General features: G+C 52.3%; 2 protein-coding genes across 3 annotated transcripts; one reads left to right on the forward strand and one right to left on the reverse strand.

Moving 5' to 3' along the window:
- Positions 1-1,457: 1,457 nt before the first annotated feature.
- On the reverse strand, positions 1,458-45,639 carry MLLT6 (MLLT6, PHD finger containing). Of its 2 annotated transcripts, none has more exons than XM_054224032.1 (20): positions 45,515-45,639; positions 41,847-41,926; positions 36,752-36,806; positions 35,067-35,176; positions 34,485-34,588; positions 33,677-33,770; positions 32,336-32,440; positions 23,157-23,255; positions 15,254-15,428; positions 13,858-14,448; positions 12,192-12,373; positions 11,318-11,435; positions 7,569-7,635; positions 7,053-7,195; positions 6,583-6,771; positions 6,298-6,386; positions 5,548-5,903; positions 5,307-5,415; positions 3,442-3,819; positions 1,458-2,609 (listed from the first exon to the last, which is right to left on the reverse strand). In XM_054224032.1, exons 1-20 carry the CDS (start codon positions 45,621-45,623, stop codon positions 2,565-2,567), a joined length of 3,198 nt encoding a protein of 1,065 aa, XP_054080007.1. In that variant the 5' UTR covers positions 45,624-45,639; the 3' UTR covers positions 1,458-2,564. The 2 variants fall into 2 exon arrangements, with proteins under 2 accessions (XP_054080007.1, XP_054080005.1); XM_054224030.1 differs by having other exon boundaries at positions 32,336-32,443.
- Positions 45,640-64,173: 18,534 nt separating this feature from the next.
- Positions 64,174-68,779, forward strand: EPOP (elongin BC and polycomb repressive complex 2 associated protein). Its single transcript, XM_054224492.1, has 2 exons — positions 64,174-65,910; positions 66,227-68,779. Exon 2 carries the CDS (start codon positions 66,504-66,506, stop codon positions 68,730-68,732), a length of 2,229 nt encoding a protein of 742 aa, XP_054080467.1. The 5' UTR covers positions 64,174-65,910; positions 66,227-66,503; the 3' UTR covers positions 68,733-68,779.
- Positions 68,780-69,991: the final 1,212 nt, after the last annotated feature.

The following is a 69,991-nucleotide window of genomic DNA, read 5'->3' on the forward strand; positions in this document are numbered from 1 at the left end:
AATAAAATAAAAATCAACCCCAGACAAACACAGCTGGGCAAGGAGCTGGCAGAGACCACACTTGCACCTTTACCGGCCGCTGTTTTACCCCTAACACCTCCGTCCATCATCTTGCTGAGCCAAACCAGCGCTACGCGATGCTTCTTCCCGAATTCCCAGGACCTGTTGCTTGCCAAAGGCTGGCAGGAAGAGCCTTCACGCGCAGGCAGCCGACACACGCACAACCGGGGCGCGTCAGGGCTGGATTTACCCCAAAGCCGAGCCATTCTGCGCGGTGCTTTCAAGCCCAAGACTCCTCAGGTGTGGAGGGGGCAGCAAGGCAAGACCCCCCCACCGCTGCAGACACGGATCCTGCTCCCAGCAGAGGGTCCCTGCGCCGGGGGGGTTTGGGTGGCACCTCTGCTTGCAGAGGGGAGGGGGGACGCAACAGAGCTGGGAAGGGAGGGAAGGGGAGGGGGGTGGGGGGAAAAAGAAGAGAAATAAAAAAAAAAAGTGCAAGCACACAATTGTGCCAGAGCAATTCCGGGGACAGGGAGACAAAAAACAAGAGTCAAACCATTTGCCACGGAAAGATCTCCTTCCCGTTTGGGGAAGCGCCAGGCGGGCGGCCGCTGGCAGGGCTCAGCCCGTGACTTGCCCGGGAGGCAGCTGGGGACAGGGAGCGCGTCAGCGAGCGCCACGGCTCCTCTCTACCTCTGTGCTGCGGGCACCGCACGGAAGGGAGACTTCTTAATCTGTTTTCCTGCATTTCCACTTTTAGCTGCCATCTCCGTCTTCCCAATAGCTTCTTAACCTTGTTAAAACATTAGCTTTTCTTTATAAAAAAAAATTATATATATATAATATATATATATATATATTTCTGAGCAGACAGCAGTGTTCTGCCCAGTTCACAGAACTGGAGGCTGAGATCAGAAAGGTATTTTCTCTCCTTTTAGCCTTTTTCAACCATTGTGGTGACAATCTTCCAAACAAACAAACAGACAAAAGAAATAAAATAAAATAAAATAAAATAAAAAGGAAGAAAGATATTTAGCAGATGAGTTTTGCCTATAACAAGCCCCTCTAGTACTATCAGCACAGACCCACTGCTGACAAATTTGAATAGTGCAAACTAGTTAGAGGCAGTGGGAATGTGCTGAAAAATGTCCATTAAGGTCTGACAACTTTGTTTTTTTGTTTTTTGTTTTGTTTTTAAGACCCTCAGAGTTTCTATTAGCTGGAGTCTTCCCGCCTGCCCCCAGGAGCTCTGGATTGAACCAGGGCGCGAGGAAAAGAAGGGGCGTTTGTACGTTTGACGTAGATGTTCCCCTTCCCCCAGAGCTGCCCCACCTGTCCTTCAATCAATCCAGCGCACCCAAGCTCAGAGGAAGCCGATCTCTTCGCTGAGGTTCCAGGCTGCAAGACGGAGTTAAGGTCAAAAGGTGGAGAACAACGAAGGGTCCGATGTCCCAGCTTAGGAGACTGGTAATTGTCCCATTGCTTGGAGATCCCTTTTCTCAAGTGCCCAAGACCAGTGGAAGAACGTGGTTTTGCCAGACTGGAGTGATTTGTGGTGGGTAAGAAAGAACAGGTACCGGATTTGGGAGTCTCTCTTCCCCACGCACATTTCTATCTCCCAGCTCAGGCCTGGGAAACAACGGCCAGGTTCAAATGCACCTTCTGAAGTTGGGCTACGACAGGGGTAATACTGGCTACGGCCCCTTTTTGCAAGCTGAAATTTTCGCCTTTGGAAATGCTGGAAGGAAAGAGTGAGACGGCACAAGGAGCAGGAGTGTGCTTTTCACGTGAAAAGTACAGCACCGAACCGACAGCAGCTGGCAGAGCAGATGTGGCAACGTCCTTTCGAGAAGTAGGTGGCCTTCACCTCCTCCCCAAGCACCAGTCCTTACCCATCGCTCCGCCGCTCGTGTCATTTCAGGCTGGGTTTGGATCCAGCTGAGGTGTCGGGGCTTCATATGATGAAGCTTCATAGAGAGAAGAGCATCCTAAGGGCCCGGCAGACGAAAAGCAGGTGAGAAATCTCAGCTACGGGACTTCTTCTTAACCTCCCCATCTGGGCGAAGCAGACCATGGAGGTACTGCCACCACGTCCCACTTCCCCAGCTGTGTCACATCCAGTGCTGCCTCCGCGGGCGCTGCCAGATTCCTCTGCACTGTGCAGAAAGGAGCCCTCAGCAGAGGGGCCTCCCTCCGCCAAGGTCTTGGCCAAGGACGCTCGACGGTCTCTAGTGCCTCGGCCTGGGGAGCTACGCCCACGTGAACCCCCGTCAACCGGCAGGCAGCTGGCGTTAACTCTCTCCTCCACTCCGGGTGGAAACGCAGCTTCGCTTTGAGCATGTGTGGCACGGATCAGGGCGGCAGGCAGCCCCCCACCTTCGCTCCTCCCGATACCAGGGCTTGGTCAGAGACGTACTGTCTTCCAAAGCACCTCTTGGCATTGCCCAGCGGCAGGAAATGCTTCTTGGAAGCCTTGTGCTCATTGCTCTAACAGTATCAAAGTTGACTGTGGAAAGCCACATTCCCCTGGCTGAGAGGAGTTGGCTGCTGGTTTGTTCGGGAGCTTAGCCCTTGTCCTGGGTAAGAGGAGCTCCCTTTTCATTCATGCTCTTTAAAAAACAAACAGAAAAAAAGAGACGCAGAGGAGACAGGTATCAGTACTGGGTGGGCGGCAACACGAGGGGGCAGAAGCAGAGAGCCCTGCTGTGCTGCGGACCTGGCCCTGCTCACCGCGACCTCTCGGGCTCCTTCGGGATCAACGGAGACACGGGAGCCCCAGGTTTCCCCTCTGCCCAGTTCAGGCCGAACTGGCCCCTCGACCCTGGCCTTTGGCTCCTAAGTGTTTCCAACCAGGGCCGGACCTTCTGGGTACAGGTACAGGCCAGGGGAGGGACGGAGGAGAGATGACAGTATCACACCGTCAGTCCCTAGGCACTGGTGTTCCAGTAGAAGGCTGCTTTACAGAGAGGCCGTAAACCTCTCCGCAGCCTCTCCTCTTGGGTGCAAGATTCCTTCTAAACCCTGGGTTTCAACATGCAGTCACCTTCGTATTTCATCCAATAGGGCCAGCACTGCCAGGGGCACATTGTCCCATCCAAGTCCCAGGGGTAACAGAGACAAATCTATGGCCTGTCTCTGCCTCGCTTCTGCAGCAGGTCTGGTGCGTGTCTGCACACACACACACGGCAGGGCGCCTCGGGAGCCTCTGTGCCTACCCACGACCCTCTCTGGGCCCTACAGAAGTCCTTGGAGGTAGGATCAGGACGTGACACTGGCTAGCCAGGGACGCAGCAAAGCCAGTGGAACATTCTGCCTCTGTTGCCTAAGCCGTGCCCTGGCTCCCCCAAGGTAACTGCAGCGCAGACTCTCTCTCCCCGGGTCTGTACAGCGCCTAGCACCACGAGCTCGGTGGGGTTAGGGTAGTGCTAGCAGCATACGCACCGTTCCTTTTGGGGTGTTGCCATCAGCCTGCAGGTTGAGAAACGGGTTAGTCTGTGCTGTAAGGACGGGTGGGATGCCTGTCCCCGAAGCCAGCAGGCTGTTCCCAGGAGTGCTGAGCGGTGGGGTGGCCTGGGGGGCCATGAGGGCATTGCTAGGGTTGAGCTGCTGGGGGGAGAGGGAGGCCATGAGAGAGCTGCTGCTGGGGGGCGGCTGAGGGGCCGAGGTCATCAGGGCGCTGGTGCTGGAGTGCAGGGGGGCGGAGGTGGCTGCCAGGAGGCTGGTCATGGAGAGCTGGGACGAGCTTGTCATCTGCAGCCGCTGCAGCTCCCTCTTCTGCTGGATTTGCTGCATCATCTGGAACACCAGGGCCTGCTGCTCCTGCGGGGAAGGGTGAGCAAGAGAAGTCAAAGGAGGGACAAAGGGCTCAGGAAGAGGTGACCTCTAATACAAAGGAGCCACATTGGCACACTCCATCCCAGAAACGCTACTGGGGACAGGGAGAAAGTCCCCTTGATCACATCTAGGTGGAGAGAGGAACAGTCTGTCTCGTGTTCATTAACAGCCTGTGCTTATGACCTTTCCAACCCCCCTGTTTCCTGAAGCGTAGGATTAGCCAACCCCACCTGCAGGCACACGAATCTACTCAGCTCTTCCCAATCAATTGACCCACGGATTTTAAGTCTGTGGCATTCGCTACCCTGAATTTCTAGACTGGCTGCTAATTTCCTTCCCCAGCCCGTCCCGCTTCACAGCTATCCCTGACCCACAGGGTCAGTGTAGGTGAGCTGGACCCGCGGGGGACACGGGCCACGGCTCACCTGCACCCGGAGGGACACCCTCGAATCCAACCAAACTGCGGAAATCACTATAGCAACCATCGACCAATGCAGCAGGCTGAGAGCTGACATTGTTCCCGTACCCACAGGGATGCAGCTGATGACACGGTGACATCAGCTGCTGTAAAGAGAAGCCCTTTGAAATTTGCTTTTCCTGGGTTATAAATAGCCTGACCCAGAAATCTGTCCAAAGCAACGGGCCAAGTTCATGGGAGATATAAATGAGCACAGCTTCATTGACGGGAACTGTGAGCACTCCTGTGCAACTCCGCCGCAGGGGAGGGACACCACAGAGGTTTCTGCAGGGCAACTGAATGCGGTTCTTACACACTCAGGGGTTTGTTTACCATCTCTCCATGCAGCCATTCCCACAACAGCCTGGGACGGGGCTGCTCTTTTACCCAAGAGGGCGCAGGCAGAGAGCCAAGATCCTCAGAACAGCTGCCTGATCCTTTTTCTGACCCCGAAGTCCTCAGCCACCTACACAGTCCCCCTGGCATCTCCAGTTCTCCATGTCAATGTCCCCGGACGGGGCTCGCCCGCCTCAGAACTATGCGGTTTGGTGCTTATCTCTTTCAAGCAACGTCCTCAAGTGAGTTCCCGTTCTCCTGTGGGCCACAGCACATCTGCAAGCCCAGAGCGCAGTGTGCTTGCGGCAGCAGGAGCAGACATGATTTGCATTCAAAGATGGCTGGAGGAGGTAACAGCACTCCTGATTTTACAGTGGCTTAGCGTTACCATGTTCTCACACCCTCAGGATGTGGGAAACCCAGATTAAGTTTTTTCCTTTGTATGAAAAAGACCAAATCCCAGTCTCCCTCCCTCCGGGAGGTGCCACACCTTCCTGCCTAAAGCTTTTCTCCTCACTCTATCCTCAGGAGCCCGGAGCCACGGAAAAGGCACATGACTCTTTGCAGCCCTGTGGGCAGGGGATTCACGTAAAGGAGGGAACCCTAAGTTTTGCTCTCTGCTGCAAGGCTTTCCCATTAAACAGCTCATCAGATAAAAGGTGCCAGCAAGCACACTTACCGGATTAAGTGGCTGGGAAGTCAGGAGCTGCTGAAGCTGCTGGAGCTGTTGTTCGTGTTGGTGCAAGACGTGCCTCTGCTGCTCTGTCAGGGGACTCAGGCTGGGCATGCTGCAAGGGGAACAAGGCGGGGAATGTCAGCGCAGTCTGTCTTGGTCCTGCATCCATAGGGCATCCCTCCCTCCCGGTGCTAAGCTTCTGCTGGAGAGGGCAGGGCTGTCCCCGCGAGCTCCCCGTCCTCACCTGCTCAGGCTGGTGGAGAGCTGCAAGGTCGGAGGCCCGCTCGCCTGCGTCAGCGCGCTCGGAGGCTGGGCGGCCTGAGCTCCGTTCAGATTCCCCAGGATCCCGTTGATGGGCATCTGCTGGCCTCCTGCCAGGGTCCCCATCAGGCCGTCCACCATGGGCACCGTGGAGAGGCTGTGGCTGGCAGTGGTGCCTCCCCCCAGCCCGCTGCCTGCCACCCTGGCCAGGCCATTCACCTGCTGCACCCCGGGCAGGGGTAGCGAGGCAGGACTCTGCTGCAGCATGGGCAGGGGCGGAGGAGTGCTGTGGAAGGACAGGGAAGAGCTGCTCCTGCTGGGGCAACCTGAATGAGGGTCCTGGGGGAGAAACGGACATAAGAGCATCGGACTGGGGCAGCTTGTGAAAGGTCAGCTCAGCTCCAAGGGTGCTTTGGGCAGGAGCTGGAGGTGGGAAGGGGGGCTGTGGGTGCAGATGTACGCTCAGAAGGGTCCCAGAACTCAGATGTGCTTTTGCTGGATCTCTACAAGTGTGGCCAGAATAACCTAGAAGCATTCTCAGCTCACGCTCCCAGTCTCAGACCCTCAGCACTGAGATGAACTGAAGAACAGGCACTCCAGAGAAAGCAAGCTGATTTCTGAGCTTGGACTACAAGGCTTTTTAAGCTGGATATCAAGTCAGAGTACTGGGACTGCACTGCTCTGTTCCCCCCCAGGTCCCTTCCCCAGCTGGCGGATGCGGTGGCCAGTGTACCTCAGAGGAAGTGGAGAGCGAGTTCTCGATCCCAAAGCTGTTCTTGCATGGGGGGCTCTTGCTGATGCTCAAGGAATCGTTGTTGCAGACTGTACGGAGGAAAGAAGTGAGGATGCAGTCAGGGGCGGAGCCTGACGTTGCCACAGCAATAGCAAGGGACAGTGCACACTGCCAGTGGCTACAGAGATAAATGGGTCAGATCCTCCCCACTGTGACCCCCTCCTGCCCACCCCAGGGCGCCGCTATGAAAGAGCACAGGGTGATGCTTCCCACTGTTCCCCTCACCGTTGGGAGGCAGGATGTACTGGGCCTGGCTGCCTGGGCCATTGCTGCTGGTCACCACAGGGAAAGGAACAGAGAGCTGGACGTTGAGAAGCTGCAAACGCTCTTTCTTGGCTGTCAGCGTCATGATCTGCTCCTGGAGCCGCTGGTTCTCCTTCTGCAGCGAGTGCAGGGCTTTGAGCATTTCTACAACTGCAAGGAACAGAAGCGGGGAAGTGGGACAGGGTCAGGGGAGAAAATGGGGGATGGAAGAAAGAGGAGAAGGGGATCCACAGGAGATACCACAATTAGACCACACTGGGGGAAGTGACTGGCCCCAGATCACAGTCCCACTGCCAGCTACTCCCCCATGGCACAGACTAGTGCTTTGTCCCTCACCCGGCTCCTTTGCCTGTGGGCAAAATCCCAGCTGGCTCCCACACAAACACGCACAAGGACCTCTCCTCCCACAGCCCATGCCCCGAGTGACTCACTGTTTACGCCGGCTTCCCCGTTGCCCTGTTTCTCCAGGAGCTGCTCGATGTTCGGTGTGGCTTGGGGAACATTCTCCAGCTGCCCACTGCTGCTACAGGACACTGTCTGGTCGAAGAGGGTTGGCAGGCTGCTGATGGGGGACCTGTGGAAGGGTCGGGGAGATGTCAGAGATGTTTCCCTAGTCTGCACCTGCCCTCCTCTGCTCCCTTCTCACCACATCTCATCTGCCTCACACCGGGAATGGCTGCATCCCTCCCAGCTTCAGTCCCCGCTGCTCCATGTCAGGAGAGCCCTCCGTTCCCATTAGCCCCGGCTCGCACTGGAAAAGCAAACCCTCCGCTCCCATCCCACCCCAAGCCCCAAGGAGAAGGGAAGGAGCTGCCTCTACTTTCCCCAGTCTCTTTCCCTTTCCTTGCTGTGTCATCCCACGGCATCCCGGGGTCCGGCCGTGCCCAGGCGGCTGTGGAGACACCCCCGTGCCCGGCGGCGGGGGAGGACTCCTGAAGGACACTCACATGGAAGAGAGACTCTCCTGGGGCGACGTCCCTCGGCAGCCAAAACTGCAGTCTTCCAGGTCAGGCTCTGGGTGGGGAGAGGGACAGAGAGGCACAGTGTTCATAGGCGTCCAGCCCTCGCAGGTTGCCCGGGTTTGTCAGCCGGGGCGGCGAGGGCCGGTCCCCGCTAGATGGGAGCACCGAGCAGCGCAGGGCACCGGCATTGCATAAGGGCTCCGCCCGCCGTGGGAGGGGCCGCGTGTCATTGCGTGTCACCCTGTGTCACGCCGGCAATGGGGGGGTTTGGGGGGTGTCGCCCTGGGAAGGTCACCCACGCCACCCCCCTCCTTCACGGCAGGGGCCGCGTTCTGCGGGGGGTGCCCGCGCCGGGAGGGTGCGGGGAGCCCCGGCCCCGCAAACCCGAGGTAGGGGCAGAAAGAAGCTTTTCCTTTGGCTCTAAAGCTGCGGGGGGCGGGGGGGAGGACACTTGGCTGAGCCTGGAAAGCTGAATCGATCCTGTGCAAAGCGCCACTCGGCTGCCCCAAGTGCCACTGCAGCCCTCTGCCTCCAGCATCCTTCCCCCAAACCCAGCTGGGGTCCTCCAAAGTTTCCAGATGCTCAGCTCCCTTCTAAAGAGCTTAAACAAGTGCTTCAGCGTCCAGAAACGACCCCCGAAGCCATCCCTCTTGTCCCAGGGAGCTGGGACACCGCAGTGCCGGGGACAGAGCCGCTGTGCATGTGCAGGATATCTCCCATCCAAAGAGTAATCAAGAAGTGAAGTATATTTATCTGCCATTTGCTTTCCATCCCCAGAGCCTGCCAGCCCATAAACACACGTTCCCCTCGCTCTGGGACATGTCAGATGTTGTGACTACAGCCTGCACCAGCTGGCTGACTTGCCCCTCCTCTTCTTCACACAATAAGAGACATTTCTAATGTGCAAGAATCCAGGAAGTCTCCTGCAGGGAACGCTGTGATTTACAGTGTAATGCCCTGAGCAGGGCATTAGTTATTGGCAGTATTTTCTACTGCTGAGAACAAGCAAACGCAGCTGTTGTTCAGCAGCTCTTACAGACAGGTATGAGCGGGATCCTCACTCCTTCATCCCTGTGGGAATGTCTTTCTGGCCATCAATTATAACTGGTCCACCCTTCTGGGAGAAGCCGCTGCTTTCTGGCGGTGAGCGGCAGCTGCCAGTCAACAGCAGTCTCCCAGTACAAGACACCTTGTGGAGACAAATCTTGATTTCAGGGACACCACAGGGCATGAAATCTTCCTAAGTTCTCCAACCAGGAGACCGCAGGAACGGTCAGAGCACAGCAGCGCTTCTCAGTATTGTTTCCATCCAAGGACCACTTAAACCCTTTGAAAAATACCCACAGCCCACCGTGTGCAGCCTTGCTGCATCAGTTTTAACCTGCAACCAAGTAAATATTCAGCTAAGCTTTGACTGCCTGCTTGTTGCTGTCACACTGTTTGCCTGCAGCCCAGGGAGCCTGCGCATGTGTACACCATTCTGGTTTTCTGAAACAGTACCAGGCTCCACATTCCATTATCTCCTGGCCAACACCACCCTGTTGCCTCCAGAGCGGGGAGATGACTGAGTTATCACACAGAGACAGCACTTTCCATGGCAGCAAGTATGAAAAAGAGGGCTGAAGACAACCAGAGAAGATAAATACATTTGGCCTGTCATCGTGATGAGGCAGGATCCAGGACAAGCCGTGGGAGGAAGAACTAGACAGTAGCTAAGGGAGTGGGAAGATAAGAATCAGACTTTTTGTACTGCCAAAGGCACCCTGGTATCAACCTGCATCAGTGACAACAGTTTCTCAGTTCCCCCATCCGTAAGACAGGGTAACACCATTTCCCTACGTCACATTAAAATTGTGAAAAGCTCAAATATTACTGCAATGAAAACTACACCTCCTTGGGATCCGTCTACACAGACGCTCTCAGGAAAGGTAGTCTGAATTAAAGACAAGGCAGGATTACTAAAACTTCACAACCACCCTGTCAACGACTTGGGATTAAAGCAGTCACCATGTTTTTAAGTGAAAATTGCCCCATACAGGAGGTTTAATGAATGTTAATTAATCCCTCTGGAAAAAAAACCAAAAAAGTGAATTTGGCTTAACACTCTCTGGGCCACTAGCTCCAGCAGGAGGAGATAGTGATGGACAAACCTTAAACGTGACAAAACCCAGGAGGTGTTCTGAACACTGCCTGGAAATGGAAGAGACACATCCTGAAGCTTGTAAGATCCCAGTCAAGCAAAAAGAGCAATCTTGGAAATGGAAAGTAATGGAAATGGATCAGGCTTTTTTTGAGCACTTTGTATGTTGGATTTTGCCTACATGATTCATTTATTAGTAGCCGCGGGGCTGGAACAGAACCCAGACTGCCGAGCCTCCGTGTTGCGCCTGAACCGCAGGGCTATTCCTGACAGTTGACTCGCTTCCTTCTCCTGTCAGCACCTTGCCAAAATAACAGCAAAGGGGAAGCGGCAGTGGGTCATCTCCCTCTTGAGGGAAGAATAACTCTTTGAATCATCCCATTCTTTCCTTAATTCCAGGTGACTGAATCACTCCTGACTCACAGCTCCCGTGCAATGGCCCTGACTCCCACTGGGGTCAGCTGCGCAGTTCCCTTCCCGTTGCACTCGAGCAGATAGAAGCTGCCGGGGCCACGCAGACAAAATGCCGCCAGTGACATGCGGAGAGACAGACAGGCACCTTCCGTGGGCTTGCAAAGGTCATAAGTAAGCATACGTGTTCATTCATGCTTTACATGCAGGCATGCACACTTGTTAAGGCAAATAAGGGCACACCGGTGTCAGATTATCCGGAGAACTCGGAGCCACCTCTAATGAGGACTGTGCGCTTTAAAGTGCTTGTCGCTCAGTGTGACACCGGGCAGAGTTCTACCTCCCAGGAGTTCGGCATCCAGCATGCTGAGCTGCCAGCATTTCTGGGCTAGGGGAGCGTGAGACAGTTGCACCACTAACTGCAACATCTGAAAATCAGGAGGGTGCTTTTGTTTAACTACTGGTGCAAAACAAAAAATCAGTCCCGCTCTGTTTTGGGAGAAAAAAGGAATCTTATGATGCTTCAAGTTTCCTGCTTATTAACCAGGCAATTTTCCAAGAAATATGAATTTGCCTTGGTGGGAAAAAATGAGCAGTTGTAAGTAATTCAGTGTTGGCACGTTCACGTTTGGAAGCTGAAACAGTGGATTTTGTTGTATTCATGACAAAGCCAAAGGGGAAGCGTTGAAAGTAACTCAACACAGAAATGGAAGATGAAAATTAAGAGTGTGAGATATCTCTCTTTAAAAAAAAAAAAACAAAAACAAAACCCAAAATCCCAACAAAAACTTTTAACTTATTTTGAGCAAGCAAAAGCTCACGGTAGTTTTCACTAGGTTTGTACAGGGTTACTGTGTAAAAAGGCAACAAATTTTGGTAGGGAAGGACTTACATTCTCGCACCTTTCTAGCACATGTCCAGGGACACACAATATCCAATGGACACACCAGCAGATGCGCTTTTACGGGACTGCAAGCCAGCACTTCATTAAGGCAAACACAAGCACCCCCTGCCTTGGGGAAAAAGCCACTGTCCCTCTCTCCTAGCCCCTGGCTCTCACACGCACGGGATGGGAGCAAGCAGGGAGGGCAGCTGGAGAACTATGGATGCAGTTGTCTCGACTCGACTCTTCCAGGGAGACCCCTTTGGAAGTCCAAACTCACATACCTTCTGATTCACGTACCTGCCCGGCTGCTTTCCGACTGATTTAAGAGTGGGTTGATTGATAGCCCAGATGCGAGGGGGCTTCCAAAAATATGTGAGGAAGGGAGGCTAAACGTCGAACCTGCCAGTGAGAACACCTACGAGGCAAAACAAGGAGGGAGAGAGAGAGAAATGATTTCTCAAAAACGTAAGAGGAAAATAACTTCATTATTCCATCTCCTCCTGACTCTTGAACCCAGCTTGCTCATGAGAGAGAGTGTTAAAAATATCTCCTTGGAAGTCTCGCTAGACAGTTGAAATCTTCCCAGCCCCGTCTCAGAGCCAAGAGGTCTGAATGAGCCATGTTAACACTGAGCCTGTAAAACTAACTCCCTCCTCCCTGTAAAACACCTCTCACAGTGAACTCCTGACAAAGGACAAGGCTCTGTCTCCTGGCACACACACAGCCCACCCAGCTGGGACGTGCGAGCCCTCCCACCAAGTTATCTGTGCTGCAGAGTGAAGGTGGGGCTGGCACCGGTGGCAGGATCCAGCCGAGCAGCAGGGGACGAGCAGCATGGGACACAACACACACCGACAGCCAGGCCTCTGCTACCTGGGCGCTGTCTGGGCTCCCCTTACAGTCAATGGAAAGCAATGCATCCTTTTCGGTTGCAATTTCTCCCACCCCGAAACAGGCTGCGTGGGCTGCGACGCAAAATTGCCTACATCTTTCTACGGACTCTAAGGGAAGCTGCAGTTGGCAGCTGCCCTCTAAACTGAAGGAAGAGTGGCTGTTCCCAAGTGGAAAAAGCAACTCCTCTGTGCCCACAAAGTGGCCCTGCTCTGCCAGTGCCTGCTCTGTCCAACGCTCTCCTGAATTACAGTTCCTCTCCTGGTCCTGAGGTCCTTACCTGCGTGGTGGAGACCGAGGAGGAGGAAGCTGGGATGGTGCTAGCAAAGGGAGACCGGTTGAGCTGTGGGAGAGACGACGTACCCTGGTGTGCCAGCAGGCTGGAAGAGAGGGGTGTACTGCACACAGCTCTGAGCACTCCGCCCCCGTGGGAAATAGGGTCCTTGTTACTGGTGTAGATCCCTGCAAGGGGAGGAGACGTGTTAGAGAGCCAAGCTCCCCTCCGATGGCCTGGAAGCAGCTGGTTTTCTGCAGGGCTTGATCTCAGAAGGGGAGGGTGGCACCAATGCACACAATCAAGCATAACACGCATTTCAGCATCTCGTAGCCTGGCGTGCAGTGAGGGTGGTCACAGTCCGCAATCCTTCTAGCAAAAGGTATCACAACCTTTTCCAGCCTTGCCCCTGCCCCCCTCTCGTTTGCCCCCCAGACCCCAAGAAATCACAGCATAAAGTGACTCACCGAAGGCACAAGTCAGTGGCAGAAGGGGGGGTGGACTCAGAGAGTCCCACTCTGCTGCCTGTGCTAGTCATGAGACCACACTCTTGCTGAGCCAACCTGCCCCCTTCCCCGATACCCAGGGATGACGGTGGGGCACAGACGGATAAATGAGAAAGAAAGGGTGAGGAGAGAGCTGCTGTGGAGGGAGGGGACCCCGTCTGACTTCCCCTTGGCTTAGGCATGCAGCAGAGGCAGTGCCCAAAGCCGGGTCCCTCAGAGCCCTGCCAACATCTCTCCGCAAGAGAAGAATGGAAGAACGAGCAGGCAGGAGAGCGGGGCCTGGCAGCCTCCTCCTCTTTGAAACATCCCTTTGTTGTTCCAAGGGGGAGGCAAAAAAAAATTGGCCTAAGGTTATGATTATGGAAGTTGCATCAATTCCTGCAGCTCCTCTCCTCTCTCAGGCAGCGCAGACAAATGGGCCAGGGCTCCCAGGCGCACACAACAAAATTATACCCCCCCCTTTTTTGCAATCTGACCTAAATTGGAGCATCTGCAAACAACCCACAATAGACCGATGACAAGTTCTGCTGCCAGAACAGTGTCAAACCTCAGCCCTGAGCAGCAGGCCCCTCCTCTGCCTGCTGCCTTAACCCCTTCCTGCCCCACGTCCCAGCTGCCTTCAGCCCTGCCAGGCCGGGGAAGGGGACTCCAGCTGGGAACAGCCGTAAGCCTCTCATCAGAGTTAATGCTGCACCAGTCTCCCAACCCTACATGGTTGTGGTAAGACCAGGATGAGAGGTTTTGCTTTTAAAAGAGGGGTCAAACTTGAACCACTTATGAGAGTCCCTCATTTGGGGTCAGACTGTGGTTGTTTGGCCTGTGAATATCCCCTCTCTGTATTGCTCTGGAAATGAAGCTCTGGCTAGCTTCATTTGCTGGGTTCATAGTGCTAGGTTTGCCAGCACTTGATCAAAAAGAGTTTGAAATGCCCTCCAGTTCCAATCTGCAGCGCAGCTCCAATGACAGAGAAGCTGACCCAGAGGAGATTCTAGGATGAAGGCCAAAATGGGAAGGCAAGACCCAGATGTGCATTTTTATAGCTCCTGGGAATGAATTAAAGGGACTGGACCCTGTGCTGACAGGTCCAGACACCAGCCAAACGCGAGGAAGACGACAGCATGGCTGGGAAGAACTCTGCACACCTGGAGCCCTAAGGGGGAACATACCTGAACCCAGCAGCGGGGACTCCATGCTGAGGCTGGGCAGATTCCCCGTGTGGCTGAAGGACCGTGAAGAGTTGCCGATGCTGGAGCTAACAAGAGAGCCCCCGGAGAAGGGTGACGAGGAAGTAGATGTGGACCCAGCCAGCTGGGCACCCAAAATCTCTTTGCTTTTGCCCCCTTTTGGCCTGCCAGGCCCATGTTTGTTCTTCTTGCTACCTTTGTGCTTCTTTTCCTTCAGCACCTCTCCCTCCTCCATGCTGAGGGATGGCATGCGCTTGTGGCTGCTGCTGCTTCCACTGGTCCCGCTGGTCCCCACCGCAGGGCCGCTGACAGGGTTCGAGGCCTTATAGTCCACGGGGGAAGCATCACGGCCTCTCTGCTGGCTCACCGCGGAGGTGGAGAAGCGCATGATGGACCCAAAGCCGGAGAAGATAACCTTCTGCTCAAAGATGTCCCCCTTCTGACCTTCATACAGAGGGGAGCAGTGGGAAGAAGAAGAGGAAGAGACAGGCTTCCGGTACTTCTCGTCGTCCTGCTCAAGCTTGGGGAATGTCACAAAGTCCTGGGAGCACTGCAAGTTGCTGCAGGAGGTACCTGGGGGAAGCAGAGGGGAAGCAGCTATAGGAGGGCTCGTGGTGGCAGTAACTCAGCCCATAGGGCAACAGAAGCACAGTCACAACGCAGGTCCTCTGGCACAGGCTAGTCACTGAGCTGAAGGACATCTTTGTCACCTCCCAGCCCCACTCCCCCTGCATTGCTTTGACGCTCTCTAGCAAGCATGAGAGGTGCACACCAGCGGCTTCATCCCATCCAAACCTGCGTGTGTCTGCTCCCCTAGGCCCTGCATCACCACTGTCCCTCCTGCCCCGAATAGGGTCCCAGGAGATGAAATAGGCTCGCTGTTACGACAACAGCTCGAAAAAGAACTGCGCAAGGTCGGAGCAGATGGGAGCCCTGCAAGGCTTTGACTCAAAGCTCAGGGGAGACTGGATATCAGGTTTTGGCTCAGGTCTCTCTACTCATACTCCTTAAAACACTGCTGCAGACAGTACCACCTATGGAGGAGAGGGCAGGTGCTGCCCATATTGCCTGTGCACAGTATCCCTTCCCTCCTCCCTCCACTCAGACATTTGGATCTGTTTTTCCTTGCAGTGCAGCGGGCCTGCACAGGAGGGGAGCTGTAACACTCATCTGACTCGGTTCTTCCCTCTGTGCATGGAGTTAGTAGCAACAAGACTTTTCCCTTTCCCTTCAAGGGGTTAAAGAAAGAACCATCAGCAAAGTTTCACGGCACTAGCTGATGAACAGGTATCTTTACAGATACAGAGATATCAAAGAGGAGCAAAGCTAAACATCCCCCCATTATCCCCTCCTCTCTTGCTTCTCCTTCACCCCTTACCTGCAGGCTGGAAGGTCCCGCTGGATGAAGCTGAGCTGAAGCCAACTGAGCTCTTCCCGCTTCCCGTCTTTTTCCCCTTGTGGCTGCTGCCATGGCTTGAGGACTTCTTGCCTTTCACCTCCGACCTGCCGACCTCCGAGGTCTCTTTGCTCCCCTCATGGTGGCTGGTGGAGCCCTGGCAGCAGCAAGCACAGAGGTGACTCACTCAGGCCAGATGTGGCCGCAGCAGGGGCTCTTTTTACCAATTTCCCCTTAAGAGAAGTAATTGCCCCCTCTGCCCACAAAGTGATGGCCAGGTCATCTTAGGGGAGAAAAAGCAACATTTCCCTCTATTGCTGCTTGGTGGCACCAGGTTTTATACTCCTAGGGATTACGCTCATCCCATCTCACTGCAGGAAATTAAACAGGGCACCGACGATCAGGGCACAGACATCAGGGATGTCAGAGGGTTATTCAGCCCAAATAAAATCTGCATTTGGCTGCGATTCAAGCATGTATTTCAGCTGCCTCTCTCAGGTGTGCTACTCTCAGCAAGGTCATTCCACCTGGGGAAACTTGCTCATCCTTGTGCTGTGACGGGACTTTCCCTGGCTTCCCTAAAGCATCCACTGGAGCACCTCCCCTGCCAGCCCAGGGCTTTCCAAATCTACTGCAGTAAATATTTCACAGTGACGTTGTTAGAGCAGCATCTGACCATGCAGCAACAGATGCTATCCAAACCCCTATAAGCCCGCAGGAGACAGGGAAGCAAGGGGAATGAAGAGGCTGACCAGATGCTAGGAAATCCAGGAGCTTGGGATGAGAGAGAGAAGTGTGGGAGTTTAGCAGGGGGAGAGTCGAATGAACTGAAAACCAGATCCCCCGGGGCACCCACGCTAGGATATGAAACCTTCACCTTCAAGTCACTTCAAAGCCAAACTAGCAGTGTTCAAAGATCTCTTCTTGCAAGATATTACTGCAACCAATCAATATTATAGATATAGCTCCAATGTGATGGCTACAGCCCAAAATGTAACACCTGTACATTAGTGCGAACACCTCTATTTCTTACTGAGCAGATATAAGGAAGACACAGAGAAGCACAATACCTTTCTTACATTCCACTATCCCTGACTCCAGATGACCTCTTCTTGGGGAGAGCTAAAGAAAAAAGGGCTTGTAATGCAGACTCATGAATGCCCAGATAAAAATCTTTCCCCATTCCTCCCACATGGTTTAATCACTCTGCACAATGCAACAGCTGGCAGCCTAACACACACCAGATGTGCCGGGAATATGAAAGACAGGAGGAAGGGAGTGGTGGAAATTAGGGGGGAGAGGAGGGGGAATCTGTATTTTCTCATCACAGACTCCTGGATGTAGGAGATTAAGCCTTCTTGATTTATGAGCTCAGAGGGAGCATGAAAATCTTTCCGACTTTCCACATCTGCCTGGGGAGGGAAAGGAGAGCAGTGTCTGGGGGCTATGGGAAGTCCTGAGACTGCTCACGAAGTCGCAGGAATGAGATGGCTCACGTCTCAGCAGAAATGCAAAGCCCCGAATTTTCCCCCCATAAATTCACCTCTTTGGAGCTCCGCACAAGGTGCACGAGGCCACAGAAGGGCAGGGGGAAACCACATGAGAAGACATGTTCTAAATCCAGAGTGTCAGGAAGGGAGTGCAGGGCAAGTAATGAATTAGTGCAGGGTGGAAGGGGGAAATCTGAGCTGGCAAATAAATCTTAATTGCAAAATTAAAGGGGGAAAGCAAAAGGGGGCGGGGGGGAGAGAGGCTGCGCTGGCTCAGCTGAAGGCGGTGAATGGACAGACACTCACCTGTAGGGCTGATCTGACCTCCCAGACCTCCCTGAGAGACTCCCAGAGATTTCGGGGGCAGGATTTTCCCATCTCCTGCCAAATGTTAGCCTAGATACTGTTTGCCAAACAGGTCAGGGCAGATAGATCTGTATGGTACGACCACAAGCCCTCCTCGCCACAAAGGGTTCTTCTCTAGCAGCCGTTCTGGAGAGCCTGAACTTGGGGCAAGGGCCCAAGCACTGCAGCCAGGAGCAGGGAGAAGGAAACTGAAACCACACTAAATCACTTCCCCTCTCTCTGCCTCTATTTCTTTCCCACTTTGCTCCGTGGAGCCTGCAAGCTCTGTGTGGCAGCGGAGCCTTCCAGGAGACACACGTGGACTGCCAAGCACAACACAGCCTTGATCTGAAGGGGAGGGTCTGCTACCATTATGCCAATATTAATAACAGTAAGGAGGGCTGCAGTCCCATCGCCTCCCTAGCGAAGGAGATTCGGGCTGCTGCCGAGCGGGAGCAGGACTGGAGAAACCTGCGTGCCTGCTGCTTGCCTTCTGCATAAACAGAGGTCTCAATCTCTGGCTCATCGGCTTTTCTCCAGCATGGAAATCCGCGTGTGTGTGTGCAGAGACAGCAACGTTTCATGTGTTGCAAACAGGTGGGGGGGAGGGCATGCTGCAGAGGAAAAAAAAATAGGGAAGCACTGAGGAAGTGGGAGAGCTCTCTTTCAAAATGAGGCAGCAGCTACATTTTGAAGGTCTATTTAAAGCAACCAACTGAAAAATGCCACCAGAATAAACCTGCTGCCCCAGCTGGAGGTGACGGTCTGATGGGGAAACTCCTGCCTCAAACCTGGAGCCAGGAGAAAGACGAAGTCGCGCGGACACCCAAGCGCAGGCATGCACGCACCTCCTTCCCCCCCGGCACTCACTGTCCCCCGAGGGGCTGTACCTGTTTCCTGGCCTCTCTGTGACACTGTGCAGCACCCAAGCTCTTCATTCATTAATTTATTTATGGGAAATCAGAAGAGCATCTCTTTGCCTCCTGATTGGCGGGACGAGCTCCTAGAGGGAACCACTGACGAAATACAGAAGGGGTGGGGGAGGCTGGTGCCGCGTCAGAAACACAGAGCGGCTTTGCCCTGGATTAAACTACTGATGAGGGGAAGGAGGGAGGACATGAACGAGGAACAATGCGACAAGAGCAGCAGCTCCTCCAGCCCACGCACCGCAGGGCGATGTGCTGAAGCAGCCACCCGGGCAGGCTGGAAGCATCAGCTGCCTTTCCACGCTGGATCACTAGCTAGAGGTCAGACGAGTCTCCAGCAGGAGCTCTGGGCCGAAACGTGTGTACAAGCCACGGTGTCTCTGCGTCTGAGCCACTAACAACCTTTACCATATCCCTTCCCTCACCCTCGAGATCAGGCAGCACCGTGCTGCTGTTCTTTGTGAGTGGGGATAGGAGACACAGACGGGCCAAACCTCTTATTTTTAAGTCACTAGCAAATTCCCACTCACGTCAGGACAAGGCATGGTAAAAGGCTCAGGGATTCCTACCACAAATATCCATGCTTTGATTTGCAGGGGTAATCACCATCCTTCCCCCACAAACCCCTACCCACCACAGTGACTGTGAATTTGCCTGAGCCAGGCGTAAAGCAGAGGTACCCAGGATCTGTCAGCTCCAGGCCGGTCCTGGGTAGATGCCGAGAGCTCAAATAACAGCAGGAAACCTGGAAAATCTCCCTGCAATCATGCGCTCTTCACCCTGCTGTGCTCCCTTCCCAGCACCTGACCAGGAGAGGGTGGGTGCAGGGAGGCCTTGGCATCCACAGCTTAGATTACAGAACCCAGATCGAGCCAGATGTTGCAGCCCAAAACACGTAGCATGTGTGAGTGTGTGTCAACAAGTGATCATGATGTCTGCAGCTGGCAGGAGAAGGCAGCTGGGGTGGCTTGCAATCCTGCAGATTTACTGCAAGTGCAACAGAGAGCGGCAGGACGGCTCCCCAGGGGCATTTGCAGGGGGAGGGGAGAGACATGCTGCTCGCTCTTCGCCTGCTCACTAACCTCGATCACCAGAACCAGGCACCAGCTACACAGAGAGATCCCGAGCACCGAAACTGCCTCCTGAATTTGTCTGGCAGTGTGTGACTCCAGAGCTGGAGCAGCCCTGGCTGCCAAGGCTTACTGGTGAGACTCATTGCTCCTCCCCTGGTGAGAAACCCTCCTCTGCCCCAGGCCCGCTCCATGAATACCATCTTTCCAACAGGCTGTTCAAAAGCATTACTAGTTGGCAGCATTTTGTAGTTTTTGAATAGACCACATGAAACACCCAGAAACTATTATAGCCAGAAACTATTACCCAGAGGGGATGTTTTCTGCCTCTTTCCCAGTCCCCAGAAAGTCTGTAGGAGCTCCAAGTAGCCGGCCTGACAATGAATGAGAGCCTATATCCAGCACAAATCCACTCTCTACAACCCCTCCACCTCCAAATCCACCCAAAAACCCTAGCCCCGGAGCACCACCGGGGGATTTTCAGCACGTCAGCTGCTCTGCATGTTCTCTGGAAGGGACGCTCCTGCGCCCCTCGAGCAGGATCGTCTGCCCCTCTTTGAGAGTGATGAAAATCGCACCACCCAAAGACACTTTTCAGAGGCAGGAGGAGAGCTCAGAAGAGGTGTTGTGAAGAGTCGTTTGCATGCCGTGAATTCACACCCTAGTTTCACTTTCCGGTGTAGACCAGAGCTGAGGCCGCAGCACTGTGTTTGCAGTGTGTTTGTCCCCCAGACCAGGGTGAGGTGGTGAGAGGTTGTCACTGCACAGACAGGACACGGGAGGCCGGGGAGAGTCCAAGTGTCAGATATTACTGGTATTTAGATTCCTAGAAGTCGCAGGGAAGCACTCAGTGAGATGTTCGAAAACCTGGCAGAAGTCAGAGGTCTAGCACAATTGATTTCAAGAGGAAGACTGAAACCACATCAAAGGACCTTCTTCATAACTAAATGGTTCAAGAGGGGAGCACAGGGTGGCTGACATCTTAGGTGAAAATTGGAACTGGAAAATAAATCTGGATTGCAAAATTAAAGAAAAAGGTGAACCCAGAGGCCAGGCTGCCTGAGGGAACAAGGAAGTGGGATATACCACTGTTCCTCCAAAGCAACCAAACATAGTTCCACTGCTGTCAGCCTAATGTGGTGAAGCAGCTTGAAAAGTCCTACCGTATAGGACTATAGCTCTAAAAATCCATTATTAAAGGGTTGCTGAAAGTTTACGAGGACTTTGATAGCAACATCTGACACTGAGGCTCAGTCGTCTGTTGCCCCAGACTCCCTTTAGGCCAAGCAAACTGGGAGCAGACTGGAGTGTGGATTCAGGTACTGGTAACACCTCTCCATCGCCTGCCCACACTGCCAGTGCCCATGGAGCAAAAGGTGCCAGGGCCCTTCTGCTGATTCATCTGACCGATGCTCCAGCTCCTCATTGCTGGCTCCAAACCACTGGTGATGCTCAGTGCCTCCAGCCCAACCCCTGCTCCAGCACAGCCTGCGCACCAGGACGGGAACTTGGGACTCACTGTTTCTGGTGTCACTTTGGCTACAGTGCAAGAGGCATGGTGAGCTGCCAGCATGGGGCTGGCGAGGACATCAAGGGCTGCATCAGCCTCCTGCAGCTCTGCACAGCTGCTCCGGGCCAGTGTCCTTCTCCCAGGTGCCCAGACACAACCATCTGCCACAAGGTCTTTGGGATCTGCTCTCACCCAGCTGCCCCCACGGAAGACTGGGGGCCGTGTCACCTGCAGGGATTATCCCTGAGGAATTTATGCTCTGGTTCATTGGGTAACTTGGAGAAGGAGGCAATAAATTATTTGCCCAAGATCATGCAAGTGGTAAAGAGAGGAACAGACCCCAGCTCTCTTCAGACTCCAACCATGGCACAGCAGGAACTAGCAACGCTCTTCTGCAGAGTCACGTCAGCTGTTGGTTTGCCACATCTACACTACTCGCTCCCCAGTACACTCTACTGGGATGAGCTGTACTAATCTAACACCCAGAAAGGACAAAGATGGTTTTGGTTTCGAATAGGACACTTGTTTGGACATGCTACATTAACGTGTTTCAAGGTTTTACATTAGTCTAACCCGTGCAACGTTACACTGATGCAACTCTCTAGAAAGCCTCATACAACCACCCCCTGAGGGGTTTGTGCAAGGTTGTTGCAGCTCTTAGGTTTGATCCAGAGTGTGTACCTTTGGTAACAGAGAGTTCAAACAATGCTTTGGGATCTACGCACACAAAAAAAAAAAAAAAAAGCAAGGGAAATACACTCTCTGTTATGAGGATTAATAATAACTCCCTAGGGAAACACTAAAACCCTGTCACTCAAGCACAGCTACAGTAATTAGGATCTCCTGAATTTTAGCTTACAAAGAGTTGAAAGCTGCTGTAAAACTGAATTGCACCCTTCCCTCCTTATTTATAAGGTCTGGCAGGGCTTTGGAGGAGACAGTGGGTAATTGTCTAACAACCACTCTAGCTAGCCAAGAGTCAGGTTTTGGATTTCAGTTCAGCTTGAAAATAATCTTCTTAGGCCATCAGCTCCTGACAGCTCTGTTAACTGGGTGAATCTGCTGTTCCCAAAAGCCAGAGCTGAGCTGCCCTAACATGAGCACAGGTAAATCAAGAGTGATTGCAGCTCAGAGGCTGTTCCTCCACTGTCCCGCTGTAACTTTCTGCTGCTCCCAGCCCAAGAACTATGAGACCAGCTTTGCCATTTCAGCTCTGACCTACACCTACTCCCTGCTTCCAGGCTTGGCTGCACACAGAACATAGAAAATCCTCTTCAGTCCTAACCCAAAGCAACCCTGTGCTGACTGGCAGGAGCTTTCACTCTTCCAGACTGCCCCTGCAGTGTTTCTCACATATGCAGACACCACTAGCCCGTGAATTTTCATTTTCACAAGGCGGTCCCTGCCATGTAAAGGACACCCAAGCCTTTCCAAGTAGCATTTCTGTGCACAAAAGGGCATTCCTGGGCCACGTTGTTTATTTGTTCTAGCAGGAGCTTGGCCCTAATCCTACTCTCACTTGCACCAGAACAGCCCTGCTAAGGAGCTGCATTAATTTACTTTCCCACTACAGAGAGGAGAGTACAACTCCAAAGGTCCGGGTGCTGGAGTAACCTCACTTGTTCCCTGACCCTGAACTGCAAACTTGGCCTTCACCTTGTCGCATGTGAGCTCAAGGCAAGTTCCACTGTGTCTATTCTGCACTATCGGAGTTTGGGGTCTCGCACAAATTACAGAAAGCTCAGGGCTATCCTGATTTACAGCCAGGTGCAAGAGTCCACGTCAGCAGCACGATTTCAGCAGAGAATACCAGAAGCACGCTGACGTCTTGACTGTGCCCCACCAGCCCTGGGCACTGGGCAAACAAACCTGCACAAGGGACATCTTCCCAGCAGGGAACCGGACTGCCTGTACGCCTCAGGAGCAAAATAGGCTACCACACTGTGCCTCTCTGCCTGAATTTTCCTGAAATGAGGGAACTAAAGAGGAACCAACCTCCCATTGTCTCAGACAGAAAAGCTACCTCTATTATGCACTTTGAAGATATAACGTGCTTCTAAGATTGCCTGGCTTTTTTTTCCCCCCTCAGCTCTATCAGTTTGTCTAATAAAAGATAACACCTCCTCCCACAAGCCTTGCCTTGCTTACCCACCTGCCTGAGCTGTTTACAATGTGGCAGCAGAAAAGGCCAAAGCATGGATATTTATCTATTCTGCGAGAGCTTCAAATCCGAACATCTGCTGCAAAACAGGCTGGCGCTTACAGCTCAATCACTTGGGAGTTTAGCTGCATGATTGTGTCGTCAGTGCTGACAGAAATCAAGACAGCTGCCGTGTTAAATTCCCAAGGTGGGCATCGAGGTGGGGAGTCAGGCAGAGAGAGGGAGAATGTGACGAATCAGGAATCAAAATAAATGGACAAAAAGCCTTTCTCTGCTCTTCTGTACTCTCCTCCCCGCTTCCTAGGAAAGCTAGTGCCGATGGTTTTCCCCCGCCCTCCCTCCCCACCCTACATTCACACACTCACACCCTGCAGGTTTGGTACCTTCTCTGCAGCGACGGGCACCGAGGACGGGGTAAGGCTGGTGGGAGACTCCGGACGTTTTTTGTGCTTCTGTTTAGGTCTTTCCTTGTCTTTCCGACTCTGCAAGAGAAATCAGAAAGTACTGGAAGGCTAACTTTTCCTCTGCTGAGAATAGCAGTTGTAAGGGAAAAGAAAGGAGGGTGTGTAGGGGTGGATTTACAACCATACATTCATATTCCTCTTTCCTTCTCCACCCATCCACACGAGCCCAGTATCCCTTCCCCCACATCCCAGCTTCTGGCTGGGAGCGTCCCACTATCTTTACCCCAGCTGCAGCCAACATCTGGAGTGCAGAATATCAACAGAAGCCCACGAATCAGTTTATGGTAAGATGATAGGGAAGGACTTAACAAGCTCTGGCTGATTTCAAGAAACCTGAGCCTTCCTCCTGCCATTTCCCCAAAGGGACTCTGTGCACCCTCACCCTCACTCTCCCCCTTCCTCAAGGGTTTCTCAGATACACCCTGTACAGTCAATGGGAGAGTCTGGATTTCAGCACGTGTTGCACGGGCACAGGTAAAGAGATCAGTCAGTGGAGATCTTGGAACCTTGGCTGGACCCTAACCTAGAGATCCCCCACATCTCCCCTCCCAAAAGAGACAGCTGGTCTGGGTCCATCTCTGCTAACAGAAGACAGACTATTTAGATTTATTCATCCTGCTTTTTCTCTCACTGAAGCCCCAGAAACATGGGATTCTTCAAATTGCAAACCAAGGAAAAATCATGGCCTGAGAAACACTGAGTCCTGCCTGCCCTGATTTTATGTTCTCCTGGGGAATGGACTGTAACCAAGGAGTGAACGGACTGAAAATGTAGGCCTGCGTGACTTCAAGTCCGTGGGGCCTGAGAATGCCCAGGCCAGCTGGCACACGGGATGGATGGAGAGAAGAGCATGCTCCATCACACGCTCCTGCTTCATCCCTGTCTTCCTCAGCTGCACGCTCCCATGGGAATATGCTCAACTGACTACGGGAGCTTTTCTGTGCTACCAATGTCAGCTAAAGATGCATCCATCTGTACTGAAGCTGCAGAAACTTTTGTGCTGAGTTCCAAACTTCCCAGTGTGGTCGCTGGTGTGTGGACCAAGAGAGCTGCTGCCAGATAAACACCTGCATGAGATGCAGGGCTTAGAAAAATCCATCCTCTTGCCTCTGAGACCTTTTAGTGGGAAAGGATGCCTAATCTGATGCAAGCCCCACACACGGGTGTTTTATTCTAGAAGCTGAAGTCCTCAGTCTGGACCGAAGGTGGGTTCAGAACAGACCAGTCACATCAAAATTCATTGATGCTCCAGAAAGACGCTGATTGCTTCCTCATGCAGGCAAAGCCCTGAGGCTACAGCCGCCAGCACATGCCAAAGACGGGACGCTCGGGGGAAGATGCGATTGCAGCAAATACATGAGCTCCACTCTGTGGTTTTTTGGGGGGTGGAGGGGGGGAAGAGAGTGGAATAATTAGCTTAGGAAACAATATGCCAAATGGGGGAAAAAGGGGGCAGGAGGAGGGAAAGGGCAGGAGGAAAAGGCTGGAGAAGGCAGGCATGAAGTGAAGTGGAGGTGAAGCAAAAGTGGTCCAGAAATCAGCACCTTCCAGGGCGGGTTTGGCTGAATTTCCATCGCAGTTGAAAAAGAGACCCCATGCTGCAGCCCCCAGTGCCCCTGCAGCGTAAACCTGCCGTGACGGAAGCTTTCACTGGGATGAGCTGGTAAAAAAAGGAGGCAAATCCAACCTCGAGCTTCACTGCACTTGCTGAGTGCACAACCAACGCTGTCAATATCCATCATTTTATCACAAGGCTCCCGGTGTTTGGCGTATCTGTTAAAGCCTCGGTTCCTAGAGCTACAGTATTTTACCAGAATCTGTTTTCTTTTTTCCTCTTTCTTTAATACACATTTCCTGCTTTGCAGTGAACAAGGAAAGCTTGAAAACGTGATTTCTACAAAGTGCCAAAAGACAAATTAAAATTAGATCTTTACTAAATCTCATAATACTTGGGAGCTTCTCATGCTATAAACACTGTCTAACTCTCCTGGGTCTTCTAGGACAGGAAGACAGAGAAACTGTGTCCCAGTTAGTTAGGCAGCTCGTCACAGACCACGTGCACATCAGTGCTCATTATTCCAGTAGTAGTAACATGGCACTCACTTAATAGCACACAGCAGAGAGTTTCAACGAGCTGAAAAGAAGTTTTTAATATCTACATCTCATTTTACAAATGGGAAAACCAGGGCACACGGGACGAGAAAACTTGCTGATATTTCACAGGAAGGCATCCAAAAATTCAGAAAGAAAAGTCAAGAGATCCCCCCCCCACCTGGACACACGCTCGCCTACTTGCAGATGCTGCCAGTGCCACTCTCGGAAGCTAGAAATGGAAAACGGGAGCCAGACACCTCATTACAATACATTTTGCCAAATTACTGCACCAACCCCGGTCCTTAAACTTTCTGAATACCACAAAGCTTGTTCTCTCATTTTTAGACCCCGAATCCCAAATGCACTTCAATCACGAAGTTGCAACAGGAGGGAATAAGATACAATACTGCAAATGCCAGAGAGACAGCACTGTACTGATTTAATTTCACATATCATGGTCAAGAGGAGACAAGGCAGAGCCAAGCCATTTTGGCTAACGACAACAAACCTACACACGTACATACACACACATCCACCCATACACGTGCATGGGGAAAAGCAGAAATGTCCTGACTGTCACCGCAGTGAACTATAAAAACCTCCCACAGTTTCATTGTGATGGCAACCACCAAACTCACATCCTCCAGCTTCAAAATCCTGGCTGTCTCCTGTCTGAAAAACCTCCCTTCGCTGTCGGCAGCGCAGAGTCTACAACAGCTAACTGAGCAGTCCCCTGGTTAGATGTAGGAGTGCGTACATATGTACATATTCAGCAAGAACCCAGCCTGCACAATAGGGACCAGATTTCTGGAATGCCTCAGCTCCCATTTAGATGCTTGAATAAATGGTCAGGTTTTCCAAAAAGCTAAATGCTGGGTATTAAGCTCTTTTGAAGATCTGGCCCCGACTACATGTGCTGAGCAACTGCACTCAAACTATTTAGAAAATCTGTCCCACAGAGACCAGTCTTCGTGCTCTGCTCAAAGGAGCGCACTGAAACCAGGACCACCGCAGCCTGAGGAGGAGCTCAGCGGCCCGGTGTCCCTGCACGCAGCCCCCAGCCATGCCCACAGGCACACTTTGCTCCTCCGTGGTGCTTACCAAGCACTTCTCCCTCTCCCACAGCACCTCCTCCCCAGCCTCTCTGTCTCACTCTTGCTTGGGCAGAGCAGAAACCCACAGGGCCAGGGACCCAGGAGCTCTCTGGCCTTCAGCCAGTAGTCCTAAGTCTTTGCTGAGTTGGGGTGCCCACTGCCTTTGCACACCCAGTAGCACCCACCTCCCACCCTCCAGTTACTCTCTAATGCCTTTGGGAACTCAGGAGGGCAACAGGACCTGACACCTTCTTCAATATTACTGGAGAAATGCAGTGCCCTGTGTTAAACGGGCAGGACAATTAACTCTGTCACCCCATGGGCATTTTGCAGATGGGCTGGGCTGCCCCCAGACCAAGGCACCGGTGAGACAGTTACTTCAGCTGCCCGCAGACACCACGGCACTGAGACTGTCAGGGTGCTCAGTCACTCCTGGCTATCTTGCCTGTGTTGACAGGCCCTCAGACAACCTGGGGCGTTCCCAAGCTTGCACCGGAGGCTTTTAAACGTGTGGGTTCTCTCCAGGAACCAGAAGGCTCCAAATGCTTCCTGCAAGAGCTGCAGGGCCCAAAGGGAAGGGGGGGCAAGGGGAGAGGGGGGAAGAAACACTTGGTCCCCTGCCTCTCCAGTGCCCTCTCCCCACCCGGCTTTTCTGCGTCCAGCACCTCACCTCCCTGGCACACAGGCACCCCCCCTCCAAACCCTCCTTGCAGGAAACTTCACAGACCACACAGCCACTGCCAACAGCCCAGCCTGCCCACGGAGCCCTGCCTGGCTGTGCCACGAAGCAGGACTCAGGGGAGGAGGAGGGAGGGAGGATGCACTGTGCGAGCAGGAAACCTTTCAACGCCCCCATCCCACCTTTGCAAGCAAAAGCCGAGCCCTACCTTGCAGCCGCTCCGTGCTCCCTGCAGTAGGCTGGCTGGGCGAACTGCGGTCTGCAGGGAACATGAACCTGCCCCCAGCAACAAACTTCATGGAAAACAAACTCTCTCCATGCAGGACTGAGCAGCTGGGGCTTGGCATGTGGGCACGGAGCAGGACAGGCCTGCGGCGGGGGGAGTGCGGCTGCATGGGGGGGCGTGCCGGCGACACAATCTCCCTTCGAGCTCCCCAGCGCAGGAGGAACGAAACAGGATCTGTCGCTGCCAAAAAGGGTTATGCACAGCTCCTCTCGCTCCCCCCACCGCTGTCTCCCCTTCCCGGAGCCCCTTCTTCTAATCTGCTGGACACCGGCAGTTGGATCATTAAAAGTAGATTGGGCAGGGGAAGGAGGGAGGGAAGAGCTGGGAAGAGCCAAGCAGGCTCTGCTGCTCCCTCCCTCTTTCCCAGGCTCTCTGAACTTCCTCACCCGGAGAAGGAGGCCTGGCTCTCTGCTGCAGCCATGGCAGCCGCAGCCAGGAGGAAGGCAGCACCGGGCAGAGTGTGCCTTCACAGAGTAAGCCCCTGTCGGCAACCTCGCTTGCACCAGGGCCGTGCTGGGGATTTGGCAGGTTTGCCTTGAGGTATACTCTGAGTGCACGAGAGGTTTTACACAAGGCCACACAGCCAGCCCTTGCTGGGCTTTGTGCGCTCTCAAATTATTGCTTCAGGATTTGCCGGAGGTGGTTAAACACCCACATAACAAGAGGTCACAGAAAGCCAGTCAAGGATGCGATGAAATAAGGCTACTATAGCTAGATCAGAGCAGATTTAGGTTCAGTACTCCTTCCCAAAAAACCTGTGCTGGTATCACAAGCAGCCACTTGCATCCCACTTGAAAAAAACGTCCACTTTGCCCTTTGGTGCCTGCATGGACACAGAACTCCAAGAGGCAGACCTGTGTCACCAACTCGAATGCAAACACAAAGCCCCTCACAGACCCACTGGGTTTAGCTTTGAGCCCAGTACAACTTCTCCAGTGTGCTAAGTCTGCCAGGCTGGGTTCTTGGCTTGTTTCCTCCACTGGCACTGGGTCTAGACAGACAGGCGATGGCAGCGGGGAGGCAGGCTCTGCCGGGCATCTGCTCAGCCGCCGTGGGACCAGGGGCTCGTGCGCTGCTCTGGCTGCTGCTAAAGGATAAGGGGAGCAGGACAGAGACAGTCCCCGTACCCCCATAAAGTGCCCCCGTGGTTAGGGAAGCAGTTCAGGAGCTGAAGATGCGTTATGATTGTGGAGAACTGGCTCCGTACCCAGACCTGAGGAACACCTGCAGGTGGGCTTATTTGCTCCAAGCGCTTCCCTCTCTTTCCTATGTCACTGGCAGGGACCGTTCCTCCCATAACAATGTCCCATAACCAAATTAAAAGTCCTCTGATTTTACTTATGGGTTCCAGGTGTTCACTAAGAATAACACTAGATGACTGTCTCCCTCCATGGGATACATGCCTAAAAATGTTGTAGCGCATGTGCTCCCGTCTGCTCCTGGTGTGACAAATTTCATTCCACAGAGCATGGTAATTTTTTTCTGTGCATTTCAAGCAGACAATATAGGTGACAGAACATCTGTACTTCATTCAACCCCTGTGCGTCATCCAGCATTTTCTTGGTATTTAGCTATTGTTTTCCTTCTTTCTTTCTTCTTTCTTTTTTTAAACAAACAAACCCTGCAAAGGCTCCCACAGGGTAGAGCACACACATTGCAATACCAACCCCAAAGAAATAAATGGGGCTGGTTTTGCTAAAGGCCTGCTATGTTCTGAGGAAAACCCAAAGCCTGGAGCTCTCCCATTTTCGGGGCAGCACAGAAGGAAATGCTTGGGCTGGTGTCATTTGTGCCTGCAAGAGGCGGGGGATGCCGACGCTGGCTCGCAGTCCCACATCACAATTGTCCCTTGTTCTGCAGAGAACAAGACTCTTCACAAATGCTGAACTGTTTTACACCAGGGCTTAGGAGTCCAAATCCCGAGTCTTTGCTGTCTTACTGAAGCCACTGGGTTAAATCCTGTGCCCCTCACTTAGTCATTAACTCAGCCAGAGTTTTCCTCCGTAAAGCCTAAGTAAACAGCTGCAGCCCTGCACTGGAAGGGAGTTGTCAGGCCCTGAGCTCCTTCTGGAGCGGAGAGCCATGAGCACCTGCAGCCCAGGGGCTCACACACACGCTTTGGGCTGTGGCTGAGCGATCAGCTCCCCTGCAACGCCTCCAGCTCCGGGAGGACGGGACCAGCCGGCTGCAACAGCTGGACAGGCTCAAGAAAAAGCTGTTCTGCTTCAGGTCAGCACAGCAGCACGCCCAGTTCCCCTGAAACATGTGCGATTAAATCATGCACTGCTAGTCACGTACTCCAAAACCATGTGGGAACTAATGGTTCATCCCCCTCTTGGGGCACCTCTTGGAAAGGTCTGCGTTCCCACACTGCCTCACACCCACCCCGCACTTCACAACCACCCCCAGACCTGTGAACTACCCAACACCCCTGGAAGCCCAGAGTGCCCTCCTCACCCTGCCCGTCTCGGCTGCTTTGCACGCCTCGTCCCCCTTTCCGTGCTGTCTCCCCCTCTCCGTGTGGAAGGAGCTGATTTTGCACTTGCGCTGTGGCCCTGCCAAGCAATCCCGGCCCTGGAAGGGGCCTCCATCGGATCTGCTGCTCACAAACCCAATGAGCCATCCGCAGGGGAAAGTGGTGAGGCAGCAGCGAGACGGAGTCTCTGCACGTTTGTGAGGAACCCAGAGGCTAACAATAGTGGCAAGCGCCACTGAGAGGCCTATAAATAAATCCATATTCCTCCTGTTTTCACTCTCCCCCTGGCGCTGACCTGCTTTCCAACCAAAGCCGGGAAGCAGCACCTCCCCTGCTCCTACCTGCCAGGCACGTGACTGCGCTCCCACCCCGGCCACCAGGCGCTGTGCAAATATAGAAACCCTGGTACGGTCCCCCAGCCTTGGACTTGTGCAGCCTGTCAGTTACAATTACAGCTGAGCTCTCCAAAGCCGCCGTCAATCACCCCGATCCTGCCCTCTCCCCCCGCCTCTGCCTGCTTGTTGGCTAAAAATAGCACGTTCCAGTACAGCCCCGCACCTTGTGCCAAGTGCTCGCTCCCCGTCCGTGGCACAGATGCTCTTTCTCCCTCCCTCCTCCTCCTCCTCTCCCCGCAGCAGCTGAACACACAAGAGGAGTAAATACTCCCTATGCGCTTTAGCCTTGTCGGCGGCAGCAGGAAATGTACTGACTCGGTGTCGGCAGCGGGGCGGGCACCACTTTGTAAGCGAGGTTTGCCTTGTTTGCCCATGTATCAGGTACGGTTTGGGCAAGCTTCCCAAACACGTAATGGACATAGCGGGCAGCGTTTCAAACTGGATATTGCGGGATAACCTCTGTAAATAAAGAGGGAGATGGCTTTCCTGCCCACACGATTTATGGACTCTCAGCTGGGCACGCCAGGAGGGTGTCAGTCAGTATTAACTGATGGCCGTACTGCTTTTGAAAGCCTGGATGCCCTTGTCCCCAGGAGACTGGGCTGAGATCCATCAGATTTCGGCCACATAACCCACCGGAGAGTCATCCGGCTGTTTCTGGATGTGGGTCATTATCATTACCATTCAAAATCGTTTATGCATTGTATGCAACAAGACAAAAGCAAACAAAAAAGAAGTAAACAGCCAGACACCTATGGTAAGACTTAAAAGATTTGCACTGCGATTTGCGGGGGTATCACCAATTGTGTTTATACAACAAGGTATATTTGGCTTCTGATTATAGTGGAATATATCCAGCGGCTGCTTGGTAGAGTAATTCTGGATTTCTGCTTACGAAAACCAGGATGTGGCCCATAAAGTATTAAAAACTATCTGACCGTACTGTCAGTATTCCTGTATAAGTTATTTCTGTTTCAGATCCTACCCCACTGCTTTGTACAGACAGGGTGCGAAGGAGGGTGGCAGTACTACACTGCATCCTTGATAATACAAAAGCTGTATCAAGGGGTAGGGAGGATTTCTTATTCTGCTGCCTTGAACTAGCCTTCGAACCTGGATCCTCCAAAAAATGCATGTCCTGCCTTTTAGGGCTATTTATTATTATAAATAACAAATACCTCAGAAGCCTCTGGCCTCCTCATTTCTTTTGGCACAGACCCTTCTACGCTGCAACCTGCATCCCTGTCAGAAGCCAGGAGTCTGCTGGGATTCTGCCTGCCACATTCACTGCTGCCTTTCCTTGAAATATGAGCGTTCGTCACGTGAGGCAGTTGGTTAGTTATGAACCTTGGTGTGCTGTTAACACATCTTGTAACACTGCAGCAGTTTTGATGAGTACGTCTTAACCAGCAGAGTTAGATAAATAACTATTGTACCAGTCAGATCTGGCATACAGTGTTCTTCTAAATAATCATTTATCGAAGACAAACTATTTTCAAAGGTAGACTTGAAGTAGGTGGAATCCCTATGGTGGCTACTCTGACTAACAAAATGCTACCTAGTTTATACTAATTATTGTTGTTGCCTACAATTAACCTGCTGGCCACAATGCAGATTACTAATCAGTATGTTTTTGTTCTTTAAAACTTAGACTCTGGTATCTGAGGACAATGACCTCCAGTTTATGTTCTCAAGCTGCTGCATTTAAAACCACAGCCCAAACTACTTCCACACAGATCAACTCAGTCGCTGGAAACCATAGCACAACGTCACCCTCAAAGGGGACCTGACGCAAGATAGAAAGTGGACAGTTGCACATTTCATGGGCATGTTCTGCCAAGACCCTTCGGGCATAATCTGAACATGCAAACTTGGCCGCACGTTCCCCATGGCTGTGCTGCTCTCTTTGCATACACATTTCTGGAGGCCTGTTTAAAAACGCAGCCACTATTCAGATCCCTGACTGTGAAACTCTCTGCAGAGACAGAGGTGCTCTCTGCACACTCTTCCCCTTCTCACCTCCATCCCACACGACTGTGCCTCTCTGGATTGACAAACTCTGTGCAGATCTTACCTTCTTTGGCCTTTCGTGGTGGGATACATGCTTCTCTTGAGTAGGGGATGTGGATCGACTCCTTCTTCCAGCAATGAAAGAGCTACCTCCAGAGTGGCGTGAAGTCTTCTGAGGTAAGCGGGGAAGGGGAGAGGAGGTGGAGACCAGGAGAAAAAAGAAAAAGAGAGAGAGGAAACAGTGTTACAGAGCCCAGCTTTCACTGTTATGGTGAGCAAAATTACAGTAAATGGCTTGTCTACCACATGTAGGACCAAATTCTTTTTGTACCAGATGCCCAGCCTGGCTCCTAACATGGGGACCACAGCAGATGCCATACCAGTGGGCTTACAAAGAGCATGTAGATATAACTCCCCAAATCCTTGGTTCTTGGTGGCCTATGCACACTGCCACTTGTAAGGTGAAAGGCACAGCTGCTAAGAGACCATTCTGTAAACAAGATGAACGGGAGCAGCAGTGTTGGTTAGACAAGCCAGGCCTCCTGAACACCAGTGTCCAGCTTGCAGTCTTGAGTGGGCGTGGGGGCGTGTGAGGAGGGATGCCCTGTTCTCAGACCCCAGGCACACGCAGAAGTCCCGCTATCTATCTCAGCATCAGCAAACTTGACACAGAGCTACACTTGTGTCAGATACTGAGGGTACCTGAAGGGCAGGGAAGGTGTCCTCCAGTTTGACTTTGAGGGGAAGCTCAAGACATCAGTCACTGTATGTGATAGCACTGATAAGCAGGAAGGAAAGTGGGAAAGGCCAGCAACAAAGGAGCCACTGAGACATAAAGCTGTAGAGGAGGATCAAATTTCCTTTTTGCTGCAGGGGGGAGAGCAGGTGCCTACCAATTATGCAGAACAGGAAAAGGGTTCCTCTCTTTCCTCTCGGTAGTGTAATTAATAGGGGGAAGTCCTTTGCCCCAAATATCCCTCAAACAGGGAATGACTCCATGTCTCTTCTGGGCTCTCTCTGTCCTCAGGCAGAAGTTCTGGCTGTTCCGTGTTACCCTCCTGCCCAGGGTGCCTGAGCTATACCCCCAACTCCCTGCAGCATCAAGGACCATGGCTGCTCTCCTTTGCGGGGACTTAGCTTTCAGCCATACAGAGCGGGTCAGGGAAGCCAGAATAGGCGGGAAGAATTCATCCCCTAGTTTCAAAAATGGGTTTAAAGATGCTTTAGAAATGCAAAATATAAATTAATCTTTATTCCTAAGTGACTCTGACTGAATGTCTGAAAAGTGAAGCAGGCTGCAGTCTATGTTTATGTGTTCTTGGCATTTCTTACTGCTCTGAGCACTGATACAGTCTAGGATAACAACGACAAAAAAAACCTCTGCCACAGGGATGAAGAAACTCACCATTTTATTGAAGTGGTACTTGCAGTAGCCGCAGTATTTGACATTGTCGACTTCTAGGACTTCCTCTTCACATAAGAGGCCAGCCATCTGGGCACTGAAATACATGCGATTAGGAGGAGGATAAAGCAAATTGTACAACTAGATCACATATCCCATCAAAGGGCAAAGAATAGTTCAGGATACCCAGGCAGGGTCTTGAAATTTCCTGTTCTGCTGGGCAAATGGTTTGCAAGGAGGGGGGAAAAAGTTCAGACTATTTTTAATTCATATTAAGATCTTCAAAATTGTCAGTACCTTTCTACCAAATTGTCTTGATATTTTTGTTTTTGTTAAGGGAGGCCTGGAAGACCAGTAACAATTCCAACGAAAGACATATCATGAGCAAGGAATTCATGTAAAGCTGGGAATCTCCCTGTTCTGCTGATAGGGAATGTTGTTTTCAGGCTGCGAGGGTACATGAGGATATCAGCCCTTAAAATCACACCATCTAGATGATACTCTTGCATGTGCTCTGCTGGAGAAGGAACATTCCTGGGTTGTGACTCATCTCTTCTCTTCTTGGATTCCACACAGTCTTAGGGAAATCCCCAGCCTTGGTTCTCAGCAGGGAAGGCTCACTGGTGAAACCTCAGCCTTCCTGGGGAAGTTCCCCTCACACACTGAGCATGGATGAGATACCCCTCGCACAAAATAAACCCAGGGCGATTAGCCCAACTCCCCACCGCCACCCGTTTGGTGCAGCCTCAAAGTCATAGCAGAAAAACCAATAGCTGGGGGTATTCTTGGGTTGATGCTGTGGGGAACTCACCAGGTGACATGGAAAGCTTGCCGGCAGCCATGCCGGTTACAGGCCATGCACGCTCCAGAGGCTGCTTTGCTCTCCCTGCCCTGCTCTTCACAGATGTAGCAGGTCTGCAAAAAAAAAAAAAAAAAAAAAAAAAGGAAAAGTGCTCACTCCAAGAGGCAGACAAAGTGTCTGCTTCACTCTCACCCTGCACCAGGAGGCAAAGCCTTCAAGAACTTGTAACTCTGTGTCCAGTCAGCTCCCTCCTATGACAAGAGCTGCAGGTTATTTCTCAGCGGCAGGCACAAAACTCAAGCATTTTCTTTTTCTCCCCAAATAACAACTGTCTCAGATCAAAATGTGGAGTAACCAACATGCAACTGCAAGGCAGAGATTGCTCAAGTTACAGGGAGTTGGGGAAGAGAGAACTGGAGGTCCAAAAAGTTATTTGCAAGAATGGGAATTTACTTTGTTAGTTCTTTTTAAAGGAATCTGAGTACCCAGAAATTAAAATAAATTGGACAGGAGATGTGGTAGAATAAGATGACCCCAAAAACACAAGGTGGGGCACGTACACTTTGGGCAGCAAGAGAGAGACGGCCTTACCTTGTTGAAGCGGTCGTGGGGCACATATTGCAGGACAATTGGCTCCATGGTGAGCACGTTGGCAAACTGCACCTCCGGGATGTACAAAGCACAGACGACGTGGGCCCACCCTAGGGATGCAAATAAGACAGAGAGCGGAGGTTCACATGGGGCAACCCAGAAGAGTCTTAAACTCAGACAGGGCTGCAGACAAGCATGGGAGGGAGAGAAGGAAGAGAGTGTAGGAAAGGAGCCAACTTAAGTTAGATGTTAGATTTGAAATACTGCTTGTTGTAACTTGGTTAGCAATCAAATTCTTTGTGGGTGAAAGACAGACAGATACCACCTCCAGATTAAATAAGAAAGCAAACATTTATTTGGGAAAAGAAATGTACAATGCTCATTGTGCTTAAAAGCAACCCCTCAGGACTTGAGACCCAGAGTCGAAGACCTCACCAAACCCAGGAAAAGCATCCAAGCAGTAAATGATGCTGATGGGACAGGTTTGACATGTAGTCAAAACAAAGCTCCCTTTATTGGTTGTTATCAACGGCTAAAGAAGGCTCTTTTTCATCAAGCCAAGTTAGATTAAAATCTAAGTCCACCAAAACACTTCCCAAATCAGATGTGTAAGTCAAAATTCCAGCTGGTCAGAACAGAACTGAGAAAGTTTGAAGGTCAGGAGCCTTTGTGGGCTGATCCCTATCAGTATGGGTACTGCACTGGGAGGATTTAGCTAGAATTAGGATGGATTCACTTGGGCAGGCAAAACCAAACTCCATACAGCACTGTAAGTACTTGGGCTATATAATTCTGTACAGTGACACAGCTGTAACACTTCTTGTGCCTGTCTACACAGACTTGACCAAACCATGTAATAACATGCTTGGAAGAAGACGCTATGTTATTATAAAACAATCCCCCAACAGGATATTTGTGCTATTGCACTAAGACTCGTGGCACTTATGATCAGCTCTAGCAGATGCTTCCACAAAATATCCTGGACTTGGGGCTTCTTGACTAAATATGGGCTCTATCAGAATAAAGACCTCCTTGCCTAATTTAACTCTTTGTGTATTAAGGTAAGCGGCAGGTAGGTACAGAAGCCTTTCTGAGAAATAAGATTTTGAGAAAAATTAATTTTGATCTACACAGCCACTAGCGTCAATAGCTGCAAGCCCTGACAACTGACATCAGACTCCACAGTGCTTCTCACCACCAGAGGCTGAGAGGCATCAACGATGAGCAGATAAGTCCTGCAGAGAAAAACCATCTTTACTGTGTCCTGGTCCCTGCTCTTGGATGGGGAGTCAAAGCTGAGGCTCTGTTAACCTGAGGATCACCCTGCTGCTGTGCAAGCATGCAGCAAATAACTCATCAGCTTCCACGCTCCTGTAAACAATGCCAGATCGTGCACCGATTCCTGCGAGGTTAAACTCAAGAAAGTGCACATTTCAGGGGCTGTGCTTTGACACCAGCCAGAGGTCAAGCAGGCCCCCCCCCGCCCCGGGAAAGGTCTTCTCACCACGGAGGCTTCAGAAAGTGAAGTTTTGGAAGAAAAAGGCAGAGTGTTTTCATTCCTCTGGAGCCTCCAGCCTTCCCTTTCTGGTGACATGGGCTCAGAAAGGAATTATTTTGTGCCAGGGACAGCTGCTGGGTCCCCGGAGGCTCTGCACGACATACCCGGCTCTGCGCAGGGTACTCACCTCCGTTGTCGGTCCGTTTCAGGGCTCCATCTTTGTGGGGACACAGTTCACATCTCTTGAAATTAAGCAGAAACAACAAGTTTAATCTAACTCCCAGGGGCGCGGGGCCAGAAAAGAGATGATTCATTTACAACATGGTTATGAAAGATGGGGCTGCTTTCAAAGAGAGGAAGTGGAAGAAGGGCTGAGAGCGGTTCGGATGCAAAAAGATACCCTGACACAGCTCGATATCGTCCTGTCTGATGGGGACGTATTTAAAGCCTCAGACCAAAAGCCACGGGGCTACAAGCGAACTTTGACTTTCACGGGGCTTTTTTAGAAAAAAAAAAGCTTTAGTCTTTGCGGTTGGGGAGTAAAACTGAAAACCATGACTCAGAGAGCAGAAAGCAAATAAAAAGAAGCCATTATCTATCTTTGCCTCTTTCCTTCCTTCCTTCTCTCTTTCTCTTGCGATATTTTTTCCAGTCTCATGAGAGGTGGGTGAGGCTGTTGCGGCATTTTCACTGGTGGGGCATGGGGGGCCATGGCGAGCCCGGCCCCAACGGCTGGGACTGGTGGGTGGGCACCCTGCTTCCCCCCACACCCAGCCTCGGGGGCGGCTGAGGTGTGATGGAGAGGACGTGTGGGGAACGTCGGCACCGGAGAGTCCCTGCCTCCTGTGGGGGTGGAGGAAGCTCCCTCAGCGCTGCCATGCTGCGTGGCAGGCCGCAGGCCTGGCGCCATGACGGGCTGTGAGGGAACGGCTCTGCGCCTCCCTCCATGTCCAGTGGAATGGCTGCCTTTGGGGAAGGCTGTGAGGGGGAGACACGACGCCTCCCCCCACCATGGGCCAGCAGCCATGGGGCAGCTGGAGATGAGTCCCTTCCCTCTGGAGATGTCCCCTCATGCCAGGCCCATGGGGCAGGGAGGCCTCCAAGGCCAGTGGTGGCCCCAGACCCACCGAAGCGTCTCCCTCATGGCCAGGGTGGGGACAGGCCTCACCCCTCCGCCACGCACAGCCGGCAAGGGGGAGGCGAAGGGACAGGGAGGGTCCAGCCAGGCAGGATGGCGAGAGACAGGGAAACCCAGTGCCGTGGCCCTGGGCGCCATTCCTCGCCTCATGGAGGAGGGCGAGGCCTTGCACTCATTTTCCCCACCTCACTGATTTCAGCCCTGCCCAGCTGACATGGGGTGCCACATCGGCTGATCACTACATGAGGGCTCTCCCCCGGCCATGACGCCCTTCTGAAGCATTGGCAGGAGCTGGGGCGGTTTCGGGGCGCGTTGCCACGCCTGAGGGAACACACTGCCGGCCCCCGAGGGCTCCTCCCAGGCTGAGCTGCCCCAAAACGGTCGCTGTCTTCTCATGGTGTCGCTCAGGGAAAATTACTACGTGCTTTTTGGTTTTTTTGACTTTTTAAAAGGCCTGAAAACCTGCAAGGTGCAACACTTTTCCTTCCCTAGTGGAAAGGTCTGATTTGTTAAACAAACAAAACAAAACAAAACAACCAAAAAACCCACCTGTTTTTCTGGGAAAAAATGTGCTTTGTCAGAAAGTTTTGAAATGAGGTGCCTGGTGTCAAAGCGGGACGGCGGCCTGTGCTGCTGTCCCTCAGCTCTGGCAAGCGTAACGGGGCAGGTGCTCCACACCGTGAAAAACCAACGTATCGAGCAATAACTGGCCACCAGCAAAAGCCTCTGCCACCGACTAGTCCCCAAGGACCTTCCACAAAGGTGCTTTTCCTCAAGCAAGCTCACGATTTCCTCTGCTGGAGTTTTCCCTCCCGCACAGATGGATACAATAAATAGGATTGCAATGCGATGGGCAGCCTGATCCTCCGAAGCTTTCCTGGGACCCAAGTGTGTGGGGCTCTCAAAACAGGCACCTTTGGCAAGCACAGAATCCCAGTGGTAGCGTCTAAATAAGAGATGAGGGGACAAAGGCCAGTCCCATCCTCAGCAGCCCGTCTCGCTTTCCCTGCAACTTAGCTTGAACCAGGGATGGATGACCACAGGAGGGGTTTCTCACTGCTCCTGGTTAGGTCCAGGCTGCCAGAATGCTGGAGAGCTGCTCTCACAATTACTATGGAAAGCCCGGCAGAGCCAAGACAGAAAAAGAACTGGGTTAACTGAGACACTGTAATAAGAAATTTGCACTTGAAAAGGCCCCTCCGCTCTCCCCTCCACCCCTCAGATCAAAGCGGCTCTCCCACCATGCGATTAGCAAAGCTCTGATTGTAACAAGAGGGGTTAACAGCTCCATCGGCCCCACACAAGACTTTTAATAGCCCTGCCTCGAAATGACAGCTAAAGCCTTCACATGATCCCTCACACGAGTGCCCTCTGGCCATTGCAGCTCACCGGGCTTCCTAGACAATTTGATTACAAAGTGGATGGGCTTTCAGTTGCTTACTGTAAGCACAATAGCGTCCACGGCATCCTTTAGGGACCTGAGCATCTGAGGAGGGGTTAGGAGCAGGGATGAGCATCTGAGGAGGGGTTAGGAGCAGGGATGAGCATCTGAGGAGGGGTTAGGAGCAGGGATTAGCGGTACCTCTTCCCTTTATTCAACCTGCAGAGGCCAAGGCAGTCTCTGGGGTCTTTATTTCAACTCTGGGAAAAGAGCAGAGCTTGGTTGATTTAAACCAGGTTGTGACGGGCAAGGTTGGAGCTCCTGACCCCCTGGGGCTTCTAACTCTGGGATCTACCACCGAGTTAGGGCTCCAGCGCTCTTCCCAAAGCCGAAGAGGGGATGGAGTCCATCACTCCAAAGGAGAGATTCAGAAATCAGTTTTAAAAAAACTCACTAAGGAGTGCAATATTCTCCATGCCTCCGTATCTCATTTTCAAAGCAAAAGTAGCAACATTTAGCCAAGAAGTATGTTTGTTATGGACAAAGCTTGTAAACTGTTTTAAGATTCTTCTATGAAGGCAGATGTGGGAAGAAAAACATTGTTGTTTTTCAAAGGAGTTTGCCACACAGTCATTATGAAAGAAATATGAGTATCAATTCACCCTGCTGCTGTTGTCAGTGTATTTAGTGCTCAAATAGCAGCATCTCTCCTTCAAGATCCTGGAGGCAGTGTCTGCAGACTGGTAATGCCCCTTTTACAGCCAGAGAAAGCCAGGCACGGAGCTGCAGTGAAACCCCAGGGCAGTGGAAGAGCCACAGCCTCCTGCCTCGCTGGACCACAGAGCCCACATTCAAAGTGTTTCAGTAACAGAGCCACGCACAGATCTCCTAAGACCTGACTCATTTCCCTTACTCTGATCATGCTGTTCTCTACATCAAAGAACTAGATTCTTTTTAAGTATTTACCCATCTGCGTGTCTGTTGCTATGACTGCTGGTGTTTAACTGAAAAGGTAAGGGATTTAGATAGGAAATCATCCCCAGCTCTGCTTAGGAAGGAAGATTATCACTGTTCAGTTATTATAGTAGCAGGGCTGAATGCCACGGGACTGAATGGCGTGACTGAAGCCCACCACGCATTATCTAACAGATTTCACCCAGAGCGAGTTAAATAAGGAGCCACCTGCGGGGGTATTGTTTTCTTGATACCTTGGAGGCGGTTTGAAGTGTACAATGTGCAAGGGAAAAGTTAAGAGTCCTCTCAAGGAGCACAGGTGAGGAGGACTTGTGTGTACATGTATTGCCACAGCTTACATGGAATTGTAGCTAACGCTGCGGAGCTTCTCTCTGCCTGCACGGTTGGGAGAGCGGGGGGAAGGAGGCCCATGAAATCCAAATTCCTTTCTTTGCTATGAAACTATCTGCAGGATGTAAAACCACTCAAAGACACATTTGATCTTCTTTACTGCAGCGCACATAAAAGCAGCATCTTACAATGGGAAGAGAGCTCAGGTCTGAAAGTCTGGTCTTGTTTACACTCCCACTTCCAATGAGGAACGAGTTAATGCAATGTAGAAAGCATGGTACAGATACCCAATTCCCCCATGCACTCATCTCTGCCAAGTTCTTCACCCATCTGTGAGGCAGATTAAACTTTTGTACTGCAGCGAGCAGGGAGCCCAGCTGAGATGGAGCACGCTATTTGCTCAGGCCTGCACTGATCCGCAGATTCAGAGGTCACCCACATCAGCCTCGCTAGCTATGTACTTTAGAAAAGACTTAGCTGAACCAGTTCAGAAGGCAGAGCAGGCATTAACAAATGCTGCCTGTGCTGAGCAAGGCCTTCTGTATTTAAGAAAAGCCAAAGTTTAATTTAAACCCATCTTTAAGAGAGCAAAGCAGGGAAGATATCTTGGATTTACGGTATGGCAAAAGCAGCATTCATGGCATAACCAACACGTTAAAGACCTACACCCCGACACCTCAGCAGCTGGTTGGTGCAGCCGTATCTGATAAGGGCTCACATGGGAAGTTATTGCAGAGTAGCTGGTGTGCTATAAAGCCACAGCCTACTTTACTGCACAAATAACTTTGCCACACAGACGGACCTGAGAGGCAGTCCTGGCCTGATTGTTTCCACTTCCCTGCCTCACCGGGAAATGCCAGAATTAATTAACAACATTTGTAAAGTGTTCTATACTGCTAAATTGCTACTTAGACAGAAACTAAACCCGGATCCAGCTTCCTGTCATTTTCTCTGCTGTTTTACAAACTCAGAAGACTTTATGCAGGAGACAGTTGCTGCGAGATATGAATGCCAATCTGGCCTGCCACTCAGAATGATAACTCTGACAGTAGAGCAGCAGCTCAGGTGATGCCAACTTCTCTGCACTCCAAAACTTCCTGAGGAGCTGAACAGAAAAAACAGCAGGGAAACCACCTTTTAGAACAGCGCCATTTATTTTTTTAGAAGACTGGGGTCTCCAGACTCAAAAACCTTGTCATTGATAACTTGCTTAAAAGCATCTCTGTCAGAGTCTTCATCAAAATGGCTAACAGCATCCGATAGAATCGTTTGATACAGTTATTCCTATCATATAAACAAGATTTAGCAGGTTACAGGCAGAGCTGGGATTACAGTCACAGTAGTGCTGAAATGCCGGGCTCTGCCACTTTTGCCAGGGGACCACGCTGCTTCCAGCAGAGACACGAAGGGCATTGAAGGCACCTATTTAGTGTAAGTAGAAGAGTCCTTCGTACTCACCACCCTGGCGGCTCGCTCTTGAGATTCACATTTCCGACAGAACCAGGGTCCGGTAGGAACCTGGACAATTCCATAGCAAGCTAGAAGAAAAGCAAGGGGAGTTCATTAGACCATCTTCAAATCGACTGTTTAATTTCTGAGGCATATATAACAGTTTTCCAGGGTTGTTATCAGGCAGAGATGGGTGACAAAACCAAAAATTACATCTACGCAGTATTTTATTCCCCTTTCTAGTTTCCACATCCAGCAACGGCACACAGCCTTTTGCGAGAGGTCCCGTGTTATACATTTATTCGAGTTTTCAAATAAGCTCATGCCCAGTATGAAAAATTCCCATGAAAATCTGGCCTAGGTGGGAATTGAGTGCTTCATAAACTGTGCCTAAATCTGGTCTAGTCAACACAAATGGAGCAATTTCTTACCCTTAACTTCCCAAGAGTCACTAGTCATCTAAATATAAAATTAGGAAATGGATGGCGATGAAGCACCTTAACCATCTAATGTTGTCACTAAGGTGACATCTCAGCATCATGAAGGAAATCATCCCAGTGAGAATTTGGATAAACACCAAGCGAAACTCTCCCCTGTATCCTGCACACCCTCAGGTCCATAGATCACATCCAGCAGCAGCCTTTTGCACCACGCTTCCAAGATCACCCAATCCAGCCTTTTCAGGGTGACTCCCGGGAACAGGTTCTGTGTTAATACAAGTCTCCAGCTGGTAACCCAACAAAACCACTAGTTTTATCCAGCTACACCAAGCATCCTTTTTGCTTTCTACATCACTACTGATGCTCTCAGGGTCTCCCTCTGCAAGCTGCAGCTCCCACTTCTTTAAAATTAGCTCCCTTCTCTGATGGGGCAACGTTGCTTGAAGACTGTTCACCTTCTTTGGCAATCTTCTCCCTCTAAGTGTCCAAGGATGGTCTTTCTGAGTCCCAAAGGAAGAGTTTCTGACCCTAAAAGGGCTCTTAGCAGGTGGGTTTAACGCAACAGAGGCTGGTAAAGATAGCAGTAAGAAGTAAGACTATGTATCTCAGACGAGGGTATAGGAGTCTCCCAGGAAAGAACAAATTATATCTTCCTTATTCCACCTTCAAATGCAAACTGGCGGTTGGAATGGAATCCCAGTCACTTGAGACATTCAAAACTAGGTTGGACAAAGCATCTGAAAATATCCTGCTGGAAGCAATCCTGTGATGTTCCCTGGGGGATGGAGCAGGCACGACCCGCAATAGGTTCTCTCCATCTCTCTAATGTCTATTATTCCACATCAGCCAGGAAAACGAACGCAATTGTAGAGTTAAACCGAAAGCGCTGACTGCAAGATGAGCCAAGGCATACGCACAAGAAAATAGAAACTACATGAAAGCACTGAGAGAGGAGCCTGCCTTGGGTCCATCTTTAGCAGTGGGCTTGGGGCCAAAAGCAAGCACTCAGCTGGAGCAGCGCGAGCTTCTGTCCCCACTGCTTCAAAAGGGAAGAAAACAAGGAAGAAAACAAGGAACAACGCCGAATATAAGTGAGGCACAGTTGAAAATACAATTTGTAAATGTTCTTAACTATCTTATTAGAGTCTTCGTTTCCAATCAGATGGTTTTATTAACACTTTTAATTTTATTTTAATTTAATTACTGGAAAGACAAGATTTCTAACCATTGTCACAGAAATGGTTCTGATATTTTTAAGAATCAGCCCTAAGGTGTAACTATAATATAGGTTTAAAAAAAATACAAGGTTCTTTATTTAACTGTACAATCATTTCAAAAGGTAACTTTGGTTTTGCGGATATTCAAGCTGTACAAAGAGATACCAAACCCAGTGTGTGATTGCACGGAATGAGACAAGATGACCCAGATGATCCCCTCCAGTGGTTTGTTTCTATTTAAGAAATAAAAGCCTACCAAAACACCACACTACTGCTAGGCTTACGAGCAGCCTTTAAAGAGAGGGTTGAAGAACATCCGCTACACGCTGCTATGCTCCTTATGAATTATTATATCCTGAAGGACTCTTTACGAGACCTAAATAGACAGTTGTGTTTCCCAAACACACAAGTGGTGCCCTCTGAGACTTTTCGAACATCTTCCAACTCTACCAAAACAACGCCACGCGCCCGCTTCCCCAAACACATCCAGCCTCCCTGCCTCTGCGGGCCTAGAAAGAGGCACCCTGAAAGAATAAGAGCATTGCACCTTTGAAACTGTTCTTGCGCCTTCAAAACTGTTCTTGCCAGCAAACAAAAGTGTTGATATCAACCTTGGGAGTGGGCATAAGGATGCCAATGCCCTTTATCTCCCTCCGAAAAAGAGAGCGATGAAGAAATCCATTCTCTAGCATGTGGTTTGATAAATAATGGGAAGAATAGCAGACTTACACACCAGCAAAATTAAAACAGAAAGAAGAGTCCTTCCAGAGAGACCCTCGTCCTGCCGGGTCACTCTGGCACCCCGGAGAGGCCGCCCAATGACAGGAGACACCCCAGCATCGTCTCCGAACGGAGAGAAATCCCCTGCCAGCTTCGCTTCCTCATTTTAACTCCCCTTCAGTCACCTGGTTGCGAGCGACTTCTTACTGAAGCCGTGAGCACGGCTACACCAAACGGAGGAAAAGCAAAAGAAAACCCAACCTAGAGACCCAGAGACCCGCGGCTGACAGGCGGGCAGGGGCAGAGCGGGACACCGGCAGCTGGAGCCGGGAGCGAGCAGCAAGACACCGAGGGAGAGGTTACGGAGGAAGAGGCTGGAGATGTGCTGGGAGATGGATAGGATAATAATAGATGGAAAAACAGACATGCCAGATGAGACCAGAAACCTTCGTGTTATTCAAAACAAACCAACCAGGATAATCACCCTGCCTTTCTGCTGGATTTGAACGAAAGCAAATACATATTTTATATTTCTTTTTTAATTTTTTTTGTTGTTGTGGTTGTTCAGAGACCCGAGGACAAACTTTCCAGCCCGATACCGTGCGTTCGGGGCGTGCTCCGAGTCATTTAAAATGCAAATAGCCCGTCTCTCCGGGGGGAGAAGGGCTGCCCTCCTCCCTGCCCTTGGAGGAGCAGCTCCGGGCCCCGCGGCCCCCCCGGGGGTTACCCGGGGCCATGTGCGGCCGCGGCCCGAGCCGCGGGCACCGGAGACCCCCGGGGGCGGCCGCGGCGCTCCCCCGCCCGCCGCTGCCCTCCTCCCGGCCCGGGGCTCGGCAGCCCCCCCTCCCCGGGCCACCGAGGTTGGGGGGGACACCCGGCTCCGCCACCCCGGGCGACCCCCCCCTCATCTCCCGCGGAAGGAAACCGTGCCTGCCGGCTCCCGGTAACGAGCACCCCCCCGAGCCCCGGGAGGTCGGTGCCCCCCCCGGGGGCGCAGCTGACGGGCAACTCCGTCCCCCCCCTCGCCCCCGCCACACCGCGTTCCCCCCCCCCCCCCGGCTCCTCCGCCGAGCCAGGCCAGCGGCGACACCGTTATTTTGAACAATAGGGATAAAACAAAGCTTCCCCCCCCACACCCCGCCGCCGCCCCCGCACACACACACCCCCCCACCCCGGCCTCCCCGGGGCTCCCGGCGGCGGCGGGGTGGGGGGGGTGGGGGGGGAGGGGGCGGGCAGGGAGGCGGCGGCGCCCCCGGCCCCGCGGTGCCCCGGTGGCGGCGGCGGCGGGGCCGGTCCTTACCTTGGTGCACCGCCACATTGCAGCCGTGCCCGTCGCAGTACACCAGCGGGTTCTCCGCCCAGCCCCGCTCATCAGAACAGACACAGCAGCCTCCCACCATCTCCTTCATACTTCCATGAGGGTTTCCTTCCCCCCCCACCCCCCCCCCCGCCTCCCTCTACGCACACACTCCTCCCTCCTCCTCCTCCTCCTCCTCCTCTTCTCCTCCTCCTCCTCCTCCTCCTCTCCCCCCTCCCCTTTCGCACGGCCGCCCCGCCAGGGGAGCGGGGTGCCCGCCGGGGGGGGGACGGACCCGGGGGCGACGCGCCGCCGCGCCACGCTCACCCCGCACACACACGGACACACACACACCCCCCACACACCACACAACCCCACCCCCCCCACCCCCCCCATACAATCATGGCTGCGCCGCCCTGTAAAATTTGAGGTTCAGGGATTGCAGGCTGGCTGGGTCGGGTGCATTTCTCTGTGCGTGCGGGATTAATTCTTATTTTGTTTTAACCCCCTGCCAGCCGCTTTCTGCTGCTTCTTTCTCTGTGTTTTTGTCGTGTGTGTGTGTGTGTGTCTGTGTGTGTCCGTCCCCTCCTTCTTTCTCCCGAGCAAACCGAGCAGGAATCCCAGTGTGCACCCGTGTGTGCAAACCGCTGGATGCGTGCCCGAGCCCAGTAAACATGGATCGCTCCGGAGTGATGAGCTGGGACCGTTCCGCAAATCCCATTATCTCTGCGATTCCTGCCGGATCGGGGCTCCGCGAGCGCCACCGCCTGTCCCGGGCTCCGGCCGAGGAGCCTTTAACCCCTTGGCACCTGTTTTGTTATTCTTCGCATGGAAGGAGAAAATACCCCCTTGGAGGTTTACGCACGGCAAGGACAAGCGTCAGAAATCGGTTGGAAAAACAGTAAAAAGAAATAATCCGAGATTCTAGTGAGTATGGGTATGGGATTGCACCTGCAGGTCACATGAATCCACACGGTATCAGGAGCGCCTTGGTCTGCCATGAGAAACAGCCCTTGCCATGGACGCGCCATCCGGAACAGGCAAGGAGAAATGAGGAAAACCCAAGCGCAGAGCACAAAAATAATTAAATCTTAGAACAGAGGCCGAGGAGGAACCCAAGGAATTCGTGTAACGTGTTCCTACGGCTCCAGTTGCACCTGAAATCATCCGACACAGGGCAGCTCCGGGGGAACAGAGCCCAGGTCTCGGGATCTCTCCTGTGGGTCCTGAGCCAGCCACCACGCTGTCCTCATGAAAAAAACACAGTGCCTGATGCCGGACTGGGCAAAGAAACAGTAGAAAATGTAACAGTGAACAATTTTTTGCCTGCATTGATAAAGATGTCGTCTGAAGTTGCTATGCAGTATAGTTGTTATAGTAGGGCTTTCTGTGGGGCTGATGGAGGAACGATATACAGCAACTCCAATAAAAAGGTGCATATAAAGATTTGCAGGATTTGCAGTACTACTTTTCAATTCTGTTGCTGTAAATCCTTGGCATTTTGAAAAAGAAGTGCTGTAAATTAGATCAAAAAGAGAGAGTATTGTATCTTGCTTGGGAAGTATACGGGCTTCATGGAATCACTGAGCAACCTGAAATCTTTTTTCCCTATTCTTTGTGGGTTGTGAGCGCTGAAGAGGGATGGTTGTGGCAGTGAAGGAGACATCAAGAAAAAAAAAAAATCAAAACCTGCTCTCTCTGCTCCCAGGAGTAGGCACTTAAAATTGTTTTCAGATGCTGGCATGTGTGTGAGTAGCCAGGAGGGTGTATCTTCACTCGAAAGTCTTCAAAGCCATCAATGTTTCTGCGGAAAGATGCCCTCCCTGGAACACTGTCCTCCTGCCTGCACGCCATCGCTGCAGCGACTCCACGGAACTATTCCTGATTTCCAGCAGCTTAAATAAGACCAGAAACAATGTCTTTTAGACTGGCGGCCCTTTTCTTGCTCAAAGCGTTCTCCCTGCCACAGGTAGCCTTTGAAAGGTCGGCGTATCCCATCCTGGAGTTTCTTTAAAAAAAAAAAAATCTTCTCATCAGAGAGCGGAGAGGAAACCCATTCCAACAGCCCTAATAATCACCAGTTTAGCATCCTTTATATTGCACCTGTTCAAGCGTTACATCAAGGGGCTGGAAGGCAGACGGCTCCCCGAGAAGCTGCCTGCTGGGTTGCTGTCTTCCTTTTATTACATTCCTTTGAGAGTCACAGGGGCAGACAATACGTTCACCACATTGCTGGAAATTCACTCAGCCTTAGCTCACTTTTCTGGGAGGGTTTCCCCTCCTCTCCCCCTCTTTTTTTTTTTTTTTCTCCTTTTTTTTTCTTTTATCTATTGTGTTATGAACTTGTTTAAAAGCAAAGGGGGAAAATCTGGCTGGTTGCCTTTGTAACCTGAAGGAGATCTTTGGGGTTTAAGATTGTCTTAGACTACAGGACAAAATGCTAAACGTCCGCCGTGCCCTGACGGTCTTGGTTCCAGTTGGCCATGCTAGCAGCCACTTGGACTTGAACTGCAAATTTGCCTTTAGGGGATTAAGTCCCAATTTACATAACTAATCCCTGTGGTGAGGAAAGGCTAGGCCGGAGAGGAAAGGGCACCGCGGTTTCTTGAGAAAAAATTCAGGGGAAAGTTAAGACTGTGAAAGCTGAGACATGGAGATACTTCATTTTTATTGTTCATTTGTTATTTTGTCAGTCGGTGTTTTTAAAATGCGGCCATATGTAGGAAGCAGGCAAAATTAAAGTGATATGTACTGACTCATGGGAACCACTATCCTTGTGTATCTCAGTCATAACTGCAGGCCAGAGTTACAGAAGTTGTTACTAAACTTAGTCGTTTACTACTATATCTAGAAAATTGTGGATAAGGGAACTGGCTTCTCCACAGGCTCGTACATCACGAACAGAGCTGTTAGCCTATCTCCATCTGCAGAGTCTTTGCTACAGATGATCTTTCATTTTCCGGGGGATCCTTTACATTTACTTGATTAGTATTTTAAAAAGAACATAAACTTAGTTATCATCTAAGTGCCTGACATGGCAATTCTTGAGATATAACAAATAAAATACTCTTTCTGGGGTGTAAGGCCATAGCATTGCATTTTCCAGATTATTCATACTTGAGCTATTTTATCTATAAAATACATACATCCTATGTTAAAGAGAAGAACAAAAAAAGAAAGCAAGAAAATTTATCTTTCTGATGATAACTCCATGTGCTCTTCGGAAATTTAAAGACTGATGTATATTAGAGAAGCGCTTCTGGCCTGGCTTGCACAAAGGGTCGATGCAAGGGAGCACTGGGATGTACGTACTTAATGGCTCGCAGTGATAGATTGCCCCTCTGCGCAGGATCCCAGCCTTTTCCAACAGCTTCTCCTGGGAACAAAGACTCTTCCTTCCTTCATTTCTGGGGAAACTGTCACTTGAGATTATCATAAGTAAGGACTGACATTTATCTGGGTCCAAGGAGGGCTAAAACTTGCCTATTTGCGGACAGGAAAATCTGCACCCCTGTTTAACGAACCTGTTTGCTCTATCCGGTTTTATCATATTCCTCTTGGGCAGGTTGGAGGAAGAGGGAATTGTGCAGATAAGAGTAGTAATCCTCGCTAGGCAGCCAAATTCCTTCGAGTCGCTAGCAAGAACCGCTACTTTAAAGTATAAATCTCTCGTTTGGAACTGCGGGATCAGTTCCACAGATACCAGCAGAGAAGTCTTATCCTCTGTTAGCAGCAGTCACCGGGGAGAACGTGACAGAATCGGAGAACTCTCCAAACCGTATCTCTTTTAGAAAGTCGTTTTCTCACTTTAGACCAAAGTTTTTGTCCTTCTCACCAGTGCATACACGTTTTGCTCCTTCATCTCTCTGTAAACGCTTATTAGCAGAGTGAGGAGACTACACACATTATTTATACACATTATTTAAGCAAAATAATTTAGTTTTGGCGTTCTTTAAAGCTTTGCTTGTGATATTTTTCTCTGTATCCTTTGTTTTGGGTACCGTAGTGTCTCAAAACTTTGGGAAAGATTGTGCTAGTTGTCAAATTTCAAGACCAACAAGTGTCCCTCCTTGAAGAGGTAAATAATCTACGGCAGAGAATTCTTCTGTAAATCTGGAAAGGTGGGCTCCAGCTCTGCTGCTGGCCTCTTGCAAGACTTTCGGTAAATTATTCTGCTTTGCCCTTCTTCTCCATTCGGATTATTAGACCTTCAAGGAGGGAAAACCACCTTATTGCACCTTTGGCACTCTTCCAGGATCAGCAGGATCTTGATGGTACTCAGATTCTCTGCATGTCACCACCAAAATTAGTAATAGTTGTAATAGGAACAAAAATGAGAATGATGGTAATGATCGTGACAAGTCATCAAATGTGATTCAGTGGTATACACAAAACTTTACCCAAATTTCTTTTTTGCCTCTCCCACATACAATGCTGGTAACTGGATAGTTGTGGAGTTTTGCTACCTTTGTGGTGGATTTATAAAGGATGTAAACTTTTTCTCTCCATCAAAACCTGGTTTTATTACCTAGCGACAAAAGGCCCGTGGGGACAAGGGGTCAAAATCTTGACATTTCTCTACACCGCAGATGGGGGAAATGTCTCCCAATCCAATGAAATCTCGATTACAATCCACCAGCATCGTGGGGCACATTTTCACACAGTACATAGCGCCTCTTAACCCTCTTTTCCCAATGTCAGACAAGGAAAAATCCCACTGAGTTCTGCAAAGGCTTCTCGTACCCTGCAGGAGCGAAAGCCGGGAGTCCGGACTGTGACCTGCAAAGGCAAAGTCTCTGTTTAAACAGGAGCTTCAGCTGCCTCCGCAGCGTGTCCTTCCCAAGGGAGAGCCGGAGAGACCTTCGTCCCAGCTCTTCATTAACCACACCTACCAAAACCCCCACGCCTTCTGTCCCTCTTCTGCCCTGCTCTTATCCCCACAAAAAGCATTTCATGGAGGTATCGTCTCTTAAGGAACAACTCTGTTTAGTGAAGATGTTTGTGAAGGAAAAAGAAACAACCAGCTTTCAGAAGGGATTGTTGAATTGGAGCTTGCGTTTTATTAGATGGGTCACTTTGTGCTTGCTCCATTATGGGCTAAACGCTGCCTTTCGAATATAGAAACACCCGCGGAAAGGTTCAGAGAGTAAAGAAAGCCAAGAGCCCAACAGACGCGCTCCCAGCTTCACTTCGTCAGTAACTTTCTGGCCTTGGACAAGTCACTTCCTCCCTTTGTGCCTCATTTTCCCTCTTTGTCTGACCAGTTCTCTACTGCAGAGCACTTTTGGGTTGTTTGTCTGAAAAAGCACTATATAAGTGCAAGTTATTATTCATTAAACAATGTCATTAAGGACTTCGAAAGGAAACAATGATGTCATTAACAACTTCGAAAGGAAATAGTGCCATTAATGACTTATAAAGGAAAAAAATAGCGACTGAAATATCTTCTGTGTCTGTCTTTTTTTTCCTCTAGCAGCTTAAATCAAACGAGACAGTGGATCGTATTTGTCTTCATGGTTTTGATGCATTCAAAACAGTAAAAGTGATTAATATAGCCGGTCATTGTATGGGAAGATGACAAATTTGCTTTTGGTACTAAATTACTCTTTCATGAGTGGAAATATTGCGAAGGGATTGTTAGAACCGCTCTGCCTCTTCTTGCCCTAAAAGCCGAAACTCCCACGTTTTCGTGCCATACCCGTATTAAGGATCGCTTCCCAGCCCACTCACCCGGCTGTCCTCTCCCGCTGGGGTAACGGGGATTCCTAGGGGCCATGTGTTTAAAGGGGTTTAGCTGTTTATTCACTTCTTCCTGCAAAAGAGTGAGTGTCCTACAGGCCACGTGGTTGAGGAGCATCTCTAAACCAAGTCCAGTTTAACAAAGCTAATGGCATAGTCATAAAATCACATAAACATTGCTTTGGAAGGAACTTCAAGAGACCAATTAGGCTAATTCCCTACGGGGAGGCAGATCCAAGGACTTATTAGTGTCATATTATTTTTATTATTATTATTATTTACATTAGGCAGTGAAAGTACACAACAATTACCAGAGAAATAAGTGATGTGGTCTGTGTCCAGAAACCAAGAGTATTTTTAAGGAGCCTGTACTCAGGCTTTCAAGTTCATCCTTTGGAACCTAAACAGATGCCCTGCCTGAAAACCAAAACAAGCGTTGGAGCTGCTCCCATCTCTCGGTGTGCCCAAACCTCCACTGATGCGCTCGGAGCAGGATTTTGAGAGCATTTCGACTCTCCTTGGCATGGCAGAGTGTTGGGTACTTCGTGGATTCAGGCCCTGATTCTCAGCCTGGGTCCTGATGTGAAAGGGGGGATTCATAATCACAAACAGATTTTTATTTAATGGGAGTTAGGCACCTGTTTCCCTTTGTGCCTTGGGACTTTTTCCTCACATTCCTGAGTTTTTAGCGCCTTTAAAAAATACGTGGCGGTAATTGAAGCTTTGCCTATACCCACCGGTCGCTCTCATTTAATTGGTTTACAAACCAGTTTAATTAAACGCTCCGTTTTGACATCCTTGTATTGGTTTAGAGCATTGCATCAGCTTAGCTTGCAATTGTGTGTTCAGTTCTTGGCTACGCTATCGGAAACTGCCTTGAAGACAGGAAACCTGAGGTAAGAGCCTGAAGGTAACAGCCCTGCAGCGACTGCACAAAACCGAGTGGTTGTTCCAGGCCAAATTTATCTTCCCAGGGCCGCAAATACCCCGAGCTGGGCAGTCCCATGGCCTGGTGAGGTGTGGGGCAGCCAGTGGGTAAAGGCACCATCCATCACTGCCCCACTGCCAAGCTGACAGCAGTCCTGGGTGCTAAACCTGCGCAGGGCCAGATTTTCTCCTCCCTTCCTCCCAAATTACCCATATATATACATATATATACATGTCTATAATGACTTCTCAAGCTGTTTTCCAGTATGCGAGAGAATCCATTACAGACCTCTGCGGAAAAAGTTGTGCGTGGAGCCGCACAAGCTCCGCTGCCGCTGTGCACCTTTCACCATACAGCACCCAGGGCTGAGGGGATGGGGGGTGTCAGTGCTCACCCAAATCCCTCCCGCTCCCCGAGATTTCTGCAAAGAAACCTCTACGCACAGCCCAGGGGGGTGTGCTGGGTGCTGCAGGCCGGGGGGGGGCGGGGGGCCGCGGGGACCCCCGGTGTGGGTGCCGGGGCTTGGTGGCAGAGCTGCCCGGGGGCCGGTGCCCGGGGCGGGGCGGGGGTGGTGGTGGGGGGCAGCTCGGAGCGTGCCCGGGGCTGCGGGGCTGGGAACGGCCGGGGCTGAGAAAGCCCCGTGAATATCGACAGGAAACGATCGGCGGCTTTTTTGGTTGCGAGCTGCAGCGCTGAGGTTCAGGCGACGACATCCTGCCCCCGCGCAGCGCCGGGGGGGTGCGGGGGGCGACGCCGTCCCGGGGGCCGGGCAGGAAGCGGGGGCTGCGGGGGAACCGAGAGCAGCCCCGGGCCAGCACCGGGCGGCCCTGTGCCCCCCTCACCCGCCATACAGACGGCTGAGGCGATGCGCCTCCCTGGAACATGTCTGTCCCTCCATCCCTCCCTGCCATCCCTGTATGCCTTCCTCCATCCCTTCATCCCTTCCTCCATCCCTTCCGTCATCCCTGCATCCCTCCTTCCATCCCTCCCTGCATCCCTCCACCCTTATATCCCTTCCTCCAACCCTACATCCCTTCCTGCATTCCTCCCCACACCCCTCCATCCCTGCATCCCTTCCTCCACCCCTGTATCCCCTCCTCCATCCCTGCATCCCTTCCTCCACCTCTTCCTCCCTCCCTCCATCCACTTCTCCCTGTCACCTCTCCATACTCAACACTACAAACGCTACAACACCCTTTGAGACCCCCCAAAAGCCCCACAGGGCCGGTGGGGCCGGGGACAGTGTGTGCCCAGTGTGGGACAGGGTGGCTGCAGGCCCCCCCCCGGGCTGGGGCAGCTGCAGGCTGCACTTCACGCGTTTATCTGGTTCTGAGTGAGAGCTGCAAGGATGGAAAAACAAATATAACCAAACCTTTAGCCCTTCCTCGCTGCTCTTGGGAGATTTGCATGGACCGTTCCGAGATGCCTGTTTACTATAAATGTCCTAATTATTTGTCAGAGGAAGAAACTGTTTCCTTTACAGATCATTTTGGTGATTTATCACAGGCTCTGCCAATCTGCCTTGCTGTTAGGATCATCCTTTTAATCATCTGCCTGTTTAGTGACTTACAGAATGGGTTAGATCTTCTCGCACACCCTATTACTCATCAGAAATTTTGAGGCTGTAACCTGTTACTTAGTCACTGGTGACTCATAACTTGTCACTTGGAAAAGAAAAGGCGGCCAAATTCTGACATGCTTGAGGCTTAACCCCGAAAGAGTGTGTAAAGTCACCAGCACCACTTCTGAGCGCTGCTTCCCAACGAGAGCGAAGGGATCAACATCGGGATGAGGGTTTCCGCGTAATTCATGAGTAATATTTGGAATAAATCAGTTTAGCTGTGACTCATATCTATCTATCTTGATGCTCAAATACACTTGCCCTTAACTTGAGACACCCAGGAACAGGAATAATTTCAAAAGGCATCAAAAATCAGTGCAAAAAGCTCTCTGAGGGCAAGGCCATCACAGGGTGCTTTGGGGCAAGCCTGTAGAGGGGTGGTGGTGTGCTGACTGGACTGTGCTGAGGAATTTCACAGGTGCAAAACCTATTCAGGAGCACTAAGTCCAGCTTTAATTAAGATTTACATTAATTTAATTCAACCTGGTTAACTGCTAAATTAGAATAATGTGTCATAAGCGCAGTATAAAGTAGTAGTGGGTCTACATGAGAGGTTTGCACAAACGCAGCAGTATATTTAGAGTAATTTCCTAATATAGACAAAACCACTCTGTTCTCTTTCTTTCTTTCACTCTGTTTTGGCTTGCTGGCAGTGGGATTACAAAAATAGTGAGAAGACCTGAAATTGAAAATGAGACTTGGTTTACAGACCTGTGTCATTTCGGGAGGCAGGAAGAGTTGGGCTAATGTGATTTTCTAAGGCTCGGCTCTGACATGGCAGGTTTTCGTGGCTCTTTTCCCTACAGGCCCCTTTCTGCAGGGGATTTATGGTGTTGGGATGGGTGTATTTTCCCCTGCATGGCTTTAACCAACTCAGCGGGTGGATTTCCAGGTCCCTGCCGTGAATTTCGCTGCCCACTTCACTCAGATAATCTCCCAACGAGCTGCGGAAAGCCAGGCTGCTGCTGGGTGCCCTGGCATGCGGGAGACAGTAGCACATCTCTGCCTGAACTGTCCCGGGAAAGGGGATTTTTCCCTCCGTTCCTGGTCTCTCCCGTGCGAGGAGTTTCTATTTCTGCCGGGCAAACCGGCAGCTTTGCCGCTGAAGCCCGTGGAGGAGAGGAACCCCTCCGGGGCGGGGGGGTCTCTACCAGCCCCACGGGGTCTCAAAGGGCCAGGGGGCGCCGGGATGTGATGCTCAGGGCCGGGGGAGCTCAGCAGATGCCCCGGGGGCCGGGGCGGGGGTGGGCAGAATCACGGCGCTGGGGGTGGGTGCAGCAGCGGCACCGGGTCGGGACTGGTGGGAAGGCAGCCGGGGACCTCTGCTGGGCGAAGCCTAAAAATGCCCTTTTTTCCCCGAAACGCGTGCCCTGCGGCCAGGCTGGCGGTGGGAGACCTCCGGAGGGCGCCAGCATCTCGCCTTTCCCCCCCGGGACGGGCCCCCCCCATCACGGCTATCCCGGAGCTGCTGAGCCCGGGGCCGGGGGACCCCCAGCCCCCCAAACCCACAGCCCCCGGCCTCGCTCGGGGCCAGCGAGCGGGGATGGGAACTAGCCCCGGGTGGGCTCTGAACGGAGAGGGCGAGGAGGTGGGGGCTCTCGGCTGGGGCGCGCTGTAAGGGAAGTGCCGGCTTTTTCCAGGGGCGTGAAACCTTTCAGAAATGGGAATGACCGCAAGAAAGTGAACTATTCCTGGGCTATTTCTCCCGCCAACCTATCCATCCATCCATCCATCCATCCATCCATCCATCCATCCATCCATCCTCTACTCGGGTCCCCTGTCCGTCCGGTCCAGCCCCCGCTCCCCACTGCCCCATCCCGGTCTCTCTCCATCCCGACAGCCGAACCGGAGCGGAGCTTCCCCCCGGGAATATTCGGGAAAAGCCGCGCTGGGACCTCGCTCTTCCTTAGGAAGAGGCTTGGGGCTGAAGCTCCTGGGGATATGAGTCCTTCCAGCCCAAATCCCCCGGGAAGGGGGGTGCAAGGGGGTGCCCGGGCTCCGGTGACAACACCCCGGGGGATCGCGGCTCCCGCAGCCCGGCAGCGGCGTGAAAGCAAACCGTCGGCACCGCAACCGCTGCTTTTTTTATTATTTTTTTTTAAGTGCGTCGCCGGAGGCAAAGGGGAAAGTTGCCGGCGAGGCTGAGCTCGGGGGCCGGTGCCGAGAGGAGCGGCGTGGGAAGGGGCTGGGGAGAGGGGGTGGCTCGGGGGGGGCGGCAAGAGGGGAGCTGGGATGAAGGGATGGAGCCAGGGGGCGGCGACCGCCGCGGTCCCGGCTGTTTCATGCCCAGCTCCGTCAGCGGGGAGGGCAGGAGGGGGCAGCGGCACCCACGACCGGCACCCTCCTGCCGGGGTACTCAGAGAAACCGGGGGAGGGCGGAGGGGATGTTTTTATGGGTCCCTTCTGACAAGCACCGAAGGGAAAAATCAGTGGAAGGAGGCGGAATAGCCGGGGCAGAGCCAGCTCCTGGGACGGCTACAGCAGCACCGGGCACCCCAGGCTGAAGCCGGGCAGCCGCCCCTTGCCTCGCCCCCCCGCCTCCGCCTGACGCCCCCGGTACCCACCGGCCCCGCCGCTGCCCCGGAGCCATCGCCGCTCGCCCCGGCCGGGCACCGCTGCCGAGGAGCCGGTGCCGCCGCCTGTCCCCGGCTCCCGGTGCCCGTGTCCCCCCCCCGTCCCAGTGCCCGCTCCCTCGGAGACCTCGATCTTTAGGTGACAACTTGCCAGCGGCTCCAAAGCCGCTCCCCAAAGGCGTTTCTTTGTCTCATCTGTATTTGGGGACCAGAGAACCCCCCCCGCCGTGGCTGGGACACACACACAGAGCCACAAGCTCTCTGTCCCTCCCCCACGGAGCGGGACATTTCTGACATGTGCTTCCTAGAAAGTGGAGCTGAAGCTGAAATTTTTGAGTGAAACGCAAATTTGTTCTATTTTACTGTTTCCCAGCTCGGTGCCTTCCTCTCCCTTTAGGTCTCAGCGTCTCCGAAACCGAGAACCATTTGGCAGCTGGGAGGTACCACGGTGTTAAAATAATAATAATAATAAAATCAAATAAAGACAAACAGACGCAACCTCCCGCCCTACACCCGGGGTAACGCGCGGAAAGTACTTGAGAGCGATTCTCAGCCCTTCAATAACTTTTTTCATCGCACTTTGCGGGGTTTAGCTCAGCGCTGGAGCAGGTAGAGCAGCTCCTGCCCGGGGCGTGCTGGGCAGGGAGACCCCACACGTCTCTCCGTGTGTCCGCGTGTCTGTCTGTCCCTGGGTCCGTGTGTCCGCAGACCTGCTCCTGCCACGCACCAGGACACGGAAGGACACCCGGTCACTTCGGTCCAGGGCTCCTTGTGCCCCATGAGCCTTTGACGTGTCTCTGTACCCCCGTGTCCCAGGTTTTGCGCAAATCTCTCCCATAACCCAAGGTTTAAATCAAAATTCTGATTATTTAAACACACATGTCCCCCAGATCTGCTGTTTCTTGCCTTTAGGTGCACGGGCACGTCGATTAGGAATTGCAAGAGGTTTTTTTCTCCTTGGACCCGCAGGGCTCTGGGGTATCGCCCCCCGCACCCACCGCCGGGGAGGTGTGCGGCATCTGCACCCGCACAAGGCCATTTTCTGTCCCGCAGCAGAACAAACACCTCGGCCGGGCCGAGCCGAAACCCTCGGGAAACCCTGGGGCTCTGCCCGTACGGCGAGAGATTTTATTATTATTGTTGCTGTTGCCAGAAACCAGCAAACTTTACAATCCAGATGTTTTGAGAGTGTCAGAACAACTCGCTGCTGCTGCTGTTGTTCTTTATGGCGAAATCAAAAGCCACGGCCGTGGTTTATAATCCGAGAGCATCCAGCCCCGCCAAGAATGCAGGTTGCTCTTTGCTTTATACCTATCTAACCCAGATGCTCCGGTATCTCCCACTGTTGACAGCCGTTTTCTTCAAAGGCTTGTCTTCAGTGATCCATCAATTAGGATAAAAAATGAGCCCTCATTCTCTTGCATTTGTTTTGGGAAGAGGGAAATTATTTAAACAACTGTATCTCCATTAAACGAGGGAGCGAGGGTGGGGAGCAGATCCCTTTACTTTCTGAAACGGGGCGAAATGCTGTTTCCCAAAACACACGCTCTCCGGGCTACACCCCACCTCCCACCTCTCCCAAATAATTATTAGCTCCCCCCCAAACCCCGGGCACTGGGGAAGCGGCAGAGATGCGTTTCAGGGGCAGGAGGAGATGCTTTTCCCCCTCATTTTCTCACTTAGCGGGTAAAAAGACGAAGGGTGGATATTAACGCCGAGATCCACTTTCACCTTTTTTATTTCACTCCCTTTTTAAAGGCCTTGCTTCCTCCCGGCGGACGAGCACCGACCTCGGGTCCCGATTCGCAGACACCCGCCGCAGGGGCGGCCGTGGGGAGGGCAGGGAAAACCCCCCCCGGGGGCAAGTGGGCCTTGCCAGGGGCTTTCCCCATTTTCCTCCCTAAAGGAGGAAAGGACCCTGAAGCGACCTAAAAGAAGCTGCCGCTTCAAACTCGAGCAAAATTCTGTAACTTGTGGAAAGGGAGCGATACTTACTGAGTATCAGCCAGGAAACGCAGCAGCGCCAGTGTCAGCCGCTCGCCTTTTATTGTCGCCAATTAGGCGACAATGTGTTGGTATAAAAAGGGCTGGGAGGCTTCCAGCATTCCCCATCCAGAAGGTAACTGCGATCCTTGAGGACATGTTCCTTTAAACAGCCCCTTTGCCTTTTTTATTTACAATAAACACATTTTTGTTAATGAAACCCTCGCCCACTTTGCGATCTCCCCCTCCCCTCCCCAGACCCCATAAAGCTCCAACTTTGCATATCTGAGCCCTGTTCTGTGGGGCTGGGTCCTTCGGGGGTCCCAGGGTCAGGCTGGGGGCAGCAGGGTCATTGTATAGCCATCATGGGTCAATAAGCAACTGGTCAGGCTCTCAATCCACATCAGGCCTTGAAGAGGACTGGGAAATGGGAGAATCCATTCATAATAATAATAAACTTGTCAATCAATAACAGGCAGGAGAAATACTTTGTAAAAGGTAAAAAAAAAAAAAAAAAAGTTTTTTTTTTTTTTTCCTTTTAAAGTTTGACAACATGAAACTTTACACAGTTTAAAAATGCTCCGAGGGTATTTGTCTGTCGCAAAGGAATTTCAAATCGCAGTGGCTTTAAACATAACACTTAAAATTTAAGAAAAAAGTGTCGTAGGTGTGAGTGCCATTTAAATAAGAATTAATAAATGTTTCCCAAAGAATATAAAACGCTCTTTGAGGGAAAAGGCAATATCCAAGGCCATTCTCTGTCTTATGAAAAGACTGAAAAATTGATGGATTTTTGCATCGCCTTTAATTTCTACTGAGACCAGCACTTATTGAATGGCAAGGAAAAGTTTTGTTTTAAGCTTATCTTAGCAACAAAAATATTTTCCAACATTCTTTTAATTCTAAACTGAACTAGCGAACAAAATCCTGCATTAGTAGTAAATCAATGGTTAGACATAGTAAGAGACTTTCCCTGGTTTAACTGGGCGAGATTTAAAGGGGAAAAAAACCCCAGGAATTAAAATTGCTTCAGATGAAATTTGTTAAAGAGAGAATGTTCTGGCCTTATAATTTACTAATCTGCAAAATTTTTTTATTAGTAATTGTTGCCGTATAAAAAGAGTAAGATTAAGCAAGAAGAGCGAAAAAAAAAAAACCAAATCACACCGTAATATGGGAAACATCAAACGGCGACAGAAGAATAATGCAAATTCTCTGCTGGCTTTAGGATTGAGGCATGAAATCTTCCATCTACAAACTCGTTTTTCCTCTTTCTTAGAAGTCTGGGTGTTTTTTGGGGGGGGGGCGTGTTTTAAAGACGTACGCTTCTCTCTACCGCCACAAAAATAATCTTTTTAAATAAGCGGGGCAAAAATAAGCTCGTTGGAGGCGGCAGGGAAATGGAGGGTCTCCCCTTCCAGCCTCCCAGCGCATCCCTCGAAGTTGCTGGGTTCGCCGGGACCCTCCTCCGAGCCTCCTCGCAAGGATTTCTGCAGGAGAAGAATCCCTCTTGGAAGTATTTAGCTGTATTTGCTTAGGAAAACAAACAAACATATTTTTTTTCCCCAATCGGCAGTGTTTATTACTGTATAATTTCCTTCAGCTGCTCTCTAGAAAATGTGGTTTCTTTGTTAGAGGATGGTGAAAGGCTGTTTATTAAGGAAGATAGAAATAAAGCAGAAAGTTTGAAGGAGCGACCTTGGGATGTTTGAAGCCGGGGGAAGGATGGGCGCGTTTTTAGTTCCCTGAGCTGGGACCCTCCTCCCACCAGTAAAACCACGCGAAGGAGCCCCGGAGCGAACACAACTCAGCTGATGAAAAAACAACGACTCGTTCCTCCATCCTTTCGGGATCTGCTCCCCGGGACCTGCCCCGGCTTTGCCTGAAATCTCTCGGTTTTACCCCAAGCCAGGCTCGAAAGCTTTTAAACCTGGTCTGAGCAGCACCATTTGGTCTGATGCAATCTATTGCCCTTCTTAGGCCTCGCCGGTAGTTTAAACCCTGCGGTTTTCATCAGATTCCACATTTTCGATTTTTTTTTTTGTTTGTGTCTTTTGTAGGTTCCCCCCCACCCCCAAACCCGCGTTGTTTTACCGGGAGGAAAAGGGAACAGCAGCAGGGATGGCCCCAGCCTGCAGCCCCGCCAGCCGAGCCCATTTTCAACCTAAACCCACTTTTCCGTCTTTGTATTTTGAAACAAAAGAGAGGGGAGCGGGATTTGCATCTTTATAAATTTTCCCGAAATGCTGCTTTTGTTTGCACCGGGGTAGCACCTAAAGGAGAAAAAAAAAAACCAAAACAAAACCCAAAACAAACAACAAAAAAACCCGAAAAGAACCCGAAAAGAACCAAGCATCGCCTAACAACGGCCCCGGCATCGCAGCGCGGAGTCGCTGCAAATTCCCCCAGCCCCGGTGCATGCGGACACGCCGCCCCGCTCCGCTCCTCTCCGCCACCGGCCCCCCAGCAGCCGCTTGTGAAAATAAAAATTAATAAATAGATAAGTTCAAATATTAGCTTAGGCTCCGGAGGATTTATTAAAATATTTTTTAATGGTCACGCAACGTGCTCGGAGGTTAGATTGAGACTTGAGAAACAGGTTTTGGTAGTTTCGCTCAATATTATTGTGAATGATACATGGAAAAAAAGCTGCCCGGGAGAAGAGAGGAGAGAAATCCTGAAAAATAAGAGAGAAATCTTGAAAAATAAGAAAGAAATCCTGAAAAATAACCCTATCCCACGTGAGCGAGAGGGGATATCTCTGCCTTTGAGTGCGTCTGAGAGCATTTTAGCAATCCCTGGCTGCTGGCAGCACAAAGGAGGGTCCTGGCGCAGGGAGAGCAATTTCGGAGCCACCCACCGCCCCAAAGCGAAGGAAGGTTCCGCGGGGCTGGCCCTGGCCTGGCCTGGCCGTCCGTCTGTCCTGCAGACCCGGGTGGGGTTGGGGTTTGCTTCTCCGGCTCCCTCCTGTAGCCTGTAAAATGTACCAGAGACTTTTAAAAAGCCAGTGCACCGAGTGATTTGTAGAAATATTTTCATCCCGGACAGCTTAAGTGCCTGTCAGGAGTAACTGCCTCTGATCAAAATATTCGGGTTTTAACCAGTGCCTGGTGCTGGGCTGCTTTCGGCTCCCCCAGACGCAGTGGGCTGCCCCCAGGTCTTTTACAAATTGTTTGAAATTAAAAAAAAAAAATAAAAAAAAATCAGGATTTCAACATTTTCCTGAGCTAAAGAGTTTTTCCACACACAGCCCCCCACAGAGAGCCCGAGTCTCCCGGGGGGAGCACTAGGCCCATCCTGCCCCAGAAAGCAGCGGGAAGGTGGGCAGTCGCGGCCTCTCGGTGCGGGTTTCCAGGTGGGAGATGTGGCGGGAGCATTCGCTGAGGGGTGTCTGCTCTCTGCGGGGACACGGCCAGGCTGTCCCCTGCTTTGGGCATCTCGGTTTGGAGGGATCTCTGCATCATTTTGGCCACCTCATTTTTGGGGATTTGTTTTTCGCAAGGGAAAAAAAAAAAGTAAATAAAACGATTCCTTGCAATTGAAACGATCCAGTTGGGGCAATATTAATTTCTAATCACTTTTTTCGTGGTAAATCTGATGTTTTCTCCCGAAGTGCCGCCTCCTGTGAGAATTCCTCCCTGCTCACTCCCTGCCCACCTCCCACCGCCACCATCTCCCCTCTTTTCCTGCGGGCACCTGCCTTTTTTTGCCCGTCTCCCCCCGTCCTCGCCCCCTCCCCGCGAGTGATGCTGAACCCGGCAGAGCCGCGGGTGAGATTTGAGGTGTCAGAGCAAACCCAGGACCCCCCCCCGCGCTGGGACACCCTGTGCACCCCACGCAGAGGAGCCCCAGCCCCCCAAGCTTCTTCCTAAACGGCGCAACCCGAACCTATTTGGGCTTTTCAGGGCTTTTTAATTATTATTTTTATTTTCCCCCAAGCTTTGATGCCCTCACACCAGGTCGAACAGAAAATGAAGCACCGAGAAACCAACGTGGAAACCCCACGGGAAGCCCCAGCCGGAGCCTGCGGGATCCGCGCTGCTGCGCGGCCGCGGAAGGGGTTCGCAGCGGCTCCGGCTCCCCCTCCCTGCCCGGGAGCCCCGGGAAGGAGGCGCGGAGCCGACCCCGACCCGCGCAGGAGGAGCCCCCCCCTGCCGGTCCCGTCCCTCCCGGAGCCCCCGTCCCGCGGACACGCGTGGATACCCACCCCCCATCCCCCCCCCGCGCCCCCCGTGTGCGCGTACACTTCCGCGTCAGGCAGAAACGCACCTTATCTACACCCGAGCCCACTCGGGGGGGTGCGTGGGGATTACTTTACCCCCCTTTTACTTCGCTCCCAGCTGCCCTCACCCTCCCCCAGCGAGGGCAGAGGGGTGGGAGAAGGGGGCGGGGGGGTGTCCTGCGCCTCCGGGATCCCCTGGAAATGGGGATAAAACCCCAAAACCTGATAATTTTTATTGCTTCCCGCGGAAACAACCAGCCCTGACAGGTACGAGGGAGGAATCTCCCGGTGAAGATTAACGCGAGGGACCCCCGCGTTATCGTCCTCTCCTCCCGGGGGCATTGGAAACCTCCCCCCCGCCCCAGCCCTCGGGAGCAGCAGCTGGGCTGAGCTGCAAATATCCAAATATACAGATATACAAATACATAAATATACAAATACACGAATGTAGAGATACACAAATACATAAATACACAAATATACAGATATACAAATACACAACACACAAATATACAGATAATATATGGGTAATATAAAGATAATATACGGATATACAGACACAGATGCTGCCAGGTCTCCTGGCTGCCCCCATTTTCCGAAGCTGGGGGTGGGTGCAGCCCCTCTCCACCCCCCCAGCACAGCCCCCTTCGTCCCCAGCCCTCGCCTGGGACCCGCGGAGCGGCCCATTCCGCGGCCGCGGCCACACGAGGCCTGCGGCCACCCTCGCAAGAAAGAACCGTAAATGCCACCGTGCGCCGAAACGCCCCCCAGCTCGTCTCTATGTGAAGAAATGGGGGGGCAGGCGCTACAGCGGGGGACAGTGCCCAGCGCGGCGCCTGCGGGGGGGGGGGACCGGCGGCGGTGGCAGCAGGACGCCTATGGCAGACACACGGGGCACTTCTGGAGCCACTAAACCGCGTTTGCTCATGAAGCACCACCGCATACATACACACACACATTATATATATATATATATATATATATATACACGGATTTGCAAAGTATCTCTATGTCCCATCTCGAGCTGCCCGTGACCGCACAGAGACGCCAACGCACGCACCCACGGGCACATATTCCGTCTTGAACTTTCTCCATCGCCCAAATATTGCCTATTTGTGTTCCCAGTGACAGAGATTTACTGGGAAATGACGTCTCCATACATTCGCCTGTGCGCGGCTCCTCAGCCCCGTTTCCTCCTGGCCGGCGATCAGGGGGCTCCGGGTCCTCTCTAAACCCCCGCAAGCGATCGGGAACAGTTTATTGCGCTGCTGAAACTTGTATTATCTTTACTAGGTTTCCCCCCCCTCCCCCCATAAACCCCGACATCGGACAGGGAGATCCTCTGCCAGCTCCGTCCCTCCACCTCCCCTCCTCCAGCCTGGCAGGGAGCGGAGCTCAGCCTATAGGTAAAATGGCTCTGGCTTTATGTGGAAAGAAAAATACCCAGGATCTCCCTTCTATTTGCGAAGGGAAACTCCAGGCTGGCTGGAAGCGGGACTTTTTGTGGTCCCTCGCTGCCAGCCACGCCGACACCCGCTGCAACAAGCCGCGGAGTCCCCTAAACCGGTCACTTTCCGTCCATCGCGATGCAAACTCTCCCCCCTCCCCGCTGCCCAAACAAAGAGGAATTTGGTGTTTGTGTTGGCCGGCAGACCTTTACTCACAGGAAACTCTTGCCTGTGGAAAAGGAGGGTGAAATGTGGTGGTTTAACGCAGCCAGAGCTGGAAAACGGGGTATTTTCTTCCCGCAGCAAGGCCAAGCCTTTGCGGGGGGTGGGCGCCCATGGGTGCTGGGGAGGGGGAAACCCCTGGCAGTGCTTCCTCCCCCGGCAGAAGCCAGACTGGCACCGGGAAGCTCCTCTCCCGTAAAGGTAAATGCAAATCAGGTGATCTCCGCTCCCAAATTAAAGGCGATGTTGGAGTTATTTTAAATTTTTTTACACGCACACTCAGGAATGCGCTTCCTCCTCCTCCTCCTCTGGGATTGTTTCTAAATCGGGATCATTTGTGGTTGATTGTACATATAGTTTAACAAATTATTATTATCAAATTACTCAGATTTTGCCATTTGAACCACAAAAGAAGCCGAGGAAGACTAAAAGCAAATTTTCATGTGGGAGACAGACGAAGCTTGAAAGGCACCAGCGTGCGCTGCAGAGCTGCAGCTTCCCTTCCCCCAGAAAGGTTTCCGAGGTAACTGTTTCCCCAAAATTAGCCTCCTGAGCAGAGAGTTAAAATCCCTCGGTCCAGCCTCCGCGGCTCCACTCACTTCGCTCAAGTAGCTTCAGGTTTATAAAGAAATAGAGGGGACGGGACAATGGAGCTCCGGGCCGGGTAAGGGCTTGAGGCTTTTTCTTTTCTTTTTTTTTTTTTTTTTTCCTTTCCTTTTCCCCCCTTGGAGATCGAAATCCGCAGCCCTGCTTTTGGGAAAACATCGCCTGGTTTGTAAGGCAGGAGCAAGCTACCAAATGCCGAAGAAATCTTGGGACTTAAAGTTTGAAATAAAGTTAAGCAGCGCAAAGGCATGCAAAAGAATTTCCTTTTTTATTTTTCTCTCTCTTTTTTTTTTTTTTTTTTTTTTAAAGAAAGAGTTTGGAAGAAAAAGATGCGAAATGAATAAAGAACGTGTGTGAGTAAAAAAAAAAAATATATATAAATATCTTTGCATTGCTTTTATTTGCACATATTGCCGATGTTATTGTTGATACCGCGCTCCAGCCCGTGCTCATTCCAGATAATAAATACAGTAATTGGCAATTAATAAGCATTCCGCTCCGGGTTGAAGGATGAATTGTTGCGGAGTCAATCGTTTTGAACAACTCGCTTAGAGTAATATCTTTCACGCTTTATTAAATCTATACGTACACACACCCATCCCCGAGGAATCCGGGCAGATTTGGGAAGGCGCAGCAACCTCTCTTAAAACGTGAATAATAATAATAATAAAAAAAAGGTAAAACGCGGAAACAAAGCGGAGGCACCCGCGCTACCACCACCTCGAAAATACAGCGCGATTTGTAATTTTATCTTATTTTTATTTTTTTAAGGAAAAAAATAGGAAAAAAAAAAACCAAACCAAACCAAGGCTGCCTCTATTGTGTTGCGGCGGAGCCGCGGGCACGCCCGGGAGCGGAGCTGCGCGGTGCTTGCGCGGCCCGCCCCGGGGTTTATGAGGTTTTTGCGCGGGGGTGTGCGTGTGAAATGTTGGGGTTTTATGACATCACAGGGCCGGAGTGCCCAATCAGCTGGCGGGTGGCGGGGACGGCTCGGTGGGGTGTTCCCTAGAATATACCGTCCGCGGCGGCGGGGCCGCGAGTGCGGAGCCCGGGGAAGGTGGGAGCCGCACGGAGCCCCGGGGCTCCCCCACCTCCCGGACTCCCCCCTCCGCTCGCATTTTTCCTTCCCCCTCCCTCGTCCTTTTGTTTGCTTAAGCATCTCAATGGCTTTGCACAGCAAAGGGGGGGTCTGTGCTTGTTGATTCCCCCCCACCCCGTCCCCTCCCGTCCCCCTCCCCCAAAAAAAGGAGATTATTTTTGAAGTGGAAGGTGGGGTGCGCGGCCGCGGGGTGGGAGCTGGCCGGGGGGAGCCCGGAGGATGCAAGATGTTTGACTTCTTTATTTTTCTTTCTTTTTTTTTTTTTGCTGGGGAGGGGGAAGACGAGGAGTCAAGCCCCGGTACAGGCGGAGGAACTGGGTGTTTGGAAGATGTTGCAAACCATTGACTGGAGCGTTTGAAAGGGAGATCGACCGCTTTGGCTTTTTTTTTTGGTTTTTTTTCCCTCTTTTTTTTTTTTTTTTTTTCCCTCCCCTCCCCCCTTCCCCACCTCTCCGGAGGGGTAGGGATGTGTGTGATCAGGGAGTGGAAACAAATATGTCCTTATTTTCAATGCCCCCTTTGAAAGAGACAAAGTAAATGCTCTTTGCAAAATGTTCCTGACCTGCGAAGGGACCTTCGGAATTGTTCCAGCCACCATGGATTACAATGGGGAAGCCAGGCCGGGGGATTTTCATGCTGGCTATCAAGAAATCGAAGGGATAAACTTGGGATACTTACAGATCAATGGCACCCAGATGTTTGCTTTGGCCCAGGTCCTCAGCGACCTGTTTAAGGATATCCCCAGGACCACCATCAGCAAGAAGATGGAAACCTTAAAGATCAAGAGCCGCCGCTGCGATCTCAAAGAGCTCCGGACCCTCAAAGCCATCAACTCGGTGCCCACCCGCGCGGTGAAATGCTCCCTCATCTCCAAGGCGGACCTGGAGGCTCTCTGCACCTCCTGCAAGAGCCTCAGCCCCCGCAGGAGGAAGAGGAAGAGGAAGAGCAAGAGGAGGGAGCAGCTGCTGCTGCCGGCCCCGGGGGAGCTCTTCCCCTGCCCCCGGCCCCAGCTCCTGCCGTCCTGCCGAGCCGGGGGGTGCTGCGCCCCCGCCGCCCCCCCCCGCCCCAAGCTGCCCCCAGCTTTCCCCAAGCCGCGCTCGGCGCCGGCCGCGCTTCTCCCGCAGCCCTTCCACCGGGCCTTCCCCGCCTTCCAGAAACCCCCCCGGGGCGGTCGGAGGGGCTGCGGGCTGGCGGGCCGGGGGGGGCTCTTCGCCGGGGTGCTGGCCGGGTACCCCCGCGACCTGGGGCTGCTGCACCCCGCGGCCGCGCACCCCGCCGCGCAGGCGGCCGCGCTCGCCCAGCCGGGGCGGCGCAAGCGGGGTCCCTGCTGCGCCAAGGGGCTCTTCCCGGCGGAGAAGGGACCCGTGGCCCCCAGGAAAGGCCGCTCCTCCGTCTTCCCCGGCTCCAAGCGACAGGGCACCTCCGCCGGCTACTCCAGCGACTCGGACTCCAGCCTGGACTTCGGGGGGTCCAGCCCCGCCACCTCCAGCGACTCGTCGGAGGAGGAGGAAGAGGAGGAGGAGGAGGAGGAGGAAGGGGACACCTCTTGCAGCAGCGAGGAAGGCAGCTCCTCGGAGTCGGAGAGCAGCTCGCTGTGCAGCGGGGACTCGGTGCAGAGCACCCGGTACAGGCAGGCGGCTCTGCCCCGCTTCCAGCCGCAGCCCCCCCGGGAGCCCCCCCTCGGCGAGGAGCGCCCCGCCGAGCCCCCCCCGAGCGTGGGCAAAGCCCTGCGCCCCGACCCCAACCTCCTCTTCCTCTCGCAGCAGCTCTGGGCCAGGACTTTGCGAGCATCAACTTTGGAAAGTTTGAGCCCGGCTCCAGCCCTGGGCTCGGGGGCCCAGCCGCTGCCGGAGCTGTACGCAAAGCAGGAGGCCTCCCCTTCCTCCTCCTCCTCCTCCTCCTCCTTCTTCTCCTCCTCCTCCTCCTCCTCCTCCCCCCCTCCCTCCCCGAGCAGCACCCCTGGGGGGGATCCGCAACAAAAGGAGGGAGGCTTTGGGGACGCGGAGCCCTGCGCCAAAGGGAAGGATTTGCACAAAGATGCCTCGAACAATAGAGCCTCGTTAGGCCCCAGTGACCAGGCAGAGAGGCAAAGCGGAGCTTTAGCCGGGCCAGCGCCTGCCCAAGAGCCGGCCCCGGGCTCGGCCCCGCAGCCTCCGGCCCCGGAGCTGGCGGGGAGCCCTGGGCCGGCCCCCCCGGGGGAGGCGGGGGAACCCCGGCGGGAGCACTTTGACCGGCTGATCCGGCAATCCAAGCTGTGGTGTTACGCCAAAGGGTTCAACCTGGACGGGAAAAGTTTGCGGCACGGAGGGAGGACGGAGCCCTGTAAAGCCGCAGAGCTCAAATCCCCCGGCTCCAAAAGAGCAGAGAGCCCCGGCACCTTGTCAAACAAAGCTTTGAAAGGCAATGGCTCGGAAAGGAATGCCAAGCGCAGACGCCTCGCCAGAGGCGCTGAGGCAGAAAGGCAACAGAGCTCCTCTAAAGGGAGGCCACAAAAGACTCCGAGGAGGAATGCCAAAAAGGGAAACACTCATTGCAAACGCCTCGGCAGCGCCGGGCCAACCCCGCCTCGGAATTCCTTCAGCCTCATGGGCAACTTCCCCTGTATTCCCTCCCTGGTCGTGGGGGAAGATGGGGACCTGTGTCCTGCCTCCTCCCTGGGGGTCAAAAACTCCTGGGCCCTCTCCAAAACTCACCCGCTGTGGAGCTGGCACCTGGGGGGCAACGCCATCCCCGTGCCCCCCAGCCTCAAATTCCGGGGCTATAGCTTGGAGGATCTCTAAGGACAGCGGACGGCCCGGAGGAAAGGTTTACATGCAACAGATGAGAGCTGCAGGGGGGGGGGGCGGGAGGGGGCTGTGAGGGGCGGCGGGGTCCCGGGGCAGCGGGGGGAGCGGACCCCTCCGTCTCGCCGAGCCCCGGGGCCGCCCGAGGCGGGGGTGCCCGGGAAGGGGGGATGATGCCCGGAGGAGCCGTGCGGGTCCGGGGGGTGCGGGAGCGTTTCGGGGGGGGTGCGAGTGAGTGTGTGCAGGGCTTCGGCTGGGGGGGACGGTTCCCCGCTCCGGCCTGCGGGAGGTGGATTTTTTTGCCCGTGTACGTGCAGGGTCCGATGTTGGTTTCGCGGTGAGTTTTAAGGGACGAAGGTAAAACACGCGATCAGACCGCGGGGTGTGGGGCGGGGGGACAGTGGGGAGCGGACGGACACCTCCCCCGCCCTCTCCCCCCCCAGCCCCGCTGCCAAACGCGGTGGGTTATTCCCCGCAAAGGGATTTGGGATGAACCGCGCAGTTCGGAGCGCAGGGAAGGGGCAGAGCTCGGCCCGGCCCCGCTCCCGCCGCCCCCTCTCCCCCCCCGCCCCCATATACCAAAAAACCGAGGAAAGAATAGATCTAATTTCTCCCTTTTCCTCCATAAATGCATTGGATTAAACTAATAATAATCACACGCAGAGAGAAATAATGATGTCATGCAGCATAAACACTCCTTCTCCGGCCGAGTCAAGCCCGGCGAAACTGGGAGCAGCGATTCCAAATAACTATATTAATAGCAATGTAATGTTTTCTGTCTACTTAAGAGACAGGAAAAAAACACCAACTTTAAAAAGACCAGGAAATTCTGGTTGCTAAAAGAAAACAGGAGGCTTTGAGAGGAAGTTATTTGAAACTGCTGCATGTATGTTAAAAAAAAAAAAAAAGAAAAAAAAAAAGAAAAAAGTGAGTTGTTTGCTGGATAATAACCCTAACTCCTATCGCCTAAAGGTAGCAGGCCTGTAAAAGCTTTACGGGCACAAGAAATAGGATCCAGGAGCATTAGCAATAGAGTACAGATGGACAATTTGATCTCTCCCGAGCTCCAGAGTGGAATGCGGGGAAGAATGCGGAGGGAATGTCTCTCTCCTCTGCAGAGGAAATCATATCCCAGTTTAACTTTTCTTGCAAACCAGTGGCTTTGTAACTGGCTCTTTTGACTATTTCTGATGTGATTTCCACCCTGCTTTGGCATCAAAGCCCGACGGGCTCTCTGAAGTCTGCTCTGTTTTGGA

The sequence above is a fragment of the Rissa tridactyla genome, chromosome 19 (genome assembly GCF_028500815.1).
Source record: "Rissa tridactyla isolate bRisTri1 chromosome 19, bRisTri1.patW.cur.20221130, whole genome shotgun sequence".
In the NCBI taxonomy this organism is placed as follows: Eukaryota; Metazoa; Chordata; class Aves; order Charadriiformes; family Laridae; genus Rissa; species Rissa tridactyla.

Excerpts from the sequence above, each read along its gene's own strand:
- MLLT6 (XM_054224030.1), bottom strand. The coding sequence starts at position 45,623 with ATGAAGGAGATGGTGGGAGGCTGCTGTGTCTGTTCTGATGAGCGGGGC. Across the intron at positions 11,436-12,191 it reads CCTCGGTCTCCACCACGCAG|GTGTTCTCACTGGCAGGTTC; the intron begins GTAAGGACCTCA and ends TTTGCCTCGTAG. Across the intron at positions 2,610-3,441 it reads GCAACACCCCAAAAGGAACG|AGCATGAATGAAAAGGGAGC; the intron begins GTGCGTATGCTG and ends TGTTTTTTAAAG.
- EPOP (XM_054224492.1), top strand. The coding sequence starts at position 66,504 with ATGTTCCTGACCTGCGAAGGGACCTTCGGAATTGTTCCAGCCACCATG.